At 44.9% G+C, this 72,089-nt stretch overlaps 1 protein-coding gene across 1 annotated transcript; it reads right to left on the bottom strand.

Moving 5' to 3' along the window:
- Nucleotides 1-18,421: 18,421 nt before the first annotated feature.
- Nucleotides 18,422-53,265, bottom strand: PXDC1 (PX domain containing 1). Its single transcript, XM_066624379.1, has 5 exons — nt 52,535-53,265; nt 31,293-31,384; nt 29,647-29,764; nt 24,837-24,948; nt 18,422-20,641 (listed from the first exon to the last, which is right to left on the bottom strand). The coding sequence occupies exons 1-5, from the start codon at nt 52,788-52,790 to the stop codon at nt 20,524-20,526; spliced, it is 696 nt and encodes a 231-aa protein (XP_066480476.1). The 5' UTR covers nt 52,791-53,265; the 3' UTR covers nt 18,422-20,523.
- Nucleotides 53,266-72,089: the final 18,824 nt, after the last annotated feature.

Here is a 72,089-nt window from a genome sequence, read left to right as displayed (position 1 = left end):
ATTCACAGAATCCCCCCCAATGCACCAAGCTAGTCATAAAAGGAGGTTAGGTTAATCTGGCAAGACTTGTTCTTAAGTAAGCCATTCTGGCTCTTGGGCAGTCATCACCCTCCTTTCTAAATGCTCACAGACAGACTGTTTCTGAGTTGTAGCACCTTTCAACGTATCAACATTAAGCTGACTGTTAGGCACCAGGAAAGAATAAACCGAATCCTAGGTATTTTTCACACAATAATAAACACATGTAAGACATATTCAGCTTAATGAGTGCCATGGCTGAAGGCAGTAGACAGGCAGCAGGTTAGGACAGACAGTAAACAGGCACTCATGAGATGTTGGACCTATATAAATAATAAAAATTTAGTCAGCCATACACAGCAACCCCACTAACAGGAACCTAATAATGCTTATTTCCTTAGCAGTGCAGTGCAGTTAATAAGATTAGAGATGATCAATGCACTGTATTAGGCAATCAGTAAATGCTGGTGGAGCACTCTCTTTATCAAGCAGCTGTTATCCTGCTGAGTGATCACTCACAACTGGTCCCTGTCAGGCAGCAGCTGAACCTACTGATCAACCAGAGCAAAAAGCATCTGGCAGTTACCACTATGTAATTCGTTCATTCATCAAGGCCCTTTGACGGCACTGTTTCTCAGCTGCCTAGCTCAGGCGATACTGTTGCAAAATATTTCACATGTGCGTGATGTTCCATTAATGCGTATTCTGAAAAAATGAGCATCAAGCTGTTTACAATGTGGAATTTGTTAGTAGTACCAAATTATCACACTAAAACTCAGATTTTAATGTTACCACTCACAATCTCTCACACCACTTCTCCCTGCCCTGTGCCTCATTCCTAATTGAAATGTAGCAATTTCCTACCTACCTGATACATTCCCTTACCTTGAAGAGGTATCCAGGATTGCCCCCCACAAGATAGAGTGTGTGCTCCATTAGCACAGTTGCATCAGCAGGGGAGAATCTGGTGGGGCACCTGCCTTATGAGGAAAGGTTACAGCATTTGGGGCTCTTCTGTACAAAAAAAAAAGGCGCCTGAGGGGGGGACATGATTGAGACATACAAAATTATGCAAGGGATGGATAGAGTGAATAGATGAATGTTCTTTTCCCTCTCATACAACACCAGAACCAGGGGACATCCAATAAAACAGAGTGTTGGGACAGTTAGGACAGACAAAAGAAAATATTTTTTTTACCCAGCATGTAATTAATCTGTGGAACTCCTTGCCACAGGATGTGGTGATGGCATCTGGCCTAGATGCCTTTAATAGGGGATTGGTCAGATTTCTGGAGGAAAAGCCCATCATGGGTTACAAGCCAAGATGGGTATGTGCAACCTCCTGATTTTAGAAGTAGGCTTCCTCAGAATGCCAGACACAAGGAAGGGCACCAGGATACAGGTCTCTTGCTGTCTTGTGTGCTCCCTGAGGCATCTAGTGGGCCACTGTGAGATTCAGAAAGCTGGATAGATGGGCCCTTGACCTGATCCAGTGGGGTTCTTCTAATGTTCTTAGGATTGGGCTGCCCATCTTCTCCAACTTCATATTTTATATATTTTGAAATACACTGTATAGTCATAAATTTAAATATGACTGTACAGGTCCAGCCTATTTATACATGGATTTTTTATACACGAATTTGACTCAACACGAATGGCCCCTGCAAATGAGAAGGAATGTGCTGATCCCTGGAGAAGGGGAAAAATGCATTCCTTTAAAATCAGTTTTAAAAACTGAACAGTCCTTTAATAGTAGACTCCTTAATGAGAGAGAGAAAGAGAGAGAGAGGGCGGCTGGCTGACAATCCATCAATCCTTCTCTCTCCAGGTGACCCCTCCCTTCCCCCTGAGCACATGAAAGAAAGGTGATCACTTTGCATTGGTGAAGGGGGAGACTGAGTGAAGCGCCTTTGTAAGCCCTTGCAGGACGACTGATTGATGGATTGTCTTCTTAATGACTCTTATCTTACATCACAAAAGTCAGCAAGGCTGTTTTTAAATAACCGGAGCAAAGAAACTTTGTTTTTTAAATTGATTTGCTATAGTACGTTTTTTGCCATCCATGTGAATGATTGGAACCCATGTGAATAATGAGGCTCAACCTGTATTTGTAAAATTTCATTCAGTAGCAACTATCATGTTTCTGTATTTTGGGATGTTTATAAATCTCTGCAAAAGTCAAATTCATCTGTTTCACAGAGAGAGTCATAATTTTTGGTCTTGTACGTATAATGAATTTTTTTGTAATTTCTGTAGTTTTTGTAAGTGCAAGCCTAAAATATTTCTTTTTTAAGTGTAGACAGAGGGATATTGTGAATGCTGAGTAAAAAGACATTTTCACATTTGATCAGTCAATGAACCTTGTAAATCTTTCTTTTGTTTTCTCACATAGCTCAGTAGTTCCCAAACTGTGCGCCATGGTGCTCAAGTGTGTCACAGCAAACTCACAGGAGCACTGTAGGATATCCTCAGCTGCATCATCTTACCAGCTCTCCAAGGCACTGCCATCTTGAATTGTACAAGATCTCAAGCAACTCAAGATGGTGGCACCTGAGAGAATCGAGTGATAGTACTGTTGTGACAGGACACTGTGACCACAAGTCACTGTGACCATGCTAAGAACCCAATCTTATTCTTTTCTCCTCCCACCATTACAGCCATGCCAAACTAGTGAACGCTGCATCCATGGGTGGGGGGGGGCAGGAGCCTTTAGTGGGGAAAGGGGATTTTAAATTCCTTTATCCCCACGTAAACTCCCTGATCCACAATGGGTATCCTCGGACCTGCAGCAGCAAGTTTGCCAGCACAAGTTTGAGGAGAAAAAAGGGGCAGGGAGGTTTCTGCCGCAGGGGATAAGATTTGGTGTGGCCATTGGCAATGGATCCTCCCCCTCCTGCAGCTTTCCCGCTGCCATTATGCCCTTCCCATCCCCTCCTTGCCTCTGTTCCACGGGGAATCCTTGGATGGATGGTGCTTCCAGCAGCGTGCTGGCTCACACATCAGTTGGAGCACCTTTTGCAACAGGCACTGACTGTTTTGCTGCAGTCAGCATCATCTGAGGAGCTCTGCCACCATCAGGCAGTGAGGGAAAGATTGGGCTGTGAGTTAAGGAACTGAGAGCCCAATCCTGAGCTGCCCAGGTGCACGGCTGCGGCAGCACAGAAAATGGCTGCCGCAGGGGGCCCATCAGGAGAAGGGGACTTACATCCCCTTCCGCCAGGTAAAGGGAGTAGCCCCACAATGGAGGAGGTGAAAGCCTCCATCTCAGGCGGCAAGCCACCAACCTCCCTCTGGCACGCCTCCCCCGTCCTCTCCCCACCTCCCTGTCACACCTCCTCCTCGCCCTCTCCCTGCTGTCCACCCCCCTTCCCAGAACACCTCCTCCCTGCCTCCCCCCACGCCCCTGTTTTCCTCTCTGCTGCTTGGCAGACCATGTGACCGCTGAGCAGTGGAGGTCGGGTGCCCGCCCAGCGCTAGCCCAGAACTGGGCTAGCACAGGCGCTCACCCGGTGATAGTGCTCGCAAACGTGCCCTATGACACATTTGCAACAGTGCGCGCCAGCAGTAAGCCAGCACACGGAGCTCAGGATTGGGCTCTTAACCTCTGCTTTAGCTTTGCCAGGTTCCTATATTAAACCGACCTGCCCTTCTGCCCATGCTTTAAGAACCATTCCTCTTTACGCATTCCTTGTAAAGCATATGTCAGTGGCTACTTTAAGATATAAACAGAACTGCATCTGGGCAGGCGGCCTTATTGAGTTGATTTTACTGCATGTATCACCACCTTTGGAATAATATTTGTTTTCATAAGCTTTTTGGACATTTTAATCTATTTATAGCACAAGCCTATGCATGTCTCCTCAGAAGCAAGCCCCATTGTATTCAGTGGACCTTACTCCCAGGAAAGTGCACATGGGACTGCAGACCAAGAAAAATATTAATATGATTACTGTTGGGCTCTTACGCAGTATAGAATACTGAACAAACAAACTTGCAATCTTTTTATTTCTAATGACCCAAGAACTATTTGCTTTCTGAATTGCTTGAATGGTCTTTCCATTTCCTACCTTGTCTGTAGCTTCTCAGCTAATTTTTAAGGCCTATCCAATTTTAAAATATTTTTGGGTAGTTAACATGTGTTTTCTATACACCTGAGACAGTTCCATGTTGCCTGATTTCTTTTTGATCCAATTTCATTTTTTTTACACATTCCACTTCTGACTGAAACCTTATCATGTGTTCTTTTGTTTTTTACAGAGGTCTTTAAGCATGACTCCTTTTTCTTCTCATGTTTATTCACAAATGTTGCAGTTGACTTTTTTCCCATTCTCCTTCAGGAATTATTGGGCGTACACAGTCTGACAGTACTGTACAAAGCCATGTGGTGTTAGCTTGTGACGGATTTTATCCACCAGTTGCAAAGATAGTGTATATCACAAATGCACACGCAAACTGTATATACAGAATTCTCAAGCTACAAAATTGGACTGTGCCTGTGTGACTTGTTTGTTTGCTCTCCAGGGAGTCTCCTTTACTAGAACTGCCATATCCTGGTTACCATGGTAACTATTACTCAGTGGTAAATTCCATCAAAACACAAAAGAAGACAGAGAAAAAGGAAACACAAATGTTAAGAGATTGAAAGGAAAGAACCAGGGACTGCCTTTATATATATATAAAGGCCTCATATATATATATGAGATGCCTCATATATGAGATATATATGAGATATATATGCCTCATATATATATATGAGATGACCAGATCATGTAAAAAAAAAAAAAGTTTAGATGCAAAAATTACAACCATGAAAATAAAATTCTTAAGTTTTCTGTGCATTAACCCTATGCTCATCCTGTACTCCTAGTCTCCACCTCACATAAGCGGTCATGTTCCTCTCTCTTTTCTTTGGCTTCTTTTGGGAAATTCCTTGGCCGCACTTGCTCTGTTAGTTAATTCTCAAGATTTGCCCAGACACTGAATGCAATGAGACCTCTTTTGAAGCATAAGAAGCGGGATTCTGCAGCAGCCCTTGGCACTGCCAGGGGTCCCTGTCCCCCTGAGGAAGCTGAAAAAAACAAGGGACCCACTCAACTAGGACTGGTGCTATCATTAGGTCAACTAGGTAGCCGCCTAGAGCACAGACTTCAGAGGTCACAATATTGGCTTTGGAGAGGCACAGTTTTATATAGATTTACGGTTTTTTTATAACCCATGCTAAAAAATGCAACAGACAATTTATATTTTTTTATTTTAAGGTAACTACCACAACAGCACTATGGAATATAATTAATTAAAAGTCTTGCTAAAAAAAAATTGGGGGGTGCAAGTAGTTAGACTTCCCTAGGGTACAAAATAGCCTGGTATTGGCCCTTCTCCCACAATCTCCCATCTGGAACCCTTATCAGTTTGGACTTTCCCCTATTGCCCCAGAACCCCAGGAGCAGCTTTAACAATTGGCCCAGTTCAAAGTCCAGAACCAGTGATGCAGCTGGTCTATATTTGACTGCCCAAGGCTTCCAGTTCATGAGCTCTACTTGGAAGGAGTAGACAAGTACATGGACCTGCTCTGGATCAGAATCCAGCAAGTCCAAGAGGTGGAGCGACTAGCTTCACTACAAAATACTTCAGTCTCTGGCTGCTAACGGCTGAGGCAACTGCAGTATGAGGAAACCTTTTATTTATCCTTCTGCTCCAGCTCCTCTTCTAATCCCAGTCTGGGACCAAGCCCTCTGAAGTCATTTTTCATCATGCCCAGGGCACGGAGAGTCCTAAGGCAAGGTCAAGCCTGATAACATCATTGCACAGAGCGGTGTTTCTCAAAGTGTTCCCTGTTGCGGACCAGCAATTCTTTCCTGAGGTACTGCAGACTGGCACTATATTACACACTCACACGCACAAACACCAGGTAAGCTGATTTACTGCACACCTGTCTACACACACACGTATGTGGGTATGTATGTACGTTTGTACATGTGCAGACAGGCATGCAGCACACCAGCTCATTTTAGCACATCATTTCCCACTTAGTTTTCTGCTTTTCAGAGCCTCTCGTGAGGCTTTGTGTGCATCCAAGTCCCTCAGCAAGCCTCAGGAGACTCTGAGAAGCTCTGCTTCTATCCCTGCTCTCTTGCAGCCCCTCCCACCCTGTTTACAGATGGGACAGGGCAGCAGAGGAGTCTTTAAAGTGAACTGCCACACACAAGCAGCCAGAGGTAACACCATTGCTTCCATGGTGTTCTTTTTAAAGGGGGGGATGACTCAACTCAAGTCCTTTAGAGTCACTAAAGGGTGACTCAGAGACTTGGCAAGTGTCCCCATTATGACGCTTTTTCGAGTCGAGTCACAGGGAGCAGTGACTTGGCAACTTGATTCGAGTCAAGTCACACTGGGTTTTCCCATCCCTGCCTAGGTGCTATCAGCCTCATTACTTTGATCTAAAATGCAATGCAATGTCTAAAAGACACCTTAATATAGCAGCTAGCTGCTGCTTTGGTGTTCCCCAGTGCACAATTAAAATTAAACTAGTGGAATTGGAAACAAAGATTGCCTTTAAAAAAATTGTATCATTATTGCTACTGGAAATCTTCCATATGTTGATGACTAGCTGCACAAATTTAACAAGCCTTATCTTCCTCTTAGTGATTTGTAGAAAATTTGGCTTAGATTAGATTGGCAAATAACTTTTGGAAGAGTATGTATATTGCTTTCTCCTCACTTCTCCTTCCCTTATTATCCATTGGGAAGAAGCCAAGTTAATCCAGATTTATGGTATATTTCAATATGCATGCAACAGTACAGCTCAGTGTTGCTTAGAGACTAACCTTCCCTCTGGTGTTGGTCATGGACATTAAGCTTTGCAGTTTCCTCTTGGCTTACTGAGCTATAGATTCCTTGTCTTAGGGCTCAATCCTAACCAACTTTCCAGTTGTGCTAATGTGGCATGCACTGCATACTGCAGTGGAGAAGGGGGTCTCCTCAAGGAAAGGGCATGTTTGTTACCTTACCTTGGGGCTTCATTGTGGCTGGGCCAGTGCTGGAAAGTTGGTTAGGTTTGCGCCTTAGGGCCCAATCCTATCCAATTTTTCAGTGCCAGTGAAGCCATGCCAATGGAGTGTGCACTGCATCTGGTGGGGGGGGGGGCAATCATAGAGGCCTCCTCAAGGTATGGGAACATTTGCTCCCTAACCTCGGGGCTGCACTATGGCTGCACTGCTGCTGGAAAGTTGGATAAGATTGGGCCCTGAGTTCACACACACACACACACACACACCATCTGGTTCAATGGAGTATAATATATGATTGCTCTCCAAGTTAGCATTTCAAACATCTTGAAGTGAACACAGCACACACAGCAAGTTCAATCCTGGAACATCTGTAGCCATCCTGGAGACAGAACTTTTTCCCTGTTAACATTCTTTTACAATAATGACCCAATTGCCTGCTGTGTTGTATAACTAATACCTCCACCACTGCAGGCATAGCTTTTCATTTATTGTTTTCTAGCATATTAAGCAACAGGGATCAGATGACATTGTGCTTGCTGCTAAAATCTGGAAGCTGCTTGAGAAGTGGTAGTCCAGGGGTGTCAAATTCATTTCATACGGAGGGCCACATAGCATTCGTGATGCCTGCTGAGGGCCGGAAGTGATGTCATTAGGCAATAAGTGATGTCATTAAACAGGTCATAACCAAAAAGAAACACTTTTTCCTCACTTAGGAACTCATTAGCTGCAAATAACAGAAAATATACGAATCTTGATCATATTTCAAGATATGGGAGATCCCAATTTTCACGTGGGTTGCCCTTTCAGCAGTAACACCTCAGCACCACTCAGCAGCTGAAAGCCTGAGGGCCTTATAAAAAGCTTCCACAGGCCTCATCCGGCCCCCAGGCCTTATGTTTGACACCCCTGTGATACTCCATCCCCACTTCCTAAAAGTACAGTGATGATATCAGCAACTTGAGTCACTATTATATGTTCTATATAGCACAACCAGGGCAGGCCCCAGGAACAACGGAGCACTCGTGCAGGCCCCTACTCACCACTGCAGCTGCAGCAAGCTATATGTTTGTGGTATCACACACAAATCAGGACCCAGAAATAGTTGGCAGTGATGTAATGATGTCACTACCACCTGCTTCCAGGAGGCCCATTTGGAGCCAAACAGGCTCACGGGTGGGCAGGCAGGCCCACAGAAGCTGGTACTCTACTTGCCATGCCACCCTCCCAGATACCAAGATGCCAGCTGCAGCAGCGGGTGATCCACCTGTCACCCCAGTGTAGGGCCCCCAAAAGTGTGGTGCCCAATTTGAAGACTTAGGGCAAATCACCCTAAGGCCAGACCTGAGCACAACCTAAGGTGGGACAAGTTACGGCTGCATTAGCGCAGCTGCTTTAGTGCAGATAGAAGGAATGATGTAGAATGCGGAATACAGATGATTGAATCTACAAGAGGTTTTGTTGCAAGGCAGAAAGAAGGCAACTCAAGTAATCTCAGTACTCAGGAGTGAAAGTTTGCAGGCTTTATTTCATTGCAAGCAATGGGCATCTCAAGGGACTCATGTCACAAAGCATTGAGAGCCATTTCTCAATATTAACTGGACCCTTTATACCATTCTGGGTCCTTTGTTTGAAAATTTAGACTTCCCATTGGCTGAAGTTTGACATCATAGATGGGGCTGACGCTTAATAGGCTATAGATAACTTAAGAGACACCTGATAGGCTTGTTTCAGGTTACAGTTCCCATAAAAGGTAAAATTAAACAATTAAACATACTAAGAACATAAGAACAGCCCCACTGGATCAGGCCATAGGCCCATCTAGTCCAGCTTCCTGTATCTCACAGCGGCCCACCAAATGCCCCAGGGAGCACACCAGATAACAAGAGACCTGCATCCTGGTGCCCTTGCTTGCATCTGGCATTCTGACATAACCCATTTCTAAAATCAGGAGGTTGTGCATACACATCATGGCTTGTACCCCATAATGGATTTTTCCTCCAGAAACTTGTCCAATCCCCTTTTAAAGGCATCCAGGCTAGACACCATCACCACATCCTGTGGCAAGGAGTTCCACAGACCAACCACACGCTGAGTAAAGAAATATTTTCTTTTGTCTGTCCTAACCCGCCCAACACTCAATTTTAGTGGATGTCCCCTGGTTCTGGTGTTATGTGAGAGTGTAAAGAGCATCTCCCTATCCACTCTGTCCATCCCCTGCATAATTTTGTATGTGTCAATCATGTCCCCCCTCAGGCATCTCTTTTCTAGGCTGAAGAGGCCCAAACGCCGTAGCCTTTCCTCATAAGGAAGGTGCCCCAGCCCCGTGATCATCTTAGTCGCTCTCTTTTGCACCTTCTCCATTTCCACTATGTCTTTTTTGAGATGCGGCGACCAGAACTGGACACAATACTCCAGGTGTGGCCTTACCATAGATTTGTACAACGGCATTATAATACTAGCCGTTTTGTTCTCAATACCATTCCTAATGATCCCAAGCATAGAATTGGCCTTCTTCACTGCCGCCGCACATTGGGTCGACACTTTCATCGACCTGTCCACCACCACCCCAAGATCTCTCTCCTGATCTGTCACAGACAGCTCAGAACCCATCAGCCTATATCTAAAGTTTTGATTTTTTGCCCCAATGTGCATGACTTTACACTTACTGACATTGAAGCGCATCTGCCATTTTGCTGCCCATTCTGCCAGTCTGGAGAGATCCTTCTGGAGCTCCTCACAATCACTTCTGGTCTTCACCACTCGGAAAAGTTTGGTGTCGTCTGCAAACTTAGCCACTTCACTGCTCAACCCTGTCTCCAGGTCATTTATAAAGAGGTTGAAAAGCACCGGTCCCAGGACAGATCCTTGGGGCACACCACTTTTCACCTCTCTCCATTGTGAAAATTGCCCATTGACACCCACTCTCTGCTTCCTGGCCTCCAACCAGTTCTCAATCCATGAGAGGACCTGTCCTCTAATTCCCTGACTGTGGAGTTTTTTCAGTAGTCTTTGGTGAGGGACCGTGTCAAACGCCTTCTGAAAGTCCAGATATATAATGTCCACGGGTTCTCCCGCATCCACATGCCTGTTGACCTTTTCAAGGAATTCTATAAGGTTTGTGAGGCAAGACTTACCCTTACAGAAGCCATGCTGACTCTCCCTCAGCAAGGCCTGTTCGTCTATGTGTTTTGAATTACTGAATTACAAAGTTGTCAAAAACCAGTAGAGTGTGCTATAACATCATCTATCCAGTGTTGACCCATTGTTGACCTTTTCACATCTATCAATTCAATTAAAAATTGTTTTGACAAGGTTTAGACTACCCTCATTAAAAGAGAACACAAAAACACTTAAACACAAGTGTGAAGACCTCATCTTTGGCAGAACTTCAGACTCACTTCTTGGCATTCATCTCCTTCAGACTCATCCTAATTAGGATGGCCTTGTTTGAGCGACCTATCTTACCTCTTCTGTGTTCCTTTCCCTTGTGTTAATCCAAACATTGAACACCTGTGAAGCCTTCTCTGCCAAACTAAAGCTTCTTTGTCTTTTCTTAAGACTTTTCTAAAATCAAGCAACCCTTTTGGTTCCTTAAGAACTACTTCTATGGCTAATAATTCTATATAACTATTGTGACCTTTTACTTTGGGTACGTACTTTGGTTTGGTATCAAGGGTCACTTGGTCTCCATACTTTTGCTCCTAAAGCATTACAGTAAAAGCTATAGGGATAGAGGCATTTAATTAGTGAGTGAATGTTTTTGCCAAGACATCTCAGTCTCTGCCAAGGTCGTCTGCCCGAAACGGGTATTTGCTTATCTGAGTTACATTCCAGACTCTGAGGCCCAAGAATCTTCAGTCAGACTAGCCTTATTGCTTTTGATAAAATCAAAAAGCTCTTTACCATTCTGTGTTTCCATGCTTTAGTCAGACTTTTAAAATGATTCTTTCTTTGCTTATACTTATACTGGGCTATCCAGTGACTTTACAGTCTAGGGTCAAGGGTCACCATGCCTCAATTTTGTAACTAAGGCCCCTGAGCTGAATTTGGTTGTTTCAGGCATGTTCACACATTTGTACTGCCATCAAGCTGCAAAAGGAACACACAGTGGGTGTAGCACCCTGCTGACTTATCCCACACATGTCTGACAAAACGTGTCGAGAAAGTTAGTCCTTTTATGCTGAAAAGCACACTTGTGTAGGCCTACTTCTAACTCTGCTATAGAACTCTGACTCAGCAAGAAAGCAAGTGAGCTGGCAGATAACAGCTGGAACAGAGCATGGCACATCAATCAAACCCTAAAGTTGTGAGTCAGTCATCGCTTTATTTATTTACTAATGGCTGTACTAATTTATTACATGCTCATTATCTTATTCCTCTTGCTTGTAACTGTTTACCCTTTTTTAGAAAATAGAAACAACATCTGATCAGTTTTCAAAAGATTCACTGGGTCAGGGATCAATCTCTAGGATATTCCCTCTGCTGCTGAATAATGAATCCCAAAATAAAAGTAGAGTAATGCAATCTTGGCATGAAAAGTATTCAGGAGCAGCAAATAAAAAACAGTCTGATGCAAAATGCAAACACTACCAGTGCTGGATAATACACTGGGTGCATAGTCCAGTGTTCCCATTACAAGAGATCTAGAGGGGCCCTTTATTTGTGATGGCCTCCTTAGTAACATTTTACAAAACAAGAAAGAACCATGATTTGGCTAAAAGTGATGGGAGCCAGGAGCTGGGGCTTGTCAATTTTATTCAGGCCCCTTCCCCTTTGTAATATTGAAAATGCTTTTCTTACAGAAATCACTGACTCTTACCTTTCCTCTCAATGGTACTTTTTAACATAGTACAATGCCAACTTTGGGGCACCTACTTTGACCAAAATCCATACGAATTCATACCAGTTCCCAGAACCAGGGGACATCGACTAAAATTGAGTGTTGGGAGAGTTAGAACAGACAAAAGAAAATATTTCTTTACTCAGCGTGTGGTTGGTCTGTGGAACTCCTTGCCACAGGATGTGGTGATGGTGTCTAGCCTGGATGCCTTTAAAAGGGGATTGGACAAGTTTCTGGAGGAAAAATCCATTACGGGTTACAAGCCATGATGTGTATGCACAACCTCCTGATTTTAGAAATGGGTTATGTCAGAATGCCAGATGCAAGGGAGGGCACTAGGATGAGGTCTCTTGTTATCTGGTGTGCTCCCTGGGGCATTTGGTGGGCCGCTGTGAGATACAGGAAGCTGGACTAGATGGGCCTATGGCCTGATCCAGTGGGTCTCTTCTTATGTTCAGTTATGTGCTCCAGTAATCCTCCTAAGCTGTAGAGGCTACTGCGAGGCCCCAGTTCCATTTTTGTCAGTGCAGGTCATGAGAGAAATAGAAAGTGGGCCCAGAGACACATTGATCTTGCTCATGGTTTTCAAGCTGGATGCCAGCATCTGGGAGCTGTATAATAATAATAATAATAATAAAACTTTATTTTTATCCCGCCCTTCTCCCTAACAGGACCCAGGGTGGCTAACAACATATTAAAAAACAATAGAATTTAAAAAACATTAATACAAACAGATAAAAACATTTAAAAACACACTACAGGGCCATAAAAACAGTAGTCAGATTAAAAGAGTAAAAGAGCAGATCACCGAGGAATCAAGCCTGTAAAACTAAAAGATGTATAAAAAAGTTAAGAAGGCCAGAAATCAGAAGGCTTGTTTAAACAACAGTGTTTTCAGGCCTCGCCGAAAGCTCTCAAGAGAGGGAGCCATTCTCAAGTCAAGGGGAAGGGAGTTCCATAATGTTGGTGCCACTACCGAGAAGGCCCTATTTCTTGCAGCCACCCCCCGGACCTCCTTGGGTGGCGGCACTTGCAAAAAGGCCTTCTCTGATGACCTGAGATGACCTGTATCTTGCTTCCATATTCTGTGGAACATCTGAGTCTCAGAGGATGCTAGGAAAGAACTCGTGTTTGCATGTATCCAGACCAAAGAGAGAAGGGTTGAGGAGGAGCTGGCACTAGTGTTGTCAGCTCAGCAGAAAAAAATGGTCTTCCCTGTTCTTGTATTTCTGGTGGAGGTTTAATATGAAGAAATAAACAAGTGATGCTTTTCATGACATGGAATTTCATATTTTCACCCACTAATTGCTGCAGATCAAACTACAGTTGAAGGGATTGCTACAGGAAATGGTTACCAAGATGGCAACCTGAAGCAGCAACCGTGTTGGCCAAAAATAACCTCCTTCACTGATTTCTTTTTGCTTGGTGGGGAAGCTGGTGTTGCTCCTCCACACTGTTTGCCTGGGCTTTCCCCTTTCTCTCCTCACCACCCACCTCCCCCCAACCCTCACAGGGCTCACTGTTTTCTTTCCAGCAAAGTTTGGACAAGCACAGGGTTTAAGCACTTAAGAGCTGTTAACTTTCTCCTGCAGCCTTCACATTTATGGAGATTGATAAACGTTCCCAAGAGACTGCACACAATCACTCTTCATCATTCTTCTTTCCTTATCTGTCCTATATTAAACATTTAGAAGATGACAGATAGCTGATTTACAAAGAAATTTTTCAGCTTATACCTTGCTCTCAGAGAGAGAGAGAGAGAGAGAGAGAGAGAGAGAGAGAGAGAGAGTTACATTACACATAATTGTTTCATATTTAGACACCACAATTTCATTATCTTTAGTATCATTGCCTCTTCCTATGATAATGAAAAGTTACTTTCAACATAGCTAGAGACACTTCAATTAAACTGAGGGTTTGTATGGTGACTGTTTTGCTTCAAAACAGGAAGCAGTGAATATTCAAGTCTGAGTTAGGTTTTTTTCTGAGCTAAGCTATGTAGAAATTGCTCAGAGAGCACTAGAATGTGAGTCACTGTTGAATGGGTTTCGGCCATAATACTGTAAAAAGAAGCAAAGCTCGATGAAAAATTCATTCATCATCTATGTAGGTGTGGCTGTATCTAATTCCGTTCATATTTTCCACAATAGGGAGCCAGCAAATTACACCTCCCACCCCCAAAGAGGTTTTACTGATATAGTTTGTTTTAAAAGGAAATGGCTGTTGTGAAACTGCAGTAATATTAATGCACCTGCTTTCAAACTAGTGCCATTCCAGCTCAACAAAAGTGCGTTGTTTGTATCTAGGGAACTATTGATTCACATTTTCATAAGCTGCAGAAACCGAGTCGCATAATCTACAGTAGCATAGCTAATTTTATCTAGGAGTGGTTTCTTTGGAAACAAAAGGCTCCGTCAGTAATTTTAAAATGTGATGTTGCAGCTGCTTGAGCACAGTTTATTTGTTTGTATGCCACCTTTTGGTCATACGGTGCCCCCCCCACCAGTGCTTAACAAGCAATTTAAAACAAAACATGAATTCGTCTGTGACGCACGCAGACACATGTGCATCCACGCACACACACAACAACAACAAGTAAAATCACAATACAATCAGTTTAAAAGAAGACTTCATCATTGGGAAAAAATGTCTAAAGGAACAATGGAATAATGTTTTTTGCAGCCATCAGAAGATTGGCACAGAAGAGGCAGCTCACCTTACTACTGGGAGGGAATTCCAAAGCTTTGGCACTGCAATAGAGGAGGCTGCCCCATGTGCCTATCTGCTGATTCTGAGCCAGAAGTGATGTGCAGAGCACATTTTCTCCCAAATAATGAGTGGGCATATTCATATGGACTCAGTTTGGGTTTTAAAGGTGATCTTCACAACTTTTTATTGCATCCAATAACACAGGCCAACACACATTTTGCTTCCTTAAACATTACACCAATTCCTGGGTACATTTGGGGTGCCGATTCCAAAAATGGCATCTGCTTTGCCCTATCACATCTAGTTTTGGAGACACGGCATAGCCTCTTTAGTGAATGGTTGAAGCAACTTCCTCATGAGGAAGCCTACACCACGGCTTCCTCATGAGGAAGCTGCTTCAACCATTAGACTATAATGGAGGCTATACTATATCTCCAAAACTAGATGTGATAGGGCAAAACGGATGCCATTTTTGGAATCAGCACCCCAAATTCATATCAAACCACCATAAAGTTTGGGAGAAACTTTTCTGACCCTCAATTTTGTAGGCCTGTGTAACAGACCCAGTGTAACTGAAACACAATGGATGTCATATGCTCCTCATAAGAAGCCCCCAACCACAACCTGGCTGCAGCATGCTGCATCTATTGAAGTTTCTGAATACTTTTCAAGGGTAGTCCCATATAAAGCATGTCTTAATGGTCTAATTATGATGTGAACACAGCATGTGCATTCATGATCAGAACAGCCTTCTCCAGGAAGAGCTGGAGCTGGTGGCCCAGCTGCAGCCATCCCCAGATTATCAAGGAACAAAGTTGGGTCCAGAAACACCCCAGGACTATGCACCTGCTTCTACAGGCAGAGTGCCCATTCAGAACAGGTTGGATACTTCTCCCCAGTTATGCACCTATCTACCAAAGATATCAGGTGCTGAGTAAATGGCACATGTTGATTTATGCAAGAGGTAGACTAGATGCATTAGAGCTCTCCAAACCCAAATGGAAAATGATGGGAGATTTTATTCAAGGGAGTCAAATAACACTACAACATGAATAGACCACAGTAAAAATAGTTTCGTAAGATATGCATGAGAAAGGTCGTTATCAGAGAATATGTTAAGCACTTGAATTAAGGATCATAGACATCGTTTTTAAAAGAACGATTTTAAAATTGCTTTGCTGGCTACAGACACAAAAAATCTTTTAAAACAAACCCATTATCCAGTGTACTTGAACAAACTCTGGCATAAAGGTAAGAGAATTGGCTTGCTGGCTCAGACGAAGGTACAACTAGCACAGTATCTTGTTCCAACTGTGGATAGCCACAAGTTCACAAGTAGAAGTTGAAGATACTGGCCTTCATTTCTTGTTTGTTCTCAATGTCTGATATTTGCCTCTGTTCATGTAGGTTTCATTTTCTTAATAATGGCCAATAGTCATTGGTAAACCTGTACTCCATGAATTCTCTTTCAAAACCATCTAAGTCAGGGTGGTCCAACTTTTGGCAGCTGGGGCAGCTGCATGACCCTGACAAGAACTCCCGACTAGGCGGACCTGGAAGGTATTGCTGGTGACGTGATGACCTCACTGCCAATTTATTCAGCGTACTGAAGTCATTTGGCAGGCTCAGTTGAAGGAGGCATCAGTAGGATGCCTCTGTGCATGCCAGATGACAAGAGGAAAAGGTTCCACTTTACAGAAGGCACACACAAGCAAGAGAAACAAGCTGCTTCTGCATATATCAATTTGCACAGATTGCAGGTCACAATAACCTACTCTGTATATATGATGCCATATCAACCATGTGCCAGAATAACTCAAAGGATCTGGGAGAAGCCCTTGAATCTTCAGAAAAGAAATTGATATTAAACATGATAATGAGCTCCAGCCAATCACTCCACTGACCACCATTTTCATACAAGGTCCTATTCCTAGAATATACAAGAATATACAATATACACTTAACCCATTACAAACCTCAGTCCATTTCAAAACTCGTTTCTGATGAAATCATTTTAGGTTATGATCCCAGGATCTCTTGATCCCTTGTGGATCTCCACCATAAGATAACTACAGAAAAATCACCTTGTGTTGGAAAAAGGCACTCCATAAATTATCACCAACAGTACAGGGGACCCAAAAAACATTCTGTGTATCCAAATCAAAGTCGTTGAGCCTAAACAGTTTTAAGTTGCAGACTTCCAAGTAAACAGGTAATTCCCAGGCAGCCTCTTCACAGGCAGTACTCTTCATCCACTTCTCCATTTGGTACTAAGAGCAGGATTTACAGTTTTCTGTTGGGTATTAATTACATCCGCAGCACTATTGACTAAGCAGTAATAAAGCAACAGCAATTCAGCACGTTTCCCAATTTAACCTGGGAAAGAAAAAGTTCTGGGTTGTTTTAGAACAGATTCATTCCCCCCCAACCAAAACAATAAATACACTGTGAGACAGGCAGGTCCAATCGTATTCAACTTTCCAGTGACAATGCATTTGCAATGCAGCTCAGAAGTAAGGGAACAGATGTTCCCTTAAGTTATGGAGGCCTTCTTGACTACCCCAATACTGCAGGATGCAGCACATGTCCCATTGGCCCAATGGGGCTAGAAAGCTGGATAGGACTGGGCCTTGAAACCAGGTAGACCAAGGTTTGAAGCCCTGGTCAGCCATGGAACTCAATAGGTACATTTGGCTCAGTCACTACAGTATTTCTAAGACAAAGGGCGTAATCCTAACCCCTTAGTGCTTTCCAGCACTGGCATAGCAGTGCCAAAGGGACATGTGCTGCATCCTGCAGTTGGGTGTCACTCACGGAGGCCTCCTCAAAGTAAGGGAATGTTTGTTCCCTTAACTCAGAGTTGCATTGCCCTTATGTCAGTGCTGGAAAGCACTGACATAAGGGGTTAGGATTGCGCCCTAAGGTTGTAATTCTAATTGCACTTTCCTGAGAGTAAGCCCCATTGAACAAAATAGAACTTAGTTCTGAGTAGAGCTGGTTAGGACCCTTGACTTGCATTAGTGCAAGTGCCTTGTGCCGGCCCAGGAAGGTCGCAAATGTGCCGTAAGAGAAGTGCCGGTCTGCGGAGGCCGACACAAGCCTCCATGTCAGCTTCCTCTGAGCAGCTTGTGTTGGCTTGGCTGCGCCAAAGCAAGACTGTGAGGTAGGCAGGGAGGAGGCGTTCTTGGACGTGGGAGGGTGGGCGGCGGGCAGCCCTGGGGGCGGGCAGGGAGCAGGAGGTGGGGTTGGGATCCAGCAGTTATGATGGATCCCAACCCCCGTTCCTGGAGAGAATGAAGCAGCTCCAAGCTGCTCTGCTCTCCTCAAACTTGCACCACCTCAAGAGGCCAGTCCAAGGAGACCTATAAGGGCCAGTGGTCCTTACCCAGAGGTAAGGGGAAATGTTTCCCCTTGCCTCTGGCTGACCTGCTTAAGGCCCCTATCCTGTGCGGGATACAGCGCAAGTCTCTTGGCTTGCCTGTTCCAGCATAGGATAGGATTGCACCCTAATCCACTCTAACTCACAAGCTGTTGTGAGGATAAAATTATGGTGGGAGAAAAACTACATAGACCTCTTGAGCAACTTGTAGGAACACTAAATAAAAAGAATGCACTAAATAAATTTTACTACTCATAGCTAATTGGTAGAGTATAAGTGCTGAATTCTCAATATCTCCACTTAAAAGGCCTTAAGCAGAAGGGCTGGGAAAGACAAGATCCCTTCTTGTGACTTTAGAGAGCTGCTGCCAATCAGTGTAAAGTATTGGACCTGAGAAACCAATGGCTGGACTCTGTTTAAGGCAGCTTCCTATGAACACATTCTTTTCTGAATCACACCCAACCACAGTTGTTACACTTAAGAGGATATTATTTTATTTCAGTAAAATATATTGGAAACATTTCCTGTAAAAGAATCAGGGTTCTCAATAAATTATTACTATTTACATTAGCAAATTTTGTTTTTCTATTAGCATACAAAAGAATACTGGAAGGTTCACCAGAACAGGGAGCTGTACCATATTCCACAGAGCTGGAAAAACAAATAATTACCAAATAACTTGGAATGTATTTTTTCCCTTCAATTCCTATATATAAATTCAGTTCATTAAATTATTAAAGGCAGGCATAGTTACACACAAATATGCTTGCTTTATTCATATCAGTTTTTACTGTAAAAAAAAAATAAAAACAAAAACCTGTCTCTTGGTTTTAACAGACATTCCCACTCCCTGGGAACTTCAGTTTGATAAGGGTTTTGGTCTGGAGGAGATCCCTACCCATACTCACAGAAAGACAATTCCCAGAGTTCCTTGGGGAGAAGAAATGATGATTACACATTATGTAGCTGCGCCTTTAGTAAAAAACCCTGTCATGAAGTGTGGCAAGTGAGCTATGAGAACATGTGCTTCGTTGTCCCATAAGCCAGAGCCAAAACAGGATAAGCACAGCCCTAGACAGAAGTTAAAAGGATTTAACGCCTACTTGCTATCACCCTCAACTGGCTCATGCTAATACAGAGGTCATACCACTGTCACTCTCTCCACATCTGTTCCACACTCAATGCCTGAGGGACTTTGAATCTGTTCCAATTCCTTCGAGACTTCTCACACTTTTCACACTTTTCGTTTGTCTAGTTCAGTAGATGCATCTCCATTTTGTCATCTTGTCCAGCTTGATACATGTTCAAAGATTATTTTGAGCAGATGGGAATAATTCATATGTACAAATAATAGGGGTATAGAGGGATTGGTGCCACAATCCAAATTTGGCAGACCACCATGCTCCGCAAGTTCACTGACTCCTATGCTAATGTTGACCTGTACTGCTAGAAATTACTGTGCCTCATACAAATCTGAGAGAGAAATCTATCATGGGGTCAAAGCATATTACTGATTATTTGAAAACAACTTATACAGTGCATGATTCCCTCCCTCCTTACCATGCACTATGAGCATGGATCTGCACTATCATGCTTTGACTCATCATGCCCACATTCCATATTCCACATTAAAGCTTGAGGAAAGAGGGAGATCACTCACCATGAGTAGACCTTCAACAACCTCCTTGTGGAGAATATAATCTGCTCTATCCCTTAGGGTCAAACGTATACACCACTCATGTACAACCACTTTAATAATGAGAACTGCTCACATTTCCTGGTTCAGAACAAAAAATAATAGCAGCAGAACCCTCAAAAATTCAGAGTGTCGAAAGACAATGAACGTGTCCCTCACTGGGATATAACTTGCTCATTTCCTTGATTGTTATTATTATTAATTATTATTATCTCAAGTGAGAAAGACAGGCCGTCATATGATTAAATAAAACCCCAGCCATAGAATAAGTTAAAGTAAGCAATCAATTTATGTGCATCTTTTCAGTAGGCACACATGATATAAGGCATCAGTTAATCTGGTATCCCTGATACCATGACACTTGCGATAAGATGTCACTCAGAGGCATAAAAAGAAAACTGGTCTCTGAACATAGGGGTCTTCCAATGAAAAAGGTTAAAAATATCATTATGGTTGGAGTCAATTCAAGGGAGGAGAAATGTAGATGGTCTTTGCAAATGTTACTGTATATCCGTGAAAACTGGTGCCACTGATTTTTCCACAACCACCAATGTTTTGTCCCTGTAGTGGCCGCTGCTGACTTTGCCAGATCACATATTTTCTTGAGTCAATTTCGCTCAAGGTGTTCTTGCTTCATTCCTTTGGGCAAAATGAATGTCTCTCAGTTAGGAAAGAGCTGCATCTTTACAAGGTGCCTTCAGGAGCCAGAGCAAAGAACCAAGCCGCTTCAAGAGATACAGATTTGTAGCTGTCCCTTCTCTGCCTTTCATCACACAGCTTCAACTTGCAGGACAAATGCATCCACTCTGTGGGGCAGTGGATGTCGCAAGTGAAGCTGTCTGTCAATGCCAGCCACGGAGTTCACTTGATAGTCTTAGTCCAAAATGTCTGTTTCAAAAGGAACCAGGTGGTAGTATGACAAGTTGGTGACATAAGCAGCTGGGTCATCACTGTCCTCTAGCTCAGAGGTAAAGTCACTAACATTCTCAAACCTAGAAGGAAAGAAACAAAGAACTCATACTTGTGTCTGATATGGTATATAGATAGAAGTATGCTTTTTCAGTTTTGTTTTTTCACAGATTTCGTTTTTTGATTAAAAAAAAGAAGGGCAAAAAGCGGTATGTGTTTTTATTTCAAGGACACATTTTAAAAATTATAATTATAAATTATAATCACTTTAAAAGTGTACTAGGTTGCATAGTGTCAGCAGATGCAGCCACACGCATGTAGAAGTGTTACAGAATGATTTTATTTTTTTGCAGATTTGTGTTTTATTTTTGTCTTTCACAAAAATTAGAACAGAAGCAATGATATCTGTTTTTATTTCGTTATCACCAAAACAAATTCATTTCTATGTATAGAACGGGCAAAATGTGCTTGGGAAAGAACACACACTTATGAAACAAAACTTCTGAGAACAGGGAGAAAAAATCCACTGGAAGACAATGTACCTATTTGAGAATAAATCTTCCAAAAGAAAACAGAAAAGAGACTGTTCTGGAAAAATATTACTTAGGCCAGAACTATATATACTTTGTGCCACAAGGATGGTGCCAAAAATGGCATCCCACTGTCAAATTCTTCTCTCCCCTGGATCTGAAACATGTAGGTACAGTGACCCAATGGCAGGAGTCTCCCCATCTCTGCCAGTGTTCCCAATTATGTTGCATGGGGAAAGGAAAATCTGCAATATGCCCTGCCATGGTATAAGTAAGGCTGCAATCCTATGCACACTTTCCTGGGAGCAAACCCAATGAATACAATGGGACTTCCTTCCAAGTAGACATGCATAGGATTGTGCTGCAAGTGTTCTTACATATGATGAACAAGGAGAAGAACTAGAGATAAGGTTGACATTGTTGATGGCATTACTGTGGCATGCGTAATGTGTTGTTCTGGCCTCAGAGCTTCCGTGGACAACGCTTATCCACACAAATCACCTCAAGACAGTAAACTGACGTAAAGACAAGACAGGCCATCACCAGGTGTAGGGCTCCACTTGAAGTGTTTTCTTAAAGCAAACTGTTTTTATGTTTTTTGGTTTGAGGCCAAATCAAACAAAATGTGCCGTGTGGTCAATCTCGTATAACCATGATTTATGAGACAACAGGAATGAAATATGTTTTCGGCATTCTCTGCCCCTCTTTTGCTGTGGCATTTACCTCTTGGGTTTCATTGCTCTTGCCATTTAAAACTCTCACTAGATTCGCAAACATCTCGCTAGACATGATATTAATAATTCTCTGAAGAGGAACCAAGTGGGCTGAGCTATAAATACTTTATTGTAGTGCTGGATCACTTCTGTTCTCCTGAACTAATCTTACTGCAGCAGCTAAAACATCAGGAAGGCTAAAGCCCCTGAGATAATTCAGTGTTCCATACACAGGAAGATAGAAATATCGCCATCTACTGGATTACAAACACTTCTTTCTGCAGTATGCTGGAAAGATTGGTTTGTTCCCTCCTAAATTAAAAATTAAGTTCACCCTCTAAAAATCTTGCAACAATGCAGGCTCTCTAAGCACAAGCAGGAGTTCCTGTTTACATGCCATTCTGATACATAGCTGGAGTATGATATCTATCTCTAAATTTCATCCACAGGAGCAGAGCTATCAGTGAGGTGCTTTGTAGTGGAATGTGGTTGCCTAAGGGTGCAATCCTAACCCCTTATGTCAGTGCTTTCCAGCATTGACATAAGGGCAATGCAGCTCTGAGGTAAGGGAACAAGCATTCCCTTACTTTGAGGAGGCCTCCGTGAGTGATACCCAACTGCAGGATGCAGCACATGTCCCATTGGCACCGCTATGCCAGTGCTGGAAAGCACTGGCAGAAGGGGTTAGGATTGCGCCCTAAGTGTCACAGACTCCCCTATAAATAGCTGACTGCCGGTCCTTCCACAGATGGAGATCCTTGCTCAGAATTACATGTACCCTGCCTGCAATGCTATGCAACAATCTCAGGACCTAACAGGATCCGACAGCTCAATTACTGATTCATTTTATAGCAATGTGCTTTGTTTAAATGTTTCTCTTACTTCTCCCCTCCTTCCCTTGTCTTCTAACTGTCTTGACTGATAGGGTGTTGGGGGTTTGTACATTACAATTATTTAAATCCTTGAAGAAACCGTTACCTGTAACCAAGTTATCTGAGTGACTTATCAATCACCTGCCATAACAGAACTTCCCAAGGATATTTGATGATGAAAATCAAACTGTCAACACAGCTGTCTAGTTTGATTTGATTGCTAAACTGCTCTCATAGGCACAAACTTCTATCATTAGAACACTGTCTGTAGTGGAAAGAAAAAAGTCTTTGCAGACAAAAAATAATATTGTTTTTAGCGCTATACTAATGCTAGCTCCAATTCACCATTATTAGCAGTGATGGGAACTCGAGTCAGGTAACTCGGACTTGAGTTGCGAAAATGTGTGTTTTTCAGTGATTCAGCGACTAGTGAGTTGCACATGTGGAAGACTCGGAAAAAGACTTGTTTCAGGGTACCCCTGACTCAGCACTCATCCCCACTCGAGTCTGCTGACTCGAGTCTGCCAGTGTCTGGGAGAGAAGGCTTACTGTTTTCGCCACGTGGAAAACCTTGTGGGCAAGGAAGCAGGAAAGAGTTAATGAATCAAGCAGGAGGGAGGGAGGCAGAAGTGAGCTCTTTTCCCCCATGTCTGATAAGAAGGAATGAATTGATGATCACTAGACAAAGGATGGGCATTCGGATATTTTTATTGGTTGAGAGAGGGAGAGCAGGAGGAGGAACCCAAGGGGGTTCTTGCCATACAATTGGCTACAAAAGCTGTGGGAGGCAAGAGAAAACTCTTTTGCCTGGTTCTGGTTTCAAACCTTATGGCTTCTTGGCTCTGTTGTTACTTGGGGGAAACAAGCCCCACTGAATGACTGGCTGCAGTGGGACTACTTCTGCATAGGGCTGCAATGATCAGGTTGGCCTGGTAAGCCTCCTAGCTGCTGCACGTGACCCTTCTCCCTCTTGCCGCTTCTGTCCCAGCTCCTGATCTGCTGCTGTAAGCTCTGATATGGAGCCACACAAGACACACCGCTGCTGAGCACTGCAGGATCACCAGCACAAATGGCCAGAGGCCCCACACATGAGATAATGGCGCACCCGGGCCACACTAGAGCAGGTTAGGTGATGGCAGGGGTTGGGTTATGGGTGGTACAGTGGAGGATCGGTGCAAGATGCAGATAGGCAGGGGGCGAGAGAGACCAGGAGGTGGATGATCTTGGTGGCAGTGCCACACACCAGGATCCTATCCCCCTTTCCCATCCCAGACCTGCCTGAGACTCCTGGGATTACCACTAGCTAAATAGGTTCAAGAAGACCCACTGAAGGTCAGGCAGCCTGCAGGGAGATAAGTAAAAATATTTTTACATTCCTCTCCTGGGGCATCTAGTGACAACCCCCCCCCCCATGATAAGATGCAGTACATGCCCTGTTGGTCCTGATGCACAAACTGGTGGGAGATAGAATTGGGCCGTTAATGCAGTGTTGTCTTATTGCAGGGGCAAAGGCCAACTCTCTTAGCTACACATCATAAAAGAAAATAATGAGTTCCTTAAGTTCCCACTTTGGGTGTTAATTTAGATTCAGAAACACAAATGACTCATGGTTCTGAAATCTCTGCTTATTACATATTTTGCATAATTCTTAAAAATGCCCAAAGTTGTAACTTTTAGAAGATCAAACACAGCATTTTACATAGCATTTTAACAGAACAAACAAAGGCATTGTTAAGTGAACACTGTTTAACTAGGGAAAGGCCTATGGAATTTCATAGGTGGGTGGTGGGCCCATCTCCCCCATTCCTTGTTCCATTTGCCCCTACTCCCTATATACCCCACCCCCACGCTTTTGCATACTTCTGCCCAATTCTACTTTTCCCCCTAATACTGACACCCCAATCTTGGCAATATGATCACCCCAATCCAGATTGGGTGATCTTGGCTCCAGATCACCCCAATCTTGGCAATATGACAAAAACGGACCCCTTTCCTCTCCTCTCTATTTTGGGTGAGGTGTGGGAAAGAGGCAATTAGTGCTCTTTTGAAATGAGTTTTCCAAACATCTGTTTCTTGGTCACAGTCAATGTGACACAAACAGAACACTGGGAACTGGCTTTTATATATGATGAGTCTGAGCACTGAAATATCATGCATACTTACAAATGTTCTGCTGAATCTACCTCCAAGTGCTTTTCCTTTCCATTCGGTATATTGTGATCAATAACAATTGTTTCAGTATTAGCTAAGCAAAACCCATTTGATCTCATGATTTCTGTGGAAAAAGGAATGACAAAAGTGAAATATTAAAAATAAAGGTTCATTCCAGAAAGGTGACAAGAAATGTGTGCCTACCGAACACATGGTGAAATTTCAAGAACAAGTTCAATTAAAAGATGCAGATTCTTTTAGAAAAGACTAGACATATATAGCTAAAAAGTGCAGATGCCATGGGTTCAAAGAAACCCGTGAATGACCCCTGAAGGTCTTAGCACAACATTAGGTTATGTCGCACCAGGTTACACATGAGCACAATTCCAATGTCACGCTTATATACTATGGAAGATTAATTGCCTTATGTGAGAGAGATGATGGAAGGAGACAGGCAAAGGCACCATTACACACCTGCTCCTGTTGTAATTTGGGAACAATGTGAGCTGCTTTGGGGATGATGAAAAAGAGGGATACAAAACAAACAAAACCATTTCTATATATACAGCCACCTTGGGTGCCCTTCGGGGAGAAAGGCGGAATACAAATCAAATCAAATCAATAAATCAATAAAATAAATAAATGTTTCTACAATCGGCTTTACAATGTTACAGGAATTTATGAATGTGGACTGTCCATGATTCTCAGGGTAACTGGCTACTTGTCAAATTCCTATAATTCTTAAACTTTTCTGCCAGCAATCTGTAGATAACAGCAATCTGTAGAGTCCCCATTCATACGCTTAGAATTGGATTTTATCAGCTGTTATCCTGTTTTTTTCTGAACAACATGGGGAGTGCAACTGACAACACTGATAGCTGCAGTGAGTCTGACAACCGGAGTGAAACTGACAGAGCTGACAGAGTCCCAAGTGAAACTGACAGCTACAGCAACAGAGAGGGAGCATTAATGTACTTATGAACAAAGCCTGGGAACAGAATGCATTCCTAAAAGGGGAGCTCCTATACTATGCAGTATTAAAACATTATCTGAACATGACTATATATTTTACTTGTGATCACATGAAGCCTGTGATCAGACTTGCAATGACTTGTGGTATTTTGTGAAAAAACTATGACAGAGTAGGCAAACTCAGTATTCAGTTAGTGTGGGAAGCTCAAGCTCTGTTGTCTTGAACAGTCTGCCAAATAACAGCAGACTTCAACCACAGATATGCAGTGAAGAAAAGGGAAACAAAAAGGCTCTCATGTAATTGTTTTACAATCCAGTGTCTTGGGCAAAAATAAGTTTCTCTAATTAGGCAGAGCATTTCAAAGCCAGAAATGAACCCATGGACTCGTAAAGATTTTGCCCATCAGTCAAAGTTATGTGACTATGCATATAATTTCTGTTACTTTTGCTTTTAAACAAATTTTCATTTTCTTTAATTGGACTTTACACTCCAGCACAATGACTCTTTCCCCCCCCCCCCGAATGGTGCAGCCGCGCAAATAAAGCACACACTGTACCCAGCAAGGAGGTTGCAGAGTGGGAGGCTTAAATCCCCTTTCCCCTCTGTAAGCCCCCACCCTGCAATGGGTCTCCTTGGACCTACCAAGGAGAGAAAGGGGATGGGGGTTGCAGAAATGGAAGATAGGATATGGCACACATCACTGCCTTCATGGATCAACGCAGCGTTGCTTCAGAGATATTACTGACGTAGGTCCAAGTTGACCCATTGAGGCTGCTGGGGCTTATCCTGAGGCAAGGAGACAAATGTTCTCTTACCCCAAGGAGGACTCCAGCAGTCAAAAGATCCCCACAGGGTGCAGCATAACTCATGCCAGTGCCACTGCATCACCGCGAGGGGATTTAGATTGGATTGGGCTGCCCCTTCTGATTAGAAATGCGCAAGATTGTACTGTTAGTAAAATAAGTACTCAACCTTTATGTGTTTCCCACCACAGCTCACATCAATCTGGGGTGGGTGACTTGGAATTTGAATTGGGAACAGATATGAGGAGAAAGGATTAACCCCCTTCTGAAATGCCAATTCAAATCCCTCCCCAGCTACTTCTAGGAGCAGAATAAATCCAGGCAAGGATATCCCATTCTACATGTGGTTTGTTGTTAAACAAAACCCTGAACTTAGCATGAGATGTAGAATACATCAGCTTTTCCTAGTACATCCTGGGGCATTTATTTGTGGCATCTCTGCATTAATAAAACAGCATTTATTGATGTGCACTCAAGGTGTACAGGTTCTACATTCAGGCTCATGACTTAATCAGCAAGAAAACTGCACTCTTCATGTTTTATTCATTATTGTGGCTCAATACAAAAAAGTGTCCAGAATGAGATTGTTCTCTTTATACAAACAATATTGGTAGGTCTAACCCTATCACACTTCTTAACACTTCTGAAAATTCTATTTAATAGAATCATGTTTCTCATGATTCAGTATCAGATCAGATAAAGAGGGAATTAAAAATCAAATAACTGAAAAGGGCTTGTAAAAAAGTAGACTATTAAATGAACCAAGAGAGTATAGGAGGAGCAAGAAATAAAACTTCCAAATTCAGTATGCAAGACATGGATACTATAGAGCAGTACTTCCCAAACTCCTACAAAGGAGCACTGTAAGTGTATGAAGAGGAGGGGCTGTGGCTGCACCGCGATCCCTAGGATTGTGCTGCTGCAGGGGATGGGAGGGTATTTTTTACTCACCAGCTTCCACCACCAGAGTCCTGGGGATTCTGGGGGTTCTAGAGCAGGGGTGTCAAACATAAGGCCCGGGGGCCGGATGCAGCCCCGGAAGCTTTTTATCCGGCCTTCAGGCTCTCAGCTGCTGAGCAGTGCTGAGGTGTTACTGCTGAAATAGCAGCCCACATGAAAATTGGGCTCTCCCATATCTTGAAATATAATCAAGATTTGCGTATTTTCTCTTCTGTCATTTGCAGTTAATGAGAACAAAGTACTGATTTCTGGTCATCAGCTGCTTAATGATGTCACTTTTTGGTTAATGACATCACTTAACAGCATCAGCAGGCATCCTGAATGCTAACTTCGGCCCTCTGTATGAAATGAGTTTGACACCCCTGTTCTAGAGAGCCATCTGCAGGGTTTCCCCACCTCCAAACAAGTTAAAAATAGAAAAAAAAACCCAGGCACTTCTGATTTTCACCACAAAACCAGAAGTGCCTTTTTTTCTATTTTGAACATGTTTGGAGGCGCGGGGAGCCCTCCAGAGAGCTCTCTGGACCCCCAGAGCCTTCAGGACTACAGCGCTGAAGGCTATAAAGGATGAGCAGCGCCCAAATAAATTTCAGAAGTATTTGGCAATAGTGAAAGGTACTGTCACAATCCCAACATGTGTTCAGTCTTCTATGTGACTATTCTGATCACCTATTATTTGCCCTAGGATCATTACAGGAAATTTGACTGCACTCATATTGGGGCAAACTAGATACGTCATCAGAGATAAATGAATGCATCTTTCAGTCCATTCCTATGCTGCTTGGTTAATGGTGGAACATGTATTGCACTGGTGGTAACTGCTTTATGGCTCTCGTAAAGCAGCCACCGCCAGTGTGTACTGCCTGGCCCCTGACTAACAGGCCAGATCAGCCTCCTGGGCACCAGCAGACAGCCAAAGATTCACTGCGTAAGGTAGTGCCAGCAGGGTAGAAGGAACAGGGCAGGGGGAGGCAAGGGGGTAGGGCAGAACTGGAGAGCAGTGTGAGGGACATGGTGGCGACAGGAGCAGGGAGGAGGGTGGATTGGGCCCAGGAAAGAGGTGGGTTTGGCGGTAGTGGCACCCACTGAATCCTAACCCCCTTCCAGTGTCTGATCCACCTGCAGCTATTGAGCTGGCAGAGATCCAAGTTGACCCACAGTGGGTTAACATTTTAGTCTACAAATGTTCTCTTAACCTGAGCAGGCATCCAGTGGCCAAAACTCTCCTGTGGGATACAGCGGTAGCTGCGCTAGCACCACTGCATGGTTGTGCAGGGAGTTAGGATTGGGCTGTTTGATGTCTTTGTGTGTGTGTTAAAAGCAGCAGCAAGTATGGGGTTGATTTGGATCAGGGGTCTGGTACAGGAGGGGGGAATTTAAACTCTTTCCACTTACACCAGTTGTCCAAAGCAAAAGTGCTCCCCCCCCCCCCAGCATCCTATTGCATTTTTTTCCTTTTGGGCTAATAATAGCTGTGGGGACAATTAAATTGAGGAACAGTGCTGCAACCCCCTTCACGCTTCAACTCTGATCCAAACTGGGATCCCATGATTGTTTTCAACAACAACAAAAGTAGCAACCTCAACAAAGGATGTTAGAAATGCATTCCTGTATCTCCAGTGTTATGTCTAATCTAACTCAACTAACACCTACAGGAGACTGATATAACAGATTAATGGCCTATCTATTCAAGTTTCATGACTCCAATAGTAACCAGTTTCAGAGAAAACAAGATCATAGAAAACAATGCTGTGATGCCCACTTTTGAAATGAGATCCTTCCAGCGACACATTAAGGAAGCTAAGCAGGGTCAGGCCTGGTTAGTACTTGGATGGGAGACCACCTGGGAATACCGGGTGCTGTAGGCTTATACCATAGTCTTTCGAGACTGAAGGTTGCCAACCAACCTATGCACACTTACCTGGGAGTAAGCCACAATTAACATTATGGGGTTTACATCTGAGCAAACATGCATAAGATTGCATGGTTAGAAAAGAAGATGACAGAGAGAAAGGAACTCTCTTTTTGTATCATACAGTTGAGGAGGGGAAAAAATTATATTAACTATTTGGTTAATGAATCTTACCTGATATTTTAACTGGACTTTGAAAGCTTGGCTGAATTTTATGGACGTTATCATTTTTTAACACCTGATCTAAAGGAGATCTTTCGAAGAAGGTGAGAACAACTTCAGATCTAGAGTACTGGAGAAAAAGAATGAAAAAGATAAGTACAGTAGTAAGAAATAATCCCATCTAGATCTAATTTTTTGAATCACACTAGATAGGATGCTGGCAGTTTGGGGTGTTTAAATATGGGGCTGTCCTACTGCACAATCCTATGCATGTTTCTTCAAAAGTTATTCTCATTGTGCTCATTGGAGCTTGCTCCCATATAAGTGTTATAGGCCTGCACTGTAAATCTCATAGAAAGAGGGGTGTGGAGGGAGGACTGATTTTAAAAGCAGAAGAACCAAATGGGTGAGGGGAACTGAACCCTGCACACACCTGCTACATCTTCCTGCAACCCCTCTCTCCCAACACTTTTTACTCAGTTGAGCATAATTCTGGTATGGCATCAATACTGAGGAGAAAAGCATTCTGGGAAGGAAAGTATGTGCAGGCTGTTGCCTAAATGCTGCTTTCCTATGAGGGAGCCACACATGAACCAACTAGAGCTCAAAGTGAGAACCACAGGGTCTAAGACTAGGGCTTAACCTATTGAGGTACCAAAGTGTGTACTAGTTCAGGCCCCAGAACCTCCTTCAGATGCAACAGAGTGTGCAATGTCAGCCTCTGTGATTGACAGACAATATGGATTTTTTTGGACTGGGCTTATAGAAATTCTAGAAGCCTGAATTTCTGCCCTTGCACGGTCAACAGAGCAGTATCTTCTATTGTTTTTCAGGCTCCAGCTTCTAGCACAAGACACTAACCCCAGGAAGCCTGAGCTGGAGAACACACACCACAAATAGCTCTGCATTGACCCCTGTGGGCATTTGGGCCACTAGGCTTCCCCATTTTCTCTGGCCTTAGCATCTTTGAGTTGAAATGATGACCTGGTATATTCTAAGATGAGAAGATGGGTCAAAGGATGAGCATGTAGCTTGTGTTTTACTAACTGATTTGCCAGTGAATGAGTGTATGGCTCAGCTGTCCTGTGGCCTACTATGATGGGAGTGCGATATTATAATCTTTTTTAATAGAGGCCTTCTATGGCTCTCATCTGAGCCTGTACTGTGATGATCTATTAATTAATACGACTACATCATTATGTAACACAGTTGTAGCTTTGGTGGTAAACACCTTGATTATACCAGTATGTAATTTTGTTTGATTTGTTGTTTGAACCAGGTGATCATTTGTGGAGAGTCGCTGATCCAGTCAAGAAAATGATAAGAAAGATTCAGGGCTGCTTACATGGAGAAATATTTCTTAGACAACTTGCACAGTGTTCCAGCTTAGAACACTAAGCTTAGAACAGCTAAGAAATATTTCTCCATGTAAGCAACCCTGAATCTTTCTTATCATTTTCTTGACATTCAAAAAACCTGCCAGCCCACAGTAGAGGAATAACACCCTGATGGGATTATTCCTGAGGCTAAATTAATGGATTTCTACTTCTACATCAGTGCCTCTCACCTGGCAGTTAACAAAGGGAAAGCCAGTAAGTTGGTGGTGTTCATAGAGATTTCAGAGAATTTCACTGAGGCATTGCATCTAACCGACTTACCTTCCAGGGCATATTTATAATATTATTGAGAAGCTTCTCTACTTCGTTTAGCCTGGCTTCTATGTCGTGAGACTCTTTAATTGTGATGAGTCCTGGAAATAAAGGAGAAAGTCTGTAAGGCCATTTGGAAAAAACGAAAATCAAAACAAAACACCATCTTATGTAGGAAATGCTTTAAATTAATTTTCTTCATTTATTTACATTTAATCCTGAATTTGTCCTGAAGACTGCAAGTGAATAAGAACAGATTAAGAGACGATTGTGAAAAGCAGCTCCAATGCTTTCCCAGCTTAGTTTTGCCTGACCTCCAAGATGACAATCCAAAATTTAACAGAAAGACTTTAGATCACTGGTTCCCAAGCTATGACCCAGGGCTCCCCGTGGAGCCACGGAAACCAGTCAGGGGAGCCAAGGAATTCTCACCCTTTACAATGTATAGGATTATAGCCTTAATGGGGAGCCATGGCCAATGGCCCAATAGGACAAGGGAGCTGCCAGTCAAAAATATTTGGGAACCACTGGTTTTAGAACTTAGAGCTGTTCTTGCCTGAGGGCCCAATCCTAACCAGTTTTCCAGTGCTGGTACAGCTTTACCAATGGGGCATGAGCTGCATCCTGTGGTGAGAAGGCAGTCACAAAAGCCTCCTCAAGGTATGGGAACCTTATTCCCTCACCTCCAGGCTGCACTGTGCACCTCCAGGCTGCAGGCTGCACTGTGGTTATACTGGTGCTGTAAAATTGGACAGAATTGGGCCCTCAGTCAGCTAATTTGTTGTGTGAATGCACAACTAAGCAGTGGCCACAATGCACATGCAAATTACAAATTGCTCTCTTCCACACTACCTCATATAAGTAGCATGAGGTAGGGTCAAACACTTAGTAAATGAACAGGCCCTCAAAGACCATCCAAAAGAAGCCCAGTTTTCAGTTTTATAACATTTTCCAGACAAGGGCAATGTGTGGCAATGACTGAGAGCCCAATCCTGAGGGCTGGTTGTCGCAGATGTATTGTAAAGCAGTTCACAGCACTCGGGGAGGAGGAAGCACTGGCTTCCTTCCCCTAAGGAGGTATCCTTGTGCCCATAGGATCTGGCAATTGCCATTTTGGCACCACTGGAGCCATGGACACCATGATGCTCAGGACTGGGCTGTGAGAGAGTCTTTGCATTCTCTGGTTGTCCAAATACACATACTTCTACTGAGAGCACCTTGGATTGATCACAAAGCCTTTCCTGCTCCAGAGTTAATTTTAACCTTCACCAAATAACATCATTGGGGCAAGGAGCCATTTTGTCATTTTTCTGGCCTTATAAAAGATTCCCCACCCCACACAACCTACCAATATCAATTACTCTTGAACTCACAGAGGCAAATTAAGACTTGGATCTAAACTGGTTTTATTTATTTATGTACTCCATGTCTTGCTTCTCCACACAAAATCAAGTGCTCAAGGCAGCTTACAAAAACCCAAATAAAGCACAGTACTATAAAATTTCAAAAATAATAAATACACTTCCTGTTTTTATGCATAATTTGCTTTAACTGCTACTCTTTGTATGCTTTTATTAATGATTTACTGTGAACTAGCAAAACACTTGGAGCTGTGTATGGGGGAGACCCACTACAGACCCTGTGGAGTCCTTCCAAGTCAGAGAGGGGCAGACCATCCAGGGCACATTCTGCTCTCACTGAAACAATATCTTCAAGTGCGATGCTTTACTTTCTCCACAGGAATGAAAAAGAACTATCGACTTATATGGGATACACTCAGAAACGCTATTGGGATAAGGGATAAGCTTGCCCCTAGTTAATGCAGTCAGTTGAAATCAGGTCAGAAAGAATCAGGCCTTCTCTAATATACAAAGGCACATCCTGGGATCTTTTCTTTGTCACTAGACTGTGATGGAATGTTGGAAATTGGTTTCTTGCAGGCCTTGTGATATTTATTTGATATACACTGCTTGTTCTTAATTCTGTAAGCTGCCTTGATTTTATCTTGGAACAATGGAGTAGAATTTTAGTAGATAAAAGGCAGATTTTTTTTTAAAGAATGATGCAAAAAGTTTCTGCGCGTCTATGTGCAGCACAAAGACTTTCGAATCTGTGGCAAAAGAAATCCAGTAGAGGGAGCCACTGCCCCAATCATTCCCCTTTAAAATAATGCTGCTCTCCCTGAAACATGTCCAATTCATTTACTTCACAGAATTTTATATCGGTTATGCAATATACAAAAAGTTTACTTGAGAAAGTACTGGTAAAACAAGTAATATACAGTATTTATTAGAACAGTCCCAAAAGCAAGACAAAAAAGTATGAGGTTTGATCTAATTAGTACACTCAAGAGTACATACAGAAAAAATATTGCATTAATTAATGTGAAGAATTTAAGATCTTCTGATGAAAAGGTATACATATATTTAAGAGATAAATGAGCAAGGAAGCAAGAAAGCACAAGTTTCCTGCCCTGAGGAAATAACAGTCTAAACTTTGGCAGCAGAGAAGACACAGTCTTTCGAGACTGAAGGTTGCCAACCAGAGAAGACAACAGAGACGGGGGGGGGGGGAGGAAATGGCACTGATACTGGGGAATAAATGTATGCGCAAAGGCATGACCTATTCAGGAAACCAGCTGAGACAGTCACCCCAGGCAGCAGTTCAACACTTCTGTTGACCTCCTTGTCTCCATTGCTTCTCTTCCCTGGGCTGAAAAAAGGAGAGGGACATAGAGAAGAGGAAGTGTGGAGGAGAAGGAAGTTGGCCTCCCACTCTCCTCTCCTTCTTCTGCTGTGGCCCCCTCTTCCTTCTCTAGGCCAAGGAGTGGGAGAGCAGAAGCTGACACATCACTAGGCAGGCAAAGGCACACCCCTCCTCAGGCCCTGGTCTCAGGCCAACACTGTGTGCACAGGATGTAAAACATATCTAGCCTTTATATCAGTTGAAAAGAAGAATAAACTGATAACATTTTAGGAGAGATGTTTATCTGTGATCAGACTGTCATCTTGGCACAGGCAGAGCTGTGTATGTGTGTTTCCAGTATGGCAACTGTGAGTTGGTGACTGAAGCCTGCCTGTAGAAACCCTGTCAGTGAATGAAACAGTCCTTATCACGGTGAAGGACACCATTCTTCACTGAAGTCCACAACGTACTACTTTCAGACTGTGTCTCAGGCGCCAACTACATGTTACACACAAATATCTGTATGTACTGGTCACCTAAAGACTCTACGTCCGGTTGGGATGATCAGGACAGCAGAGGGGAGGAGAGGGAGGTGCATAACCCATTCCCTGTCTGCCATTTTCCTGCTCAAAACTGCCACACAGTCAGGCCATTTCACATATTGCACCGAGAGAGTAACACAAGCTTACTGAGTGTATCTTCAAGGAACGGTGGCCCATCACAGTTCCCTGGTAACTTGATGACACTGTAGGCACAGTGATGCAAACTAGAATTGGAAATGGATAAGGCCTTTGTCTTCTCTTGAAGAAGTTCAATAGATGGCTCTTCCTGCAATCTCCAGGGGATGCGAATGCCACATTTCAGCTTCTGAACCTCTTCACCAAGGCACTGCTCTCTACCAAGAAGCCCTGAGGACAGTAATTCTGAAAGATCTTGTTCTCACAAGTGACAGATGAAGTGGCAAACCATTTCAGACTGGGGGGGGGGGATGTCTTATGTGATTGCATGTTCTTTCAAGAAATTAAAGAAAAAAAGCAACACAGAAAACCAGACACTACAGAAAAGGGTTCCGGTCTCATGTCCTACCCCACAAGCCAGATACAAAGAAACAGTTTGTATGAAGGTGCATTCAACATGTGAGCTCCTACCTGCAGTCTAAAGTGGTACAGTCACTTTCACCTCATCTCCTCTTTCTGGTAACTAGGCCTAAAGGGGCCAGGGATCTACAACAAATAACTCTTAGCCCCACCCTCATCTCTAAACACCTAAAGTTCTTTGAAGGAAAGCCATGGCAGTTAAATGAATTTCAAAGTAATACAGACATGCTCTAACAAAACTTATCAGCATATTTGGATTCAAGGAGGAATTTTCTTTCAGGTCTGATTAGCAGGCAAACCTGCAATTTTTGTTGGTGGGGTTTTATGTGTGTGTTGCCTTTGGCAAAATGCTTGCTTGAGCTATCCGGGTGAGGCTATGAAAGCATGTCTCCTTATGCTCATTTCTTGTCTTGCATATAACTCTGTCATGGTGCATACTGACTCATGCTGCTGGCTTTTAGCTTGCTATAATCTCATAACCACAGGTTAATCTGTCAGGCTGGAGGACACTAATTCAGGGCTGGCCCATCTATGACATCAACCAACTCAGGCAGCAATGGGCAGTGGGCACCCACCACAATCCACTCACTCATATCCACTGCTCCTCTTCTCCTGCCTTCTTTGGAATGGAAGAGGAACAGGGGAACAGGGTGGAAGAGGAAGTCTGGTGGAGAGCAGAGTTGTGGGCTAGTGTCTGATGCTCTGATATGCAGAGACACTCTGATGTGCAGAGTGTCTGCACTGGGCTGGAGTGTCTGATGCTATCCCCTTCCTATTAGCATTCTCACAATCGGCTCCTGTAGCGTTCCTCTAGCAGCTATGAGTTTAGGTTCTCGCTGCTTGCTTCCTGTTCCAAAGCATAAGGAAGAAAAATCTTCTTTCAGCTGATATGGGATCCACAGATACAAGGGGTTGCCTGTATACATACTGTATGTTCATCAGATACTTTTGCAACATAAACTTCTGTATATCTCCAAAAAGTAATTTTAAGCTTCTGGTCATGTTGGTAAATTCTGTTCAAGGTCATCTTACCCAACTGACAGCCCAATCTTATCCAACTTTCCAGCACCAGTGCAATCGTAATACAGCCCCGGGGTAAGAGAAGAAATGTTCCCATACCTTAAAGAGGCCTCTGCTACCCCACCACAAGATGCAGTGCATACTCCATAGGCACAGCAGCACCGGCACTGGAAAACTGGATAGGACTGGGCCCTGAGTTTGTCCTCTTATCTCTTTTCTACCATGCTAACGCTTGAAGTTTTTCTTATATGAAGCATCTAAGATAGATAATAATTCATAAGGGGACAGCCAGATGGCTTGGACGAAATAATACTGTTTTGGTAGGGACTGGGATCCAATTCCAAGCTGGTAAGCATACTCATCCTTGAGATGCATTACACAACTTCTGTTGCACCTGTGGTACATAGGATGACATTGCTGGAAAACTCTTTGCACTGTTTTCTGTAGGCATCGTGCCTGGAACAAAATTACAGCACTTACAGTTGTCATTTGAATGGATAGTCAACAGCCATCTTTTAAACTGGCTATATATCTTCTATATCTCAAAACCTTCCATTACATATAATGACAGAAGTGTAAGCAATTACATGCTTATGTCATCAGGCTTATATAAGTTTCTCCAACATCATCCCCAGATCACCAGAACTACTACTCAGCTCCACATCTCTCTTCTAGGCATTGAGGGTCAAACTGCAGATGATGCTAAATGTTTCTTGGTACTTCTACCTTTAAAAAAAATTAATTTGCAGCCATGGAGGTTCCAGTTCATATCAGGACTTCAGCAAAGGTGAGGGGGATGAACTCTGAGTGCCCATAGCTCAATGGTAGAGTGTGTGCAGAAGGTTTCAAATTCAATCCCTGGCATCTCTAGGTAGGCCTAGAAAAGACCCCTGTCTGAAAGCCCAGAAAGCTGTTGTCTCTAATGGATAAAGGGGCAGACAAGTTTCTGGGAAGGCATAGATAGGAAGAACATTTTGCTGTGAGGTGCTCGCCTTGCTTTGCCACTCTTAAAATCAGGTTATTTTAGGACGAGTTCAGTCCTAGAAAAGACACCTGTAACTTCAGGAGCTGCATGGAAGCCAGGATTTCACCTGAAGCAAGTTCTCCCGTCATCACAGCATAGTAATGGTAAAACTCCACACCTAGTAAAAGGCAACTCTTAAAGGTAAGAAAGCCATCTCTGTGCCTGGATGAGGCAACCCTACTCTTGCCCTGGTAAAAACCTCTTTGGTGATTGAAAGGTGCTGCCCTTGCACTGGCACCACAAAAAAAACCTGAATTGGACCTGCTATCAAATCACAGCAAAGACAGGTACATTTCGATTGCTTACCTCAGGCTTGTAAACAGCTGTTCACATGGTCATCTGCAGCAAGTAAAGATTGCCTCCAGGCAGCAGGGCAAAAAAGCTTTCTTTCTTTAATTTCTGTATTTATATACTGCCTTTCTCTGTTGTTTAGTCAGCATTCAAGATGGTTAGGCTAGTTTAAACCTAACATGGGCAGGCTAGTCTAAACCACCATTTTCAATGGGGTTCTTACAAATGTATTCTGTGAATCACAGCTACATGCCATGGCTCTGGCTACATGCCATGGAGCTTCAGTAGTCAATTGCAAAATCAAGCCTGGACAGGTCCTCAGGGTTGTTCTTTACCGGCTGGCCTTCACACACACTCAGACGCTTGTCTCACTGTGCAGCTAATCAGCTCAACAGCAACTCCATCCTGCCACAGTGGGTACTGCAGCTTATCACAGCCTGGCATTCCATCTCCCATCCAAAAACACAACCACAGATTCTCTTGCTTAGCTCTCCAGGCAGTATCAGCAGCTCAAGCATCAGTCTACCCCTCATGCCTCCAAAGCTTTACAAAGTTCCAAAACTCTACAACTTTTGGTTTACTTTTCCTTGTAATCCACAAATAGCAAGCATAGGTAAAGTGGGCACAAAACTAGTAAAAGAAAATGATTGGGAATGTACGTAGTTGGTAACTTATCTGGACATACAGTTGGCCCTCGATATCCACTCCCCCCCCCCCATGGATACTGATTTCTGCAGATAATTGAATCCACAGAGAGGCCGGGCTCCAAAAACCAGAAATGCCTTTCAACAAGTTCTGGCAGGCCTTCTGAGGTACAGGTAGGTCATGTATGTGACTTCCAGTTGCGTCTAGGAGGTTCTCTGAGGCCCTCTAGCATTGGCTTGCAATCCGTGTTGAATCAAATCCACAGATCACAAACTCATGGATGACGAGGCCAACTGTATTTGCATGGTTGGTTTAAGTCACAAAGTCCATACATGCAACCAATCTTGTGACAACATACATCAACTGAAGTCTAGTGTCTTGTTTCCAGCAAACACAATGTGATCTGTGACACATCAACAAGATCCTTTCACCAGTGACAAAAAATACTGTGACAAACTGCAGTGATAGCGTACAACGTGTGCCATACTTAAAAAAAAAACAACTTAAGTAGATCACGACAGCCAAAACATTACTTTCTACTACATAATTAAAGAGTTGGATCCCTTGTTTACCACAAAAAGATTCTGAGTAAGCATTGTAAATGAACACTGTGGTCCACAAAAAGTGCCACAACTGATGTAGTGTATCCAACTTGACTGCTGCAGAATAACAACACTAGCTACTGTCTTTCGAAAGTACTGATCTGAAATTGGAAATCCAGGGGAAACCTGTGGATAGCTGAAACCATGGAGTCCCTGCGGTCCTCGGGGCTGCCCCCCCTCCAGAAGCGAGGGGAGCAGAGCTCTCCTCACTTCTGGAGGAGCCACTGAGCTCAGCAGAGGTTGAGGATGTCCATCCCCAACCTCTGCTAGAGCTCAGACTGAGCTCTGGGACTAAAAAAAAAATGACTTCCAGTTACTCTGTAAAACTGCAAGTTGGGTTTTTTTTCAGCCCCAGAGCTCGGTCTGAGCTCAGCAAAGGTCAAGGATGGATGTTCTTGGCCTCTGCTGAGCTCAGTGGCTCCTCCGTAGGCACCCTCGCTTCTGGACAGGATGCACATGCTGGGAGGGGCAGACTCAATCCACAGATAAGTGAATCCATGAATATGGAATCCACGGATATGGGGGGCCCCTGTACAAATGTTCTTCACCAAAAACAGCTTCACTGCATGCAGAAATAATATACACACACCAGGCATCAATAACACATCATGACACTTTTTACCTGTATCTATTAAATGGGAGCACATTAGTATGCTTCCTGGATGGAGAAAGACAGCAAATGCACTTCCTCCTTTTGTATGGCTGGTGGAAACAAGCAAGGAGCCTTCAGAAGAAGTAATAGTCTCAGTGGCGTATCTAGTGTATATGACACTCAGGATGAACCACTCCCACTGCCTCACTCTTGGACACTTGAAGTCATGAGTAGACCTGGCCTCCATCATGAGATATCCTGTTTAGGGCTCTCCCTCAGAGGAAGCTTTTAAGAAGAGGCTGGATGGCCACCTGTCAGCGATGCTATAGCAGTTACCTGTACTGAGCAGTGTTGGACTAGATGAACTTCAAGGTTCCTTCCTACTCTAACATTCAGTGATTCTGTAAGGTCTGGATTAATACTAGATGCTGGAAAAAACACCAGAGGAGGTCTGTTGCCTTCATGCTCAACTTGTTAAGACTTCTCAGGAGCATCTGACTGGCCCACTGGTGTCGGAAAGAAAATCTCCAAAGGGTTCTTTTCAATGTATTTAAGGTTAAGACAACATTGGCAGCTTTCATTCAAGTCATTGGGGCTTGGACAAGAGAACACAATACATTGTGCTGAACAGATAAAAACAGGCAGAATACTGCCAATAGTTTTCAATTTGTCAACAGTTAAATCATCAGCCTGCAATTCCTATTATCATCTTATAAATGAGACCCTGGGCAGCGTCAGGGGGCTGCAGTGTGTTTGTGTCTTAGCAAATCTCCGTTTCTTGAAAACAGGTATTTCAGTATGCCTAATGCAACCGCTATAAAGGACCGCCAACCTCATCCCACAGGCAGAAGTTCCAGCCAGCTCTGAGCTGTCAAGAGCAGTAATACAAAACAACAGGGTACATCCCCCAGCCCCCTGAGGCTGGTCCTGCACAACTTGTTCATTTCTGGTTACTTAATTATTGCATCAAAAACACTCATGCTATGGAGCTTGGAAAACAGTGTGGATTTGCTGTTTCCAAAGTCAGAAGATGAAGAGGACGGGACATAAAGTACTATTTGTGTGTGTTGAGCACAGAAGCAATAATTACGGATCCACGAAATAGAATGCTGACTGTCTTGCTGACATCAGGGAGGGAAACAGCAATTGGAGGGGCCACGTGGCTGACACTGTTTTTAAGAACAAGTATTATGGCTCAAAATGTAGCTGCTCATTTTGTGCAGGTGTCTCACAAAGGGAAGCTAAGTGCATGGATGAACAACAAGTATCTACAGCCATTAAAGTACTTGCAGTTCCTACTGTGCAGTGCAAGTTTTGACAGGAGATGAGGCAACTGAGGTTGGTTGGTGGAGTTTCTATAGTACTCTTGGTTAGATTGGATAAACTATCTGAAGTGGAAAGTCATTACATTTTCAACCTGATTCATTACATCTGCAATCCATTCTTAGAGAGTGAAAGGGAGGGTGCTGGACATGGAGATTGTCTTATTTTAACTTCAAAACAACCCTGAGTGGTGGAGTCAGATGAGAGAGAATGGTTGATCCAACACCCAGTGAGCCTGATGTTTTACAGACAAATGGTAGATTGTGTCAGCCAACTACCATCCTAAATAGCCAGGGGGGACCGGGACAGCGAATGCCCAGTTTTGCCCCTCCCACCTTCCTCGCCATCTTGCCACCTTACCATCTTATCCTGAATGGCCAGGGATCTTTCAGAGCATGTGGGAAGGCTCCAGCCTTCCAGATTGTGATCTAGCAGCATGCTACTTGGCACAATGCCAGAGCACATTTTATGGGTACTTCATGATAATCCCTAGCCATCCCCATAGGATTAGACCATAGGTTTTCTTTCAAGTTCCCAGACAAAAAAGAAAAATAGATATGACAAAGAGGCCACCTAAAATTCGTTAACAAAAAACACTGGGGTGGATCCAAAGAACCTGGAGCAGAAGGAAAATAAGAGTTATGGTTAGTGTTGTTCCACAAATGCTGCTGCAAGAGCTTAGATTTTGTGCAGTGCTCTAATCAGCGGGATCTGCAGCTGTTTTCAAGATTCTGTGTGTGCAATCTCTTGCACAAACGGAAGAGAATCTTTGGATTTAGTTTCACTTTTTTCATGCAGCATTCTCGTGCAAAGTGAAAAATCGCCCATCCATGAGCAGAAGACACTTTCTGCATGTGGAAGGGCACCTTTGATCTAACCAGTTCTGCACAATATTACAACGTTACTCCGTCCAAGGTCACGATGGTTTGACTCAAACCGCCCCAGTTTCTCCAGGAAGAGAAATGTCACAGAACAAGTGATGAGTAAAGGTGTTGGGAAATGGTGTTATTTATTTTACCCGGAAGTAAGCCCGCTGGGTTCAATAAGATTTCAGCTATCATATTCAACAAAAACAAACACCTCTAGCAACAGGAGACACCAGCTTCTCCTAGAAATATATCACAACAGCTCCCACTCAAAGGTGCCCATGGCCAAGTTGAGGGAGATGCCTAACCTGAGCCTTTCACTGAGAGAGGAGCTGAAAGAGAATGCTACACAGCGTTATTTAGTCAATATTTTATTTCCTTTTAATTCATGACATGCAGGAGACCGGAAGTTATGCACATGTACTTGGCGCCGAGTGCCTGCCTGGACAGCAAGGACCAGGCCAGTAACATGGCCGTTTACAAGAAATTTACAGGTTTTTGATGAAACAATGTAATCAACCCCCTCCCATCAATCTATAGGGTCCAGTGCTCCAAATTTTAACAGAGACTTGCTTACTCCTTCAATTCAAATGGAGTTTTCATGTCTCCAAAATTCAGATGATGCCTACCAGCCCCAAATCATGCTGGGACAGCACATCTGGGACCTTGTGACCATTGCCACCTCCTAGGACCTCCTAAGATTGGGAAAAACATTTACTAAATACAGAAAGGGTTTTGCACTTCTGATTGTTTCAACCAACCCCATGATAATGAAGCTCAATCTAAAATCATGCTAACAAGTCAGTGGACCTCCAACTATCACAACAGAATAGGAAAAACAGAACCCAGTAGGGTTCCTTAACTATCCACAGAAGACCCCCCCCCCATTGAGTCTCTCCACCTAATACCCCATAGGATTCTATGGGGTGAAATTCTATACAAGACCTGAGTCCTGGAACCTTGGGTGCTCTGCTTCACCATTTATTACCTGCCTTGCTGTTGTGATTAATTAACCCATTAATGCCAGGATAAGCCACCCCCATTCCAGTTGCCATCCAAAGACCACCACGCCAGCTGGCATCCAGGATTGCAACCCTCTTCCTTTTCACTTTCCAGAGTCCCCCCCCCCCAGTGCAACCAAAGCTGCTGAGTCAGCAGAGGCTGGTTAGCTGACCTTGTGGGTCACTTTTCTATCCCTAAGCACCCTGCCCCTCCATGAAAGGCAGCTTGGCTCCGTTGTCCTGTTCCTTTCTAGGACATATTCTTACGGCTTTCTACTACCTTCATGCATGTTAGGTCTTACTTCATAGCCCTCTTTCTGCCTTTCAGACCCCTCTTTGCCCAGGGAGACTTGCTCAGTCAGCAACCTTGTTGTTGCAGCCCCTGGAACACAATGCTCTTAAGCCTTGCTGAATAAGGCATGGCAACCTTGGCTCATAGTGCAGCCTTACCAAAGATCCACCAAATCCCTGCAATCATTCTTTGTCTTTACCTTGTGCTTAGTCACACTAATGGCATGCTTAGCGTGTTTGTCTCTTCCCTCCAACATTTTCCCCCTTTGCTCTGCTCTCACTCCTTTTAAGAGTACCTCTCTCCTGCCCTTCCCTACTTTCTCTTCCTAACCCGCCTTCCCCAGGGCTCCAAACCATGTGAATGTTCACCACTGAGTTCCCCTGTCTAGATTAAACTTTTAGCGATTTTCAATAAATCCTTTTAGCGACTTTCACCCTAGCCTCCATTTTTCTTTCTCCACTGTATTATACAGCTGCACCACTGGCCCCTACACAGGAACCCTGCTCACTATTGTTTTTTCCCCATGTGAATGTGTTACATGTGTTTTAAAAAGCACTGCCAGTAACAGCAGGCTTTAAAACTCATAGATGGTGCCAGAGAGGCCAACCAGGGAACAAGGCGGAGGGGTCCATAGAGTGCCAAGAGAATGGAGACCCTGGAAAGCTGACTAGACAAAGACATGGGCAAAGACGTCAGCCCCCTCCTCTCTCTCCAATGAGAGAACTTGAAAGTGAACATCAGTGAGAGCAAAAGGAGCAGTATTTGTTTCTCTGGGCCCCACACCTTTTCCCCCACACCTTGTGGGTTACATGGCGCCATGTAGTGTAATTATAGCTCAAGCACCGGGCAGTGACAATGTGTAATTTTGTTCAACATAATTGCTGAATGTAAACAAATCTGCTTTAATGTGAACCTCTGACTGTTGGCTGGACAGTTCCCAGGCTTGAAACCTGAAAAGTCTCCATAATATTTAATTCAGAAGGCAGGATACAAAACTGCTAAGCTAATATATTTTAAGAACTAATTTTCTATATTTTAAGAGCAGATTTTAACCAAGACATTTAGCAAATAATTTTATACAGAAATTCTTGTGCTTAAGGAAAGTTCTGTGCAAGTCAAAAGTATACAAAATGCTTTATCGACAAAAAATTATAAAGTTGTCACCTCGCTTATTTTTTCTGTCTTATGCTAATGATTCATAAGATCAAAACCCATAAGGTCACACATAATTTACTGGGAGGCTAGTGAAATGAGTCATGAAAAATTATTTCCAAGGAAACTCAATGCACACTCACAGTCTCATTAGTAAGCCATGAAACTGCATGTGCAATTATTTACAGGAAGTTTTAAAAAATCCTATTGGGTTTTAGTAGCAATGCTTCAGAGTTGCCTGCAGGGGGCACTTCAAGATAGTGCCAAAATTCCATTCTTCCTTTCTCTGTCAGTTGAGCAGAAATGAGTTCACATTTCCAAGATCAGAAACAACACATAACAATGGAACAAAGATTGTCTGGCAGAAGTAGAGGGAACTGAAATAGTGCAAATTCTGTGGGACCACCTACTGTTAGAGGAAGTTGAAGAATTACAAGAATCAGGAAAAGATGGGTAAGTTTGCTCTAAGGCATTCCACGAACTTCTACAGCTTTACACATTCAAAAGACACAGGCAGGCTGATCTTCAGGCTGAGAAGTGCAGTGGCTAGCGACCTGTCATTTGGTGACCTTAGGCTAGTTCACACATGCATATGCATCACTTGATTGCTCATCATTCAATATCCAGGTATCAAAGTAATTGCTAGGAACGTTCAAGACTGCCAGTGAGACCTCAGTCCTGGTCAGGATTGCATAGTGTTCTCAGAACTGTACAGTTATGCCTCCATCCTGGGGAATGGACACATGGAATTTGCAGAATTGTGTCATCATGAAATGATCTGCCAGGTTCATGAATGGCAGGATGGTAAAGTGATTCTGTAGATGTGCATTGGCCTCCAGATGCCAACCCAAGGCCCATGGAACCGGCAGATGAGGTAAACCCACACCAGCCAAGCCAGGCCGGCACAGAGGTAGGGGGGTGGAAGGTAGGAAGGAGGCACTTCAGGGCGGGAGAGGGTGAGCTACAGGTGAGCAGGGGGTAGGGCCAGGATCCAGCACTTGTGCCAGATCCTAACCCCGGTCCCAGGCAGCCCAGAGCAGCTCCAGGTTGCTTGGATCCGTGCCACCTCAAGAGGTGGCGCAGATTTGAGTAGCCCCACTGGGGCTGCTGCAGCACAACACGGGGTAAGGGGTAGCGATTCCCCTTGCCCAGGGCTGAGCTGCTTTCAGCCTCAACCCTGCTCTGGAGGCAGGGCAGGCCAGCTGGCCTCCCTGCTCCAGGACAGGTTAGGATTGGGCTGGAAGCTTCCTTGGTGACCTTGGGCCAGAAACCTTCTCTCAGCCTCACCTGCCTCACAGGGTTGTTTTGAGGACCAAAGGAGGGAAAGAACCATGTACACCTGAGCAATTTGGAGGAAGGGTGCTATAACAATGTGAAAAATGTTGTCCTAGTCATTCCCCATGCGGGGGGGGGGGGGATCAGTTCTTAAACTGGTTCTGTTTGCAAGTCTACAGAAGCCCATGCTCCACTGAAAAGAACAGCATTTGAGTGAAGTCAAGCTGAGATTGGGTTGTCTCTGGCCATTATGTGTGATGGCTCATTCACACCCACAAGTCAACAACTGATCTTACAGTCAACATGTGTGCCTGAACTCTGCCCTTTGAGTTCTAGCTGGATCAGCTGTTCTACAAGAGTAGCACTAACCTAAGTGGAGAATTTGGAGAGCTGTTCTAATGACTACTGTTCTATGCTGTTATCCTGTGGCACGCTATTCAGACAGAGCATATTTTACCCAATACCCCAACACCCAGTGCTTTTTTTGTAAAAAAAAAAAAGGGGGGGCAGGAATTCACAATAACAGATTAACCTTTTATTTATTTATTTATTTATTTATTTACTTACTTACTTACTTACTTACTTACTTACTTACTTACTTATTTTTAAGCCATTTTTTATTGGAGAAATAAAATCTTTTTTATGTGCTTCCCCCCTAAAGATGAACTTACTTCTGAGTAGACATGCATAGGATTGGGCTGTCAATCTCCACATCCCCTTCCCCCTAGCTACTTTTTCTACACGTGGGGAAAAATACTGTACAGGTGCACTTGTAGCGTGTAGCTTCCGAAAAATGGCGTACATGAGTTCCATGTAGTAAAATTACTGAAAGCAACTGTGGGAATAAGAACAAAAAAGGAATTCTTACACGAGAGAGATCCTTAGGTGCACACAGAAACAGCTCCGTTTGCAAACAAGCGATTAAATATGGTTTAATTCAGGTATCAGAATATTCTGTGTCTTTGGGTAGGCGCTTGGCATGCAATTGTATGTTCTCTGCTGCCCTGAGCAGCTGCTGTGCATTGCTAGAGAGGAGCTGCAAACGCTGGCTGGCGGAGGGCATGCTTGTGGGGGAAGGATGAGGAGGATCTCTGGCAAGACTGGACAGCACGTTGTACACACGCATAATCCCTTTTCACCTGCCCTTAGCATGTGAAAACGGGTGCAGATATATATCTCTGGCAGGATTAAGAGCCCAATCCTAGGTAAGTCTACTCTGAAGTAAGTCTCGTTCTAGTCAATGGAGCTTACTCCCAGGAAAGTGCCTAGGATTGCAGCCTAAGAGCCCAGTCCTATGCATGTCTACTCAGAAGTCCACTTTAGTGAATGGGGCTTATTGTGGATGGGATGGCAGCCTTAGAGTCCAATCCTGTGCCTGTCTACTCAGAAGTAAGTTCCATTATAGTGAATGGGGCTTACTGTGGATAGGATGGCAGCCTCAGGGCCCAATCTTGTGCCTGTCTACTCAGAAGTCAGTCCCATTAGAGTCAATGGGGCTTCCTCCCAGGAAAGTGTGGAGAGGACTGCAGCCTCAGAGCCCTTCCTCTGCTTGTCTACTCAGAAGTCAGTCCCACTAGAGGCAGTGGGGCTTCCTCCCAGGAAGGTGTGGAGAGGACTGCAGCCTCAGAGCCCCTCCTCTGTCTGTCTAAGGCTGCAAGGCTATGACACTTTCCCAGGAGTAAGCCCCAGTGAACACAATGGGCTCTCAGGCTGCAAGGTTATGACACTTTCCTGGGAGTAAGCCCCATTGAACGCAATGGAACTTACTTCTGAGTAGACATGCATAGGCTTGGGCTCTCAGGCTGCAAGGCTATGCACCCTTTCCTAGGAGCAAGCCCCATTGAGCACAATGAGACTTAGTTCTGAGTAGACACGCCTAGGCTTGTGCTGCAGAGTGGCACGGGGGCTGCACCAGCCAGCTTCCTTCTCCTCCTCCTCCACCAAGCCAGTACCTGGACATTCTGTGGGTGCCGCAGCCCGTCTCCCTGGCTGGCTGGCTGTCCGTCCTCCTCCTCAGCGTCGGCGCATGTCCCCCGCGCCCTCCACTGGCTTGGAAGCTGCGCGGGGAAGCAGAGTGTGGGGGGAGGGGAGGCGAACTGGGCTCAGGCGAGAGCTTGGAGATGGGGGCAGGAGGGGGTCGTTGTGTGGTCAGGCAGGGGCCAGGCGCCCACCCACCCTGCACCCCCCAGCACTCACCCAGCAAATGCCTCTATTTTGCTCCCCCCTCCTGGAACGCCTCTGAAGGGGAGGGGCCCCTGCAAAAAGGTGCCGGAACGCCGTTCCCAAGCGTTCCATTAGCAAAAAAGCCCTGCCAACACCAGAAAAAAGGAGGACTGTTCTGGCATGCCAGGCAGTGTCCAGTCCACCTGGAGAACCTGCCCGACTCCTGCCCAACATCACACACAATCACAGCCATCATAAGCAAAATGATAGCTTCACAATGGCTTCCAGGAAGTGACTGAAATATACAGCATCTCTGAATCCGAGATGCCCAACGCATTCTCTTTAAAGGATATTCAGGGCAACCACCACAAGCCGTGATGGGTGCTTCATGTTTCCTTCAAAGATGGCAAGGAAGGGCCAAGCTGCAGGGCTATTCTGTAGCCAACAGACTTGCAGTAATCAGCAAGAACGTATTGCTGTACCTTCAACAGCCTTTAAATACCTCCCCTACACAGTCACATTTTTTCCCCCAGTCTGGTAAGGTAGATGTACCCATCCATTTTGTTCTATCTAAAAAGGCACATCTCTGTTACTTGCTTGTCTTCGATTGCATCCAGAAGCTTGGGACAGAAGCCCCAGCTTGTATACACACAGCTCAAGGACCCAGTTTGATTTCCCAGTGACCAAAGAACAACTATGACAACAGATCCCCTAACGCCTATCCAGGTCACTGGAGAAACAGGGTTAAAACCTCTCTCCAATGCTAGGGTTTTAAGCCCTCAAAATCCCCAAAGGCCAAATACTCATTTAACATAATGTTCAGTTTGAGCTCAGTGTAAATAGTACTAGACTGGATGGGCCAATGACTTGCCTCAGTAGTGGCAGGTTCCCAGTCCCCCCTTTTATTGCTTACTGCAGCCAAAAGGTAGTAGCAACTACTTCTCTCAGCTTCATCTTTAGGGCCCAATCCTATCCAACTTTTCAGCACCAATGCAGCAGTGTCAACGAGGCATGTGCTGCAACCAACAGTGCAGGGGGGGGCATTCACGGAGGCCTCCTCAAGGTAAGGGAAGGCATTTTGCTGCACTGTGGTTGCTTTGGCACTGGCAAGTTGGATAGGATTGGACCCTTAGAATTCTATCTACTTGCCCAATTGGTTAAAGTGATGCACTTGCAGACCTGATCTAGCCAAGTTCAGATCTCACCTCTGCTTCAAATTCATTGGCTAGCCTTGAGCAAATCTCTTTATATCAGCATCCTTCAGTCTTTTCAGGCCCAAGGCTCTGCATCCTTAACCCCAACATACCTCTCACTTATGATGCTTAAATTATGTTTGGCTTTCTCCATCTCTCTCCCTGTTTGCCTTTGTCTTTCTCTCCCTCTCCTTTCTTTCACTTAAAAATCCTGAGCAGAAGAAATAATAGCGTCAAGCCTTCCTGAAAACCAGATGCGCATTTCAACACCAGCTCCCCTACAGCTATATCATCTCAGTGACCTACTTCACAGGGTCGACATACTGCTTCAGGGTTGGTCCAAGACCTCCTGACACTTTAGGCAGCAAGCCAAATACTGCCCTTCTTACCCAATGATATGCCAAACCCTGCTCCTCCCACTCTTTGAGGTACTAGCTCAGGACTTTCCTCTCTTCTACAATTCCTCTCTGTTCTTTTCCAATCCAGGAGGTGGGAGCGGGAGGAAGAGCAGTGGAGGCAGGCAGGCAGGCAGAGATCGATGCCCCCGCCCCAATCTGCTGCCTAAGGCAACCACTTCAACTGGTCTCATGGATGGGCCAGCCCCGTACCATTTACACAGTGGACAAATAATATTTACATTTAAAGCAGTGCTTTATGGCGTAATCCTATCTGGGTCTTGCATTGCTGGAACTAGCATTCTGGCAGCACAAGACCCTTTGCAGCAGCAAGAAAGCTAAGGCACAATCACGTGCTTCTCAGTCACTGCTGCAAATGGGCAGAGGAATGGCACTTCCAGCAGTGGCTCCTGAAAGCTCCACTGCTCTTGGTAAGTTGGTGTTGGAGGCAGGGCAGCTGAGTTGTTGGGGGAGGGAGGGCGTGGATCCAGCTGACACCAGCGTGCACCTGGGTCCTATCCTTGCTTTTTGAACCCGTCCTTCCCCTTTTGGGTCCGCAGACATACACCAACTATATAGGCCACCACCCACAGGCCACCAGGATGCCTACACAGAGATAAGTAGAGAATATTTTTCCTTACCTCTCCCAGGCCTTCTGATTCCCCCACACACCACTGGATGCAGTGCACACCCCATTGGTGCAGCTGCATTATCACCAATGATGGCTAGGACTGGGCTAAATACAGTAGGCCCTTCACATCTGCAGGAGTTTGGTTCCAGGATTCCTGTAGATGTCAAAATCTGTGGATATTCAAGTCACCTTTTAAAAAATAGCATTTTCTACCTGTCGGTCATGAGCGCCACAGACTGTACTGACTACAGCAGTGAGAGGCAGTACTGGGCACTCCCAGAAGCTGCTTCCAGGTTGCATACCCATAACCCACCTATGACCCTGGTACATAGTGGAAGTGTTTTAAAAGCTGTTTCCAGGTTGCTCCGAGGCCTGGGACCCACTCCACTGGCCCTGGCATGCATCCAAATGCATAGCGGAAGTGTTTCACACAGTTTGGGAAACATTTCTGTGATGCATTTGGGTGCATACCCGGGCCAACGGAGCAGGTCACAGGCCTCGGCATGACCCGAAAGAGGCTTCCGAGTGCACCCAATACTGCCCCGTGGCACTGCAACTGATCTGTGGTTGCTCAAATCCATTGTTGCCACGCCTGTGGATGAGGAGGGTCCACTGCATTATTAACTGGTGTGAGCTGAAAGCCCACAGTAGGAACATTTTTGCACAAAGCTGTCTCATGCATGTTTGTGCACACTTGAAAAGGTGGGACTGAAAGTGGTAGAGAGCCATGCAAAAAAAACAAAACCTAGCAAATACAAAACTTGCCATTGCACTGATAGCGTTTGAATTATAGAGTCAAGCAATACAAAACCCAGCTTAAATGTCACATGTGAAACTGCCTCCCATTATTACATCCCAAGATACTTGATGATTATCTGGAAGATTTACTCAATGCAGAAAATGTAGGACCAGATCCTGATACAGACAAGTCAGTTTTAGGGGCCAGTCTAGTATCTGCATTGACTGCCTATAGTACTTTGGACACAAGTCATCTCTGGTTCCAATCTGGACTGCAAGAATACACAAAAAGCCATTCTTCAAAGCTGCCCTACAACTGTGGGCTTCTCATCCCCTGAAAAAAAGTTTAACATTGAGCACAATTCATTGATGGGATCTGAATGATGGGATACTCCCCAGACCATCTGGGATAGCTAGCTTAGAAGACTGAGATATGCTGGCTGGGAATGAGGCAACAATTATGGATTTACCAGTTTCAAAGAGAGATTTGCCCTGAGCCTTAGTAATATAATTCTGTGCTTAGAAATGACCAAGAGATCCTCAGGCCCAGTTCAGCCCCAGAGTGAGGTACTCTGCACACACTGATGAAGATTCATTGGCTACTCCTGAGCAAGTTGCTCTTTCTCAGTCTAGGCACTGACCTCACGTGACCTACTGTAACAGTTGCTTACATAGTAAAGTGCTAATAGTGAACAGTATGTGCTGAATCAGCACAACCAGCTTTCGTAAACAGGGACAGAAGTAGTCACTGAAAGTCCAAAGGAGCAGCAGCTAGGTGAGCAGCTAGTGATTGGCACCCAGGGACTCACCAATCTCTTACGCTAACAAGCATCGATTCCCATTACAGTATTATTTATCTGCTCTATATCCCACTTTCCCTGAACAAACACAGTACTCATGGTGGCGCTATAATACTTCCCCTACTCCTGATCTGGCATCATGACGCTCAGCCCACTGGTTGCTGCAGGGCAAAGTGCCAGCTAGAAATGTCCAAAGTGAGAGCAGGGAACACCACAGCCAAGTGGGGAGGTCCCAGTAAGTCCAGGGATGACATCATCATTCCCCACAGAGCAGCTACCACAGCTGCCGTGTCCCTCAGTTTGGGGAGTTTAATCTAGCAACCCTGCTTTAGGATGAAAGGAGCACAGTCATCACAGTCTACACTTAAAAACCAATCAATTAACCATCACCATGAGTGGCAAATCTCAAAAAACAGCCATGACTGTCACTTGGCATCAAGCCTGCCTAAAAGCCGGATGGACATGGAGACCCTGTCCCCTTATTCCACAGAGATGCCCACTTCAGTAACTGACTGGAAGCATCCAGGGCACTTTTCACATGCCCAAGGAGACTCTGTACATTACTGACATTTTCAAAATCAGTTCTGCTACCTTGAGGATCCTTGTTCCACACAAGTCTCGCTGTCACAAAGGCACTTTTCACATGCTAAAGGGCACTCCATTGCTACTTAAAATGTCTCAGTGCTAAACCAAAAACCAAGTGTTAAACCTGAGCCTTGAGTCTAACTTAGGCTGCTATCCTATACATGTCTACTCAGAAGTAAGTCCCATTAGAGTCAATGGCGCTTACTCCCAGGTAAGTGTGGTTAGGACTGCAGCCTTAGGCTGCAATCCTATGCCTGCTTTCCTCGGAATCAGCCTCAATGAACTCAGTGGGACTTACTTTGAGTAGACACGTATAGGCTTGTGCAGTCTAGCCCTTCTGTTGGAAAAGAACTCAGCCCAAGCGGAAAGGCGCTCGTATTCGTCATCTTTCTATATTCTAAGCCTGGAAAGCGGCTTCCCTTTAAGCCGCAGAAGCAGGGCTTTAAAGGGAACCGGGCAGACCGTGTGCAGCCCACATCTCCGCCTCGTAGCCACTTCGGTGGAAGGCAGAGCCGCGGGTTTCCACGAAGCTATCCTCCCAGTTAATGGAGGCTACAATCCTATCCACACTTTCCTGGGAGTAACCCCCATTGACTACAATGGGACTAACTTCTGAGTAGACATGCATAGGATTGTGCTCTCGAGGCTGGAAGTAAGTCCCACTGACTCTAATGGGACTGACTTCTGAGTAGGCATGCATAGGATCGGCTGTGAGGCTGCCAACCCTATCCACACTTTCCTGAGTAAGCTCCATTGACTCTAGTGGGACTTACTTCTGAGTAGACCTGCCTGGGACTGGGCTCGGAGCCTGGCCAGGGCGCCGGAGCGAGTGGCCGAAGGAGCCCCGGGGCGAGCGGGGGAGAGGGAGGCGCCCTACCGACCTTGGAGCAGGGGGGACTGCGAGAGCTCGGGGCGATCCTCGGGGAAGGAGTCGAGCAGGCGCTTGAAGAGGCGTCCTAGGTCCGAGTAGCTGCGGTGCAAGTAGAGGACGTTGCGGTCCGACCACTCGGTGCGGATCTCGAAGAACTCCTCCTCGTCCCCGCGCCGGCTGATGATGAGCCTGCGGATGCCGTTCACCCAGCAGCCCCGCACGTACATGTTCACCAGCGAGGTGCCCTCAAACACGGCCGAGGCCATCCCGCCGCCGCCCTCCGCGCATACCACAGCCGGGGCCCGGAGGGGCGCGGCCCCCCGTGCGCTCTAGTCGCGGAGGAGAAGGAGGGCCACCGTCCGCCAGGCGCAGCCGGCAGGGCGTCGCTGGAGCACAGGCGCTCCCGCCCCTCGCCGGGCCAGGCGGGAGAGCCAAGTTCCAGCCCCCCTCCGCCGCCGCCGCTGCAGCGTGTCACGGGCTGGGACGGCAGAGATCGGCCCCGTTTCTCCCGGGCGCTTGCAAGGGGGCCAGAGTCTGGCGCGCACACAGCTGATTCCCAAGGTCCGGTCCGGGGGGGGGGCAGGTTGTCGTCGTGTGCGGTTGTAACGACTTTCCCTCCCCTCTTGCAATCCGCTGTTGCAGGATGTTTTGCAAGCGGGGCAGAGATCTGGTTGCAAAACTCTTCTTGCCAAAGCAGAAAAGCGCCTGGCGGGGGCCTTTGGGGGCGAACTCCAAATGCAACACGTGGAAGAAGGCTTGAGAAAGGAAGGGGGGGAGAAAGAGGAGCCTCTCTACCCCCTAGTCCGTTCCTGGGGAGAGAGAGCTTCTCTAGCCACTGCCCCCTAGTCCGTCCCTTGGGGGTTAGAAAGAAGAGCCTCTGTCCACTGCCCCCTAGTCCGTTCCGGGGGGGGGGGAGAAAGAAGAGCCTCTGCCCACTACCCCCTAGTATGTTCCCTGGGGGGAGAGGGAAGAGCCTCTCTGCCCACTGCCCCCAATCCGTTCCTTGGGGGGGGGGGAGAAAGAAGAGTCTCTCTGCTCACTGCCCCCTAATCTGTTCCCTTTTGGGGGAGAGGAGGAGCCTCCCTACCCACTGCCCCCTAGTCCGTTCCCTGGGGAGGGGGGAGAAGATGCAATTAATCTCTTATGGGGGGAAATGATCCGAGAAAGGGCAATCGGTTGGCACGGTCAAATCAAGCCCAGGGCGCAGGGAGCTGCACTGATCACGAGCCGGCAGTGCAGAGTTCCTCTCCTGGGTTTCTTTTCCCCACCCGGAGCGTATGACTGAGATGGCGGGGCTCGTTTCCCGGCTGATCCCCTGCAAGCCACTGCAAGCTGACTTTCTGGGAAGTCGGAGGAGGGGGGCGAAGTGGTCTTCCCGCTCGGGACACAGCAGAGCTGCCTAGCGGCGCCTTCCCCACACAAGCACCACCTCCTGGCGCAGGGAAGGACGCCCAGCGTGGCGCGCTCGTCCCGTCCCACTGCGGGTTGCTCGGGTGAGAAAAACAGACAACGAATCCCAAACCAGCAGCTGGACAGGGCGGGGCTGATCTACTCAGAAAGAGGCCTGATCGATCCCTCTCTAAGCACCAGGGAAGGGGGGAGGAGGGAAGAGATACTGCCCTCCTTCCGCTTAGACGCCACCCATGACAGCACTGTCCAGTGGCACCCCTTCCCAAGACACTCTTCAGTGTTTTATTGTCCAGGGAAGGGAAAACGGGCAGGGTGCTGCTCAAGTCAACAGTGGCATAGCTAGAGGGGCTGCAAAGCACAAAATTTTGTAGGCGGCCCTCCCCTCTGGAGCCATTCTGGGCCACAAGAGCATAACGGGGCCGCTTGCACACCACGGTGAGGCTGCCTGCAGTACTTAGTGCTTTGCACCCCCTCTAACTACGCCACCACCACATAAACAATCCCACACATTTGGGACACTTCCAGAAGGGCTCCTTGAAACACCAGCCACTGTCACTGAGGAAGGAAGTGCACCATTCCACCCCACGGTTGTTTGGAAACGTCCTCCTTGTGCTATGTCTCAGCTACCTGAGGCAGCCACCTGAATTCCCCTTTCAAACAACTTTCAAACAGCAGGAAGAACAATTGTGCTCACCACAGTTCACATGTGTGGCCATTGCGCTTCTGTTGCCACTGCAATCAAAAATTGGAATTTTGGCATTAATAGATGTGAAGGCTTAAGCATGGGGAAAATACTGATGGGCAATGGACGGATGAATGATCCGCGTGACCCCCTCATAACCAGCAAGTGAACAAAGAGTGACAGATTGTCAGATTGTTTAGTCTTAAACACTCTCAGGCACTAAAATATCTGGGAGAGGCCCTCTATTACTGTCATAATGGGGTCCACTCTTCCCCTTCCACTGTCCTCATAAAAACATACGTACACTGCTGTGTTATAGGAAACAGAAATAGAGGCACTCCAACAGGACTTCACTGGATAGAAACATTCTCTGGAAGCACAAAAAAGTGTGATCACATGTCATCGATCCAGGTTCAACTCCCTGCTTGGCCATGAAGCTTCCTGGGTGATCTTGGGCCACTCACTATCTCTCAGCCTACCTCACAGGGTTGTCGTGGGGACAACAGGAAGGGAGGAACTATGTGCACCATCCTGGGTTCCTTTGGAGGAAGGGCAGAATGAAAATGTGAAAAATAAAATAAACAAATAAATAATTGCACATTTACTTGCAACATGTGAGCAGTACAGGTATGACCTCTATACTAGTCACTAGGGAAGCAGGGTGGATGTTTGCCTCTGCATGTTCATAAGAGTGTAGCCTTGGGTGAAATCTGGATGACTTCACAGATAGGCCGTGAGATAATAAGTTTCCTTCCCTCTTGCTGACCCAACAGAAGACATTATTAATTGAGGAAGTGAAAGCCTCCCCACCCCTGCCTTGGGGCAGGCAAAGGGGCCTGGAGGAGTTGCCTCATTAAATGTTGCTATCTAGGCTCCCAAGACCAGTGTACATGGCTACAGCTAGAACTAAAGAAAGAGAACTTGTGTTGTGGAAAAACTGATATAGCAAGCTGTGGCTGCACAGAGCCCAGAATCACCTTGTCTAGGAAAGGCTGGCTCACAGACATTGGCGTGGTGGTACCAAAACCTACTAACTGGGCAAAGAGGCTTCTTTTAAAGTGGCGTCCTCTTGTATTTCGCTGGGGGAGAGCAACTGCCCTTCTTCGCCCCAGCATGGCATCTTTTCCTGTGGCTGTGGCAGGTATCTCTTCTCCATTCCTTTTTAGACTATGAGCACTTTGGTGGCAGGGGACTGTTCATTGATTTATTTTGCTATATAAACTGCTTAGTGAACTACTTTTTTGTTGAAAAGGTATATAAACACTATAATAATAATAATAATAATAATAATAATAATAATAATAATAATAAATGTCAAATTGCAGGACCTCGTCATTAAACCATCTCATGCCACTCTCCACAAAGTTTATACCAAAAAAAAAATCAACTTTAATTTTCTTCATTAGAGTATTTCATTTGCCTGCCACTTTTTCAAAGTAGCAATACAGTCCAGAGTGCTTATTTGCAAATTTGAAACCGGCAGTTTTAACTAACTGTGGGTTCTGAATAGATTGGCTGGATTTGTACCTTCCAAACGTGACCAGAGCTGTGCTCCAGTCGAGTCCGAAGGGCCTTCTGCATGCAGCCTCCCCAACCTTCTGAATGCCTTCTGAGGACTGAAAGTCATCACTTCTGGTTTTTTACCTCACACAGCTTCCCCGGCCCTCCAGACACAACTGGAGCTCAGTTCCGGTTGCATTCAGAGGGCAACAGGGTGTGACCCACAGATTTGACTATCTGCAGGTTGTGGCATCTGTGGAGGTTCCAGGAACAGAATCCCCACAGATGCCAAGGTACGACTGTGATTCCGTGTTTCCTTGTTTCCAATATTTAATTTTGTGTTTTAATACATTTTTATAAGTTGCTCCAAACTGTCGCAACTACTGTATTCCAAGAGTTCTGGATGAAATGAATTGGATGAAGTAAAATGAAAATGAAATCAAATGTGTTCTGGATGAAATGAACATTTCAAAGTAGGAATGCTATGATACTTCATTTAAAGATGTTGCTCATTTATCCAGGACTTTTGGAGTACAATGGTTGCAATAGTTTAAAACAAGTGTATAAAAAAATCAAACATGGAATTAAATAATATACCAGATAAATATAAAAAGTACATTAGAGTGCTGGCCTCATCATGTTTCCTCAGAAATAAGTTCCACAATGTTCAATAGGACTTACTTGCAGGTAACTATGCATTTGGGTGTAGCTTTAATGTAGCATGAGTTGCATATTGTCCTGCAGCAGCCCTTAGGAAAAATGATGGTCTAGACCAGGGTTGTCAAACATAGGGCCTGCGGGCCAGATGCAGCCACTGGAAGCTCTTTATCTGCCCCCCTGTTATAATTGGGCTCTCCCAGAGCTGCCCCTTCATCAGCACCATTTCTGCCAAGGCTCAGGGAGGGAGAAACGGAAGAAGGCCTCAGAAAGCAAGGAATGCTATGGGGGAATGGGCAGACCAAAAGGGATGTGAGAGGTGCTGGGATAGCCCAATTCATGCAGGTTGCCCATGCAGCAGTGCCACTTCTGCTGAGGAATCACTTCACAGAGCACCTCTCAGCTGCTGAGCTGTGAAGTGGCACTTCAGCAGAAACAGTGCTGCTGAAAAAGCGGCTTCCATATCTTGAAAATAATCAAGACTGCGTATTTTCTCTTCTGTCATTTGCAGCTGATGTTTTCCTACCTGAGAACAAAGTGCTTATTCCTGGCCATCATCTGCTTAATGACATCACTTCTTGCTTAATTATGTCATGTCTAGCCCTGAGCAGACACAATGGATGTGGCACCCCTGGCCTAGGCATTATAATACAGCATTGTGGAGAATCTCTAGGTTCCGTTGCAACGAGGTGTCCCTGAGTGAGCATAAGTCTGTTGGTGTGCTGCAGGGTTACAGCATTTTTCTTGGCAAATTTTCCTAGTCAAATTTCTTGTTTTGTCTCCTCTTGAGCCTGGTGCTTCTTCTTGGCTAAGGTTCCAAAGGCAAAACCTGAGAGCTCCTGTTGATGACATTACCATTTCTACTCTGGAAGTCCCAGAGCTCTTCTCTCCTCCCACCTTGCTCCCCCTCCCACTACACCCCTTGTAGTGGATGAGTGTATGGTGAACAGAAGCCTTCTTTCAACTTCCATAGAAACAAAACAAAAGCCTGGCATAATGCAGTACTGAAGAAACAACGGAATGTCAGATATAAATCTATTTTTGACAGGAGCCATAGCACCTACTAAACTCCTTTGTCTAATTTGAGTATTGCCTTACTTTGAGCGTGGTTACACTACACACTGAAATAAGATTAACCGGTGTGGCTCCCCTTGTGAGGGATTGATGAATCTGTAGCAAACAAAGTGTCAGATTGCACAACCCAAACTCACATTTGGTCTGTTGCATGCATCAGAGGCACAAATTGCCATCTTTGTTTATTCCAGCCTATTATGGAATCAATTTAGGGCGCAATCCTAACCCCTGATGTCAGTGCTTTCCAGCTCTGACATAAGGGCAATGCAGCTCTGAGGTAAGGGAACAAACATTCCCTTACTTTGAGGAGGCCTCCGTGAGTGACGCCCAACTGCAGGATGCAGCACACGTCCCATTGGCACTGCTATGCCAGTGCTGGAAAGCACTGACAGAAGGGGTTAGGATTGCACTCTTAGAATATCAGTTTGCTGGTGTGTCCACATTCATTGCACCATTGTCCCTGTTTTTCCTACAAGTACTGCTCTGGCTGGGCCTTGTGGTGAGCCCCAGCCCTCAGACTGGGGCTCAGCATCAGGCAGGTAGCATGATAATTTCAGCAAGCAGTCATAGTGCTCTGTTGATACTTCAGGCCTGCTGTTGGCTCCTTCCAAATGGACCTTACAGGTAACCCTGCAGCACACCAACAGACCTATGCTCACTCAGGGACACCTCGTTGCAACGGAACCTAGATATTCTCCACAATGCTGTATCCAGCTGGGAGCCCCAGAATGCTCACATACATTCACACCATCACTTTCTGAGTTTATTTTTAGTTCTCAGTTTTTTAATTCTCAGAATTTCAGCTTACCACCCACGGAAGCAGAAAATACCTTCACGCAATTGTTTTTTGTGAAAACAATGTGCTATTTAGTTGTCGCCGTTAGCATTTGTTCGTGGATATCAGACCAAGGAAGGAAGGAAGGACACCCGAAGAACACACATTGTTCAGTGCTAGAACTGGAAAGCAAAAGGGAAATGTAGAAATCTCACTAGCCATTTGTAGAATTCAAATGGACAAGGTTGTTTATTTGCTTTTGTGCTTTAGAAACCTGAATGTACTTTTACTCCCAGAGCCGAATGCATGCACTGCACCTGAATACAAAGCACTCATCCATAGTACAGTCAGTTCTATTTTCCAAGTTCTTTTCATTAGCATTTATTAAATGGCAGTCAATGAGATAAGACAGAACAACTTTATTACAAAAGTATTAAAACTGCAATCCTATTATGCAAATCAAATTGAAAACTACTTAACTGTTAAGAGGAAGAGAAAAAGTGAACAGTTTATATGTTTGTTCCAAAAGGAAACTAATGGAAACCACAAGTTCAAAAGGATCTCACTACTGCCTAGCCCCTCTTTAATATGTACTAAATCCGTTAACTGATCCATTTTGTCCGCCCCTAGTACATTCCTCAACTACTTTGTGATTGATGGATGTTGGGAAGATTTCCAGTTTTTACGACTCCTAATATTGGCAACACCAAAAGGTTTTCAATTAAAGCCTCATCACTGCTGTGCAGGCAGAATGAGATGTGATGAGGGAAGCTTGGAGCTCCCTAGTTCATATTTGCCCATAACTCTACCACAGGATTGAGAGACAGTGGTGGGGCACTTAAATGCGGCACTTAAACCACCCCCACCCATAAGTTATCTGTTACAGATAATCTCTAAGCAATTTAAAATCTTTAATATCTTCAACCAGGTTTGGGAACCTCTAGTGAGTTTGGCTGGGGTGAAAATGGCTTCAGGAAGGGGAGCATTTTTGGGAAGAGTCGCTGCATGGCATTGAATTAAATACCTCCCCATGCAAGAACTTCGTGGTTATCCCCCATTCTCAACAAACACTAGGATGTAATTATGCTTTTACTGGCCTGATGTCTAAGCTCACCCTGTGTTTACAAAGGCACCCAACTGCATCTCCCTTGAATTACATATTATACTTCAAGTTTATGCCATCATATCATAGATCCTACTGAGAACTTCCACCTAATATTTACTAATAGCTGGACAAAACCACCACAGATGGAAAAAAAAATCCAAATTCAAGTTTGAATAATTGTCCATTTCCAGTTCTAACTAAATTCCCATGCAGTGATGCAGCAGCGCCATTGTGGGCTACACTGCATCCTGTGGGGACATTTCTCACCTTTCCCCAGGGTAAGTCCGAGCAGCGACAATGGGTGAACCTGGACCTGCGCCAAGTCCAAGTTGATCTGTGTTGATGCTACCGATCCTGCCCCCATTCTGGGCCTGATCCACCCAACCCTCCCCCATCACTGCCCTCCTCATGCCCTGTTTGACCGCCTACCCTCCCTCTGCTGTTCCCTGAATTGGAATTACCTGGTCTGGTGGGTATCCTTGCAGACAGTGATGCCAGTGGGAAGGACCCAGCCTTGCCACCAGTGTTTCTGGTCTTCATGCTGCCACAAAGTGCTTAATGGTGCTTTTGCAACAGCGCACTCCAGCAGAACACATGTTCTGCCAGTGCTACTACTGTACAAGTTTGGGCCATCAGAAGTATTCACAGTACTCTTCAGAATGTGAAACCAAGCTTCTTTGGAATGAATCTTTCTACAGTACTCCTGACTCTAGTCTCTATAGCAGACAACTATTCCTCAGACGTGCAGATGTCTACATCCCATGTGTGATCAAACCTATATGTTGATGTTCTTGCACTCTTCCAGCATCTTGCTTTAAAATAAATATATAAACAGCACCAAAGGAACTAAAATTCTTGAACACTGCCATATTATACCGGCTGGAAGATGGCACCCCGCTGATTTTAAATCTGGATTTGAAAAGGCCTTTTGCTGTAGTAGAGCGTTCCATCTGGTTACAATTATGTTGCTTTTCTGCCGCAAAATACACGATACGTTGCATTGCTGTTTGACTTTATAACACACTGTAAAATTGCAAGGAAAAATGTGTTGATATTTCTATGCAATCTAAGTCACTCGCTCTGGTAGTTCTCAGATGGATAGAATGAATTTCTGAAAATGAACTATTGTGAAGCAGATGAGTCAGAAAAAATTATACCCTTTTTCTCTTCATGACTTTCACACGCTTCTTCTTTTTATGAGTGCAGCTGTTTTGAATTCATGTTGAAGTGCCGTACAAAGTTCCCAAAGCCCTGTTGAACGATGTTTCTCATCCAAGCAGAAACTCCAGCACCTCTGAGTCAGATCCAGTGATACGCTGGCAGTCAATTTGCACCACTTGTTTGAGCAACGCAGCATGTGGGAGCTGTGCACTCATACGACACTGTGGCTCCCACATTACACTACTCACCCTAATCGACCACTAGCATGAACAATCATTTTGCTCAAGGCAGCCACCAGTGTGTTATTGGAACTGAGCAACCAGAGCTATAGAATCCACATTGTTAAAAAAATTAAAAATCGGATATAGTGATAAGAAACTAACATGCAGAATCCCAACTAATTTCTCTACCCAACTGATGCAGTTGCGCCAATGAAGTGCATGCTGTATCCTGTGGGGTGGGGAAATCTGGATGCCTCCTCAAATACAAGCCTTCATTGCGCAAGTCTCCATTGCCCCATGGGTCTCTTAGGATGCAATCCAGAACTGTTCCTTGTGCCGACCCACTGGTGTTATGAAAGTGCTATAAAGAGCAAGGAGGCCGGCGCACAGATATGCGCCAGCCTCCAGACAAGCCCCGCTTGGCCAGTACAAGACATAAGCCCACACCAGCCAAGTCAGGCCAGCACAGGGTTCTGGGGAGGCGTGGGGAGCAGGGAGGAGGTGTTTCGGAGAGGGGGAGGGTGGGTAGCAGGTGGCCCAGTGAACAGGCAGTGGGTGAGCGGGGGAGGGATGGGGTCAGGATCTGGCACTTTTGCTGGATCCTATCCCCCATCCCAGGCAGCTCAAAGCAGCTCTGGGCTGCTTGGATCGGTGCCACCTCCTGAGGTGGCACAGATCCATGTAGCCTAATTGGGGCTGCTGCAGCTTTACCCGGGGTAAGGAGAAGCGATTCCCCTTGTCCCAGACTGAGCTGCTTTCAGCCTCAACCCACACATTTGATACAGGGAAGGCCATTCAGCCTTCCTGTGCCAGCGCAGGTTAGGATTTGGCTGCCCAGCAGACTTGCAAACTGTGGGCTGTGCTAGAGTTGGGAACACATCTCTGCAAGAAACCAAAGTATGTTGTATGGAATCACCCACTCCTCTTTGGCTTGAGACAAAAGGTTTCTCATGTAATTGCAAGACTAGACTTCTGTCCTGTATGAATTATCAACTTTTTGGAGTATTTGGTGTGTTTTTCAAGAAACAGGGACTGATGTGAACTTCTGTAGCACAAGAACAAGTTAACATGGTTCTTTTCGTTTGCAGAAAGGTTCTGTAATCGCCTCTCTTATTCCAATACATTGTAGTCTGTCTCAGGCTCTTCAAGGAAGAAAACAAAATGTAAAGAAGACAGCAATTTATTTTCAACAAGTTGCTGTAGTAACCCAAAGGGTAGCGATTCTTAGTGGAAGTGAAGGCTGTGGTAAGTAGAAGATTTCCCCAAAATCAAATACACACATGTGTCACTTAACAACCATCTGCTTAATGATGCACCATATATATGGCAGTGGTCAAAGGACAATAAAGAGGCTCTTTATGAGACATTTGGATTTGTAAACAAAAGACCATCATATGACATGTTTCTTTTAATTCTCTCCCACTGGCAATTAATGATTCATCTGAAATATAAACATTTGTAGTAGCATTGCATGATGGTCATATGGAAGCAACAAGCTGGAGAGATCCAAATCCATTGCTCTGGATACCCAAAGGATAAGCATATTTCACTTTGCATACATGCGGCTTAAGAAATGGGAGCCACTGGAGAGCAGTTGCGCAGATTAAGAACCCCATTTACCTTTAAAGTTGTTCCTTGTTAGTCTGGTTTCAAACACCATCATAATGTTTTCAGGAATGCAACCATATTCGCAGGGAGTAGATACCTTTAGCAGAAACTGAACATTTTTAGATTTGGCATGTCTGTCAGCAGATTCTGCGGAGGGCATATGCATTTGATGCGGTGTGTTGTTAGGTTCTATTTCCCTTATGTGTGCACCAAAAGTATGAGAAGTTTTAAAAACCAAGGCGTTGGGGGGGATGGTGTGGCCCATTCAGTCATTTCCCATTATTACAGCAATTTATTTCTTTGCAATATGCTTTTTCACAGAAATAGCTTTCTTGTTACATTTCTCTTTTCCTGGGACAAGATCTATTCTGAAATTGTTCCCTAAAAGGAAGCTGCAAATGCAGGGGCTAGTGACTGTGAAAGTCCTTCCAGTTTCAGGCTATTAAAGGATGCTCTATCTGAATGGGAACTGAATGCCCAGAAAGAGCTATTTTTGCTGAGCTCTTTTGCATCCATTCATCTAAGATAGGGCGCCTCAGGCTCCAGAGTCCCACTGCCTTGAACTCTGACTATAGAATCAGAAGGAGCTGAGCTGCAGTGTCTTGCAAGCCAGGCAGCTTATGCTGTCACCATTTTTGACAACAATTACAACAATGATTTTGGCCCAAATTCTAACCAATTTTCCAGCACTGGCATAGCTGTGCCAATGGGACATGTGGTCCCATTGCATCCTGTAGTTGGGTGCCCCCCCCCCTCCAGAAGCCTCCTCAAAATAAGGGAATGTTAGTTCCCTTACCTCAGAGCAGCATTGCCCTTATGTTGGTTCTGGAAAATGGGTTAGGATTATGCCCTTCTTTTTTAACCCATTGCATGCTTCCCCTAAGCACCCACCCAGGGTTGTTCATTGTAGCATGTCTGCTGTGGTATTAGATCAGTCACATTCATTTGCACTCAAAGGTAGCTTCAGGCAGCATATGTGGAGTTACCCCATTTCATCCAATTAGCAACTTTGTATGATAGGACTGTTTGTGCAACAGGGACTGGCCCCAGGTCAGCCAGTGAGCTACACTGTTGAATTAAAAACTTCTGCCCATAATCCCCACCTTTTGAGGACGCATTTGAAATTGGGTTTCCCTGGGCCAAGCCCTACACACCACAACACACTGGGCTTGTATGCAAAGTTTTCAGTTTAAAAACAAAATGAAACGAAACAAAAAGTGGTCTGAAGGGGACCGTGCAGAAAATCATTTTTGAAATTTAGTGTAATAGCCAGAATGAACCATGTCCATTCCTAGAGCTGAATGAGTAATCTATGGCCCACCAATGTTCACTGCTTTGAATGTTTTATGTCAAAACAAGCGTAAATGATCAGATGTGTCTGCATAGCATAATTAGAGATGTAAAAAGGCTTCTATTGCAGAAACTGGAGCAAAACGCTACATAATTGCATGAATTATTTCGGTCTAGTTGCAAGATACATCATTACTGTAATTATACAGCTGAAACTTGAGTCCATCATACTTTTTCTCGTTCAGTTTGTACACAACAGCCTGTTCATTGGTTTGATGTTGTGACTCCTTTTGCCTCTTGGGTGGCCTATGGACTTTCAGTTCAGCAGCCTCCTGGAAGAACACACAGGCTCTCAGGCCTAGCCTTTTGGTGCAATCCTAACCCTGAGCCTGTACAAGTCCCTTGCGCTGACCTGGAAGGGTTGCAAACATGTTGTAAAGCACGCTTGTACCTCCATGCAAGTAAGCTGCGCCAGCATATGGAGGTGCACTGGTCCATGGAGGCCAGATCCAGCCTCCATGGTGGCAGCAGCAGGTGAATATGCATCAGCTGAGCTCTGTGCCACCTTAGAAGGTGGCGCAGAGCCGAGCAGAATGGAGCAGCCTGGAGCCGCTCTGCACTGCCTGGGCGTTTTGGGGTGGGGGAGGGCAGCCAGTGGGCATTCCTGGGAGTGGGTGGTTGGGAAGCAGGAGGTGAGGTCAGGACCTGGCAGTTATGCCGGATCCTAGTCCTATTCCCCAGGCAGCACAGATTGACTACCCATTCCCCAGGCTGCTCCGTTCTGCTCGGCTCTGCACCACTTCCTGAGGTGGCACCGATCTGAGTAGACACATTGGGGCTGCTACAGCTCTCCTGTGGCCCCTTGCCTTTGGCTGAGCCAAAGACAGTTCCAAACTTGCGCTGGATATAGTGCAGGCCCATTGGCCTGCCTGTTCTAGCTCAAGTTAGAACTGCACTGCCTGTCCTTGAGAGTTAGGAAATCCTGAAGTGTTTGTAGTTTCCATTCCACAAGGACTCCCACATCCTTCTGCCAATCCTTCCACTTAAGACATTCGTGATGCAGTACCTCTTAATTTGAATCTTTCGTGCCTTTAAGCTTCACACTCTTTTTGCTTGAGAGACAATACAGTGGTGCCTCGCAAGACGAAATTAATTCGTTCCGCAAGTCGTTTCGTATTGCGAAAATTTCATTTTGCGAAGCGCGGTTTCCCATAGGAATGCATTGAAATTTAATTAATGCGTTCCTATGGGCAAAAAAAGTCAGAACAAAGTCAAATTTGGTTTACAAAGTGTTTATTAAGTGCTCTTTAAAGGCATACATACTGTACAGAGGGTTTCAAAAATTTCAAGCACAAAACTTCAACTTTTTAATTTTAAAAATTCGTCTTGCGAAGCACGGCCATAGAAAAATTCGTCTTGCGAAGCACGGCATAGAAAAATTAGTCTTGCGAGTCACCAGAAAAAATCGCAAAAACGCTTTTGTCTTGCGAGTTTTTCAGTGTGCGAGGCATTCGTCTTGCGAGGCACCACTGTATGAGATATAAATAAAGCATGAGTTACATTGTCTATTAGCGCAATCATATGAATGACTACTGTCCCACTGGATTCAACTGAAGTCCAACTATCCAAGCATCCATCCATCTTGTTGTTTCATTTAACGAAATATGGTTGTATCTCTTGTAGTTAAGGTTTCATTTATGCAAGTCCACCCATCACCATGTCATCACCAATTTCTTCCAGCTTTTGAGCAGCAGCTCAGAGCTGCTGGTTCTTCACCCTGCTCCAAGTTCTGCAGCTTCCAGGCAGCATTAGGCCGCCTAGGGCGGAGCACCCCTCAGGGAGAGATGTCACCCTTCTTTGGCCATCTTCAGCCCTTCCAAGCCCACCTGACTCAGCCTAAGGTGTTTATCTCCACTTTGGAGCAGAGCCGCCATCTTGGGTGGTCCTCATGTGGCAGCCCCTCCTGGCCTGGCACCTGGGGTGGACTGCCCCCACCCCCCACTTGCTACACCAGTAGCACAGAGGATGCAGTCTGGAGTCATCATGTCTAGTTCCTCCTTCAGTTACCATCATTATTTGTTTTCAATAAATACAACAAATATCTAAATATCAAATATATAAATACATTATTTCAGTGTCTCAAACTGTGCGTCGGGGCCCACTAGTTGGATCGCGAGCCAATTTCAGGTGGGTCCCCATTCATTTCAATATTTTACTTTTAATAAATTAGACTTGATGCTGCCATGGTATGTGACTGCATTTGGGGAAATGTTACAGACCTGTACTTCTAACAAGCTACTATGTATATGTTTTTAACAATGATAGAAAATGGAACTTACTCCTGGGTAAGTGTGGATAGGATTGCAGCCTAGAATTGTTAAAAATGTTCCTGCTTGATGATGTCACTTCAGGTCATGACATCACATCTGATGGGTCCTGACAGATTCTCATTCTAAAAAGTGGGTCCCAGTGCTGAATGTGTGAAAGCCACTGCATTATTTAGATAGAATTCTATATGATGAAGACTGAGGGACAGATAAAGATCTTTGTTTGCTTGACTCTCTATTCTTCTCAGCATCCCACATACCTGCAACACAAAGCATTGTAGTTTGTCGTGGCATAAAATGGCTAAGCAATGCTGAATGACTCAGAATGTGGTCATGTCAGGCAATTTCCTTGTGGCAACACCCTTTTTAAAAAACCAGCTACTTAATAGCCAGAATTTCAATGTTGTGCTTCACTTGCTTAACCCACAGACTGAATTGTTGCTGTTGCTTCTGCAGCAATTGAGTCTATGATTGATTTGTCCTGAGGCAGAGTAGCAGAATAATAAAGGGGCATCTAGAAAGGCTTGGAGCAGCCATTTTCAACCATTGTGCCATGGCACACTGGTGTGCTTCAGATGATCTGCAGGTGTGCTGCGGGAGTTTGGGAGAGAATCATCTGTTAATTAGGGCCACTGGGGGATGCAAGCCCCTGTTGTCAGTGTGCTGTGCCTTGTCAATTGTCAAAAAAACTGATTGTGTGCCTTGACCATTTAAGTGCCTTGTCTGTGTGCCATGAGATGAAAAAGGTTGAAAATCATTGGCTTGGAGGAACAGAAACACCTTAGAGGAGACCTTTCCCAACACATTCCCTGTTGGACATTGGTAGATTTGCTCCATTTTTCTTCCAGACTGGACTCACCGCCACCATTTCCAAAATGTCCTTCTGAGACAGTTGGGGCATTTGAAGATATTACATATGAAGGGCTTATTTAGGGAGAGATATTCTCTGGGATATACAGGACTCACATGATGAAGAGGTCCTCATGGATACATAGTGGGGGGAGCGAGGGTTATAATGGTAGTGGGGTTACTAGGATGGCCTTCGGTTTGGGCTTATTGTTGTAATACTGCCTTCATACTTCTCCTCCTTCTCCTCCTGCTCATCATCATCATCATCATAATCTACACATAATTTTCACACAGTCATATTCTTTTTGACTGGATTATGTATATATCCACCTATCGAGTCCTTCCCAAGGGCCTAGATTTTTTGTTCTTATGTTGTTGCATTACAATATCGCCATATTAGATGTGCTGTTCCTAGTAAGGCAGCCTTTTGTAACTGACTGATGGGGCTTGTGCTCATCCCGGTGGTGTTCAAGTGCTTTTCCAGCTGTTTTGGGATAGCATCCAAAGGCCCAAGGCCCAAAGGCCCCTATAATTATTGATATTTTGCTTTCTTGTGCCTATCTCTCAATTTCAATTTGCAGGTCTTTTTACCTGGTGATTTTGTCTAGTTGTTCATCTGCTATTCTACTGTCACCACGTACTGCAATGTCTACTATCCAGACTCTTCTCCTTCTCCATTCTCCTTCGACAGATGAAAGTTATGTCTGGTGTGTTTTGTGGAAGATATTTGTCGGTTTGTATTCTGAAATCCCAGAACCCTTTGACTTCTTTTGTCTCTACTACTTTTTCAATTTTGTGGCTCCACCAGTTGTTACTTGCCCGCAGTTTGTACCTTTTACACACATTCCAGTGAATTATTGTCACAACTCTTGTCATGCCTTTCTTTGTAGTTAGTCTGCACCATCTTCTTGCAGCAGCTGACCAGGTGGTTCACAATTTCATCAGCATCTTTACACAGACAGACATCTGCTGTCCATAAGCCACCTTGACTTTCTTCTGTGACCAAAAACGTACAGTTTTGAAATAACTAACAGCACAATCCTACCTAATTCCCTGCATGATACAGCTGGCGCAAGCCTGCATTGACCGGTGAAGAGGGACTGGGCCTGGGAAGGGGGTTAGGATTCAGTGGGCACTGCTATCGCTGAACCCCTTCCTGGGCACTTTCCTCCCTGCCCCATCACCTCCCCATTCTGCTCACCTACTATACCGTTCTATCCCCCACCTCCCTCCTGACCCCTGCGCAATATTACCAGCAGTGATGGGTGGCCGCTGTCCATTATCATGCAGACCCTGCTGCTTGCTGCTTGTGGTGGTGGCCAGGTAGCACTTGCTAGTGCTACTAAAATTGAGTGTTGGGCGGGTTAGGACAGACAAAAGAAAATATTTCTTTACTCAGCGCGTGGTCAGTCTGTGGAACTCCTTGCCACAGGATGTGGTGCTGGCGTCTAGCCTAGACGCCTTTAAAAGGGGATTGGACGAGTTTCTGGAGGAAAAATCCATTATGGGGTACAAGCCATGATGTGTATGCGCAACCTCCTGATTTTAGGAATGGGTTAAGTCAGAATGCCAGATGTAGGGGAGAGCACCAGGACGAGGTCTCTTGTTATCTGGTGTGCTCCCTGGGGCATTTGGTGGGCCGCTGTGAGATACAGGAAGCTGGACTAGATGGGCCTATGGCCTGATCCAGTGGGGCTGTTCTTATGTTCTTATGTTCTTAGTGCTTTTGAATTTGCAACAACCATAAAGCTGTTTATGCCACTGGACCATGAGTTCTGGTGGTGTAAATGGCCCATAGGATTGGGCCATAGATGAAACAATGGAGCACTGCTTCCAAAATCAATGGTATGGAAACATTAGAAGGGGAATGTACAGTAACCACCTAAGATGGGTTCCACAATTTATAAAATCATATTGTATCAGTAGATTATTATAGTTCTTTGGAAACTGGATGATCAGGAACTGTGCATTGAGCCGTTCAGTAAAGAGCTTAGAAATGTTTCTCTTCTAGAATGCATTGTGTCACAGCAGTACTGTGTCGAGCCCAGGCTGTATTGTTTATACTAAATGAATACAATGTGATAAGCTAAATCGGACATTTACTACTCAGTGAACACCCAACAACATTCAGGATCTAAAGGAAGGGCATTTTTTCTCTGCTAAGTCAACCAATTACATTTGTGGCATTAATTGTCCTGTTTTGAAAGTGTGTTTTGATTTACACTGTCACCTGTTATTCAAGTTAGATCAGGTCAACTGCCTTCCAGGTATTGTCATTCGAACTTGCCCAGGATGTGGCAGCATTGCTTTCAGGGGTGTAACAGCCACAGGGGAAGGACTGTCCCCTCTGAAGTGGATTATGTCTGCCCTTAGCTTGTGTTCTTGCCCCATGCTCCCATTCATTAAACCTAGTTTTAAAAGCCGAAACCATAGCTTCAGAGACTCATACAGCCTCCAGTGGTGGGTCAATGTTTTTCAACTGATGGGGAGGTGAGAGGGATTGTGTCCTAGCCCTGGATCACATGTCATTAGTACACAAACGTATTGATTCAGCCATTGCACCACCCATGTAGAGCCTGAAAAACAGTTTTGGGTGTGCTACTCCACACAGGAACCATCAGGATTGAAATCTGCTTACTATGTGAATGAGTCCAAAAATATGGAGCGTCTCCACAGGACAAGCCCACAGCAGTGGTGATGTAAAGGATGTTAGTTAAGGATTCATTCTGTCTGCTACTGCTTTGCAGTAGGAAAAGGATGGAATTTCAGGGGATGGTGGCCATACCAGCCAAGCTGAACCAATAGGTCAGAGATACTCCTGATCCCTATAAAAGCATCCAGGTCATGCTTCATCACTGATCAGGAAAACCGGTCTGAACCAGTAGTGTAGCCAGAGAGAGTTGGTCCACCCTGGGTGACAGGCCCCGAGGAGTGACAGGCATACCACCTGAGCCCCTGCCAAGCAGAGGCCCATATGGCACCTATCCAAGCTCCAAACAGCCAGAAATATCTGCCCCAGAAGCAATTTGGCAGTGCGTGCAATGATGCCATCATGTGATTGCATCACTGCTGAACCGCTTCTGAGTGCTGCATGTTACTTCCAGTGAATGCAAGGGGGGTTGCATACCACGCAGTGATGACATCCACGCCAGGTAGTGCCCATGCTGGCACGCCACTGGTCTGAAAAATTAGGAGAATGTATCTTGCTGGCTACAGCAGCCTGCCTTTGCTTCTGCTTTACTACACATTCCTGGTAATCAATGAATGTATGTATGTAGACATTCAATATGAATGGAGCTATCTGTGAGCTAGGCAGATTTCAGATGTTGTGGTCTCTGTCTCCATGTGCCCACTCTAATTTCTACAACAACAGTGGATCAGAAAATTACCACCACCATCTCATATATCATAGCAGCTGCTATGCACCAAAAGCCCACTCATAAAGGTGCTGGTATGTACATCTGGTATATGCATCTTCTCAAGGGCTTTTTGACAGAAGCCCCACTCTTCCCACATTCCCACTGCCAAACGTAAAAGGACCACCGAGTTATGAGCAACCCCTTCGTTAACTGAGACTGAGATCATGTCATACAACCCATACTTTGTGAGAGAGACGGAGTGACAAAAACGGTGAGAATTCATTTTTGCAGGAACCCTTCTCCATTACCAATATAAAATTGCCAATTGGATGATGAGAGCCAAAGTAGAAAAAAAACCAAACCAAATTCTTAGACTGTGTTTATTGCTATCCCATGGAGAGGCTGATTGAGGAATTACTTAGAATGAATCACAGACTTGTACACAGAGACATAATGAGAACCCTGTGGTTCAATATGAGGAGAGCTACAAACTATACAAACAACTCATCGGGGCCATGGAAGGTCCTCAGGAGAAAGCAATTCTCAGTAATGCAATGGAAACAAATCCTTGAATTATTCAAGGCCCAATCCGATCCAACTTTCCGGCACTGATGCAGCCACGCCAACTGGATGTGCACTGCTTCCGGGGGGGCAGTCATGGAGGCCTCCTCAAAGTAAGTAAATGTTTGTTCCCTTATCTCAGGGCTGCATTGTGGCTGCATCAGCCCTGGAAAGTTGGATAGTCTTGGGCCTTCAATCATTCAGAAAAAAACAATGTTGTCTGACTGGTAAGTGCCAACAAGGCAACTGCCATCAGGATTTCTGTGACAGGGTTATATTTGTCCTGGACTAGGTTGGCATCTGCTTACCCCAAGCCTTTTATTCTACGCAAGGGACAGAGATATGTCAGGATTGGTAGCCAAGATGGGATAAGCAAGCCTAGAGCAGCTCAATCTGCCGAAGTGATGAGTTGCTCAGAGTGAAGACCCAGGCCAGAAAGCAGCTCCATAGGTGAAAACCTATTGATCTTTTGGACCAACAGATTTTTGGCAAGTTGGCAGTTGCAACACCACCCCCTGGCTGTGAAACTGTCATGAAACAGGGAGCAGATCACCAGCTCCTTGCTTAGGCAACTTGTGGTGTTGCAAAGATTGTGTGGCACTTCTGTGAGTCCCTGAATTGAGACTCCTGATACCTGCAAAGTATGGGGCGGTCTGGACAACTTTGATGGCAATTCTAAAACCGCTTATCTAGGAGCAGCTGACATGGATCTTTCATACACAGTGGAACTTCTCTGAATAAAGCGGCTTGAAGACAGCAAGCTGAGGATACAGTGTTGTATATGTATGGGTGGGCAAGCATTTGACCTGGAGACAATTTTGGCAAAGTGCACCTGTGCTGACTCTTCCTCTTTGCCCATATACATTTGTAATTTTGACAGTATGGAAAGCTAAGCTGTTCGTGAGATTGCATAGAGCGCCCTGTCAATGTAGAGAGCCTGACCTGATGATATTCAAGTCCTGGCCAGCTGAAGAATCCTTCTCCGA

This window comes from Tiliqua scincoides, chromosome 4 (genome assembly GCF_035046505.1).
Source record: "Tiliqua scincoides isolate rTilSci1 chromosome 4, rTilSci1.hap2, whole genome shotgun sequence".
In the NCBI taxonomy this organism is placed as follows: Eukaryota; Metazoa; Chordata; class Lepidosauria; order Squamata; family Scincidae; genus Tiliqua; species Tiliqua scincoides.
Note: the sequence above shows the minus strand (reverse complement) of the source record. Positions and strands in the feature narration are given on the sequence as shown.

Coding starts and splice junctions, on each gene's coding strand:
- PXDC1 (XM_066624379.1), bottom strand. CDS start 52,790: ATGGCCTCGGCCGTGTTTGAGGGCACCTCGCTGGTGAACATGTACGTG. Junction 31,385..52,534: donor GCAGTCCCCCCTGCTCCAAG/GTCGGTAGGGCG, acceptor CTTTATTTCCAG/GACTCATCACAATTAAAGAG. Junction 29,765..31,292: donor TTATAAATATGCCCTGGAAG/GTAAGTCGGTTA, acceptor CTTTTTCTCCAG/TACTCTAGATCTGAAGTTGT.